Source organism: Rhipicephalus sanguineus, chromosome 4, assembly GCF_013339695.2.
Source record: "Rhipicephalus sanguineus isolate Rsan-2018 chromosome 4, BIME_Rsan_1.4, whole genome shotgun sequence".
In the NCBI taxonomy this organism is placed as follows: domain Eukaryota; kingdom Metazoa; phylum Arthropoda; class Arachnida; order Ixodida; family Ixodidae; genus Rhipicephalus; species Rhipicephalus sanguineus.
This window is the reverse complement of record NC_051179.1, coordinates 207162-277385: the sequence shown is the minus strand read 5'-3', so window position 1 is coordinate 277385 and position 70224 is coordinate 207162. Positions and strand designations below refer to the sequence as shown.

At 47.8% G+C, this 70224-nt stretch overlaps 1 protein-coding gene across 1 annotated transcript; it reads left to right on the top strand.

Moving 5' to 3' along the window:
• Positions 1–25478: 25478 nt before the first annotated feature.
• Positions 25479–26021, top strand: LOC119389188 (putative nuclease HARBI1). The gene has a single exon (XM_037656394.1). It carries the CDS (start codon positions 25479–25481, stop codon positions 26019–26021), a length of 543 nt encoding a protein of 180 aa, XP_037512322.1.
• Positions 26022–70224: the final 44203 nt, after the last annotated feature.

Below are 70224 nucleotides of genomic sequence, written 5' to 3'. Positions count from 1 at the left end.
ACTTTAGAACGAGGTTGTCGACCATGCAGCAAGAAAGCTGGAGACAGACCAGTCACCGCATGTGGCGTGACTCTATAAGAACTCAAAAACTGTGTAATGCTCTTCGAGGCATCTTTACCTTCAAGTCTGGCTACCTGCAAATGTTCCTTAAGAATCCTGTTAAGGCGTTCTATTTGACCGTTAGCCTGGGGGTAATAATTGGACGAAAATACATGACGGATGCCATTTTCCTTTAAATATTCCTGAAAATGTACAGAGACAAACTGTGGACCATTGTCGGTTACTAAGACCTCTGGCAGCCCTTCCCGGCTAAAAGACAAGTCCAACAGCTTAATGACATCCTCTGTTGAGATAGAATTCGTGCCAAGAACGTTAGGCCACTTTGAATAGTAGTCGACTAAGGGAACAAGATACCTGGGAAAAGACACATTTAACGGGCCGACAATGTCTATACCCAACTTTTGCCACGGCCCTTCAGGCCATTCAACGGGCTGCAACGGCGCTACACGAGGCTTGGCAGATTTGTCTGTCAGCTGAGAGATGTGACAATGCTTGACATGTTCTACAGAACGATCCATTTGGGGCCACAATATCTTTCACGCAGAAGTTGCTTAGTACGTACTATCCCTTGATGATTCTCATGTGCTAACTGAAGGAAAATAGGTACCAGAACGCTAGGAATGACTACACGGTCACTACGCAAAAGCAGTTCGTCAACACAAGGAAGTTCATTCCTAACATGAAAGTAAGCCATTAGTTCATTATTTATATGCTTTTTCAAAGGCCAGCCCTTGGCTACACACTCGCAGACTTTCTGCAAGGTCACATCTGCATTCGTTGCAAGTTGGACGGTTTCTTTGTCGACTACAGATGTCACCAGAGACACTATTTCTTCATCCTTAATAAATTCTGAACAGTTCTGCATTGGCAGCCTAGACAAGGCATCAGCTGCCACATTTTGTGAGCCCTTGCAATATTCTATATCAAAGTTATAATATAAAAAGCCGACAGATCCCACGCATTGTGGGAATCGATGTAATGCGAAGCAGCCAGCAAAGAGCTGCATACATCGTCTTGTATGTCATTGAGGAAAATGCGTGTCATGGTTTTCATGTTAACTCCTATTATTTATGTTCGTCACACAGTAACGTCGCGCAGTACCAACTTCGGGGTCGATCAAGCTAGAGAAACGGCCGCCAGCGCCCCATGAGCGTGGCACGCAAGTCATGCTGTACATGACATACGTGTCATGACTTTCATGTTAACTCGTGTTATTTATGTTCCTCACACGGTCACGTCGCAAGATACCAATTTTGGTGTATATCAAGCTAGCGCAACGGCCGCCAGCACCCCATGAGCGTGGCACGTAAGTCATGCTGTACATGACATGCGTGTCATGATTTTCATGTTAACTCGTGTTTTTATGTTCGTCACACAGTCACGTCGCGCAAAACCAATTCCCGGGTAGATCAAGCTAGCGAAACGGCCGCCAGCGCGCCATGATCGTGGCACGTAAGTCATGCTGTACATGAAATGCGTGTCATTATTTTCATGTTAACTCGTGTTATTTGTGTTCGTTACACAGTCACGTCACGCAATACCAATTTCGGGGTAGGTCAAGCTAGCGAAACCGCCGCCAGCGCCCCATGAGCGTGGCAAGTATGTCATGCTGTACATGACATGCGTGTCGTGATTGTCATGTTAACTCGTGTTTTTATGTTCGTCACACAGTCACGTCGCGCAATACCAATTTCGTGGTAGATCAAGCTAGCGAAACGGCCGCCAGCGCTCCATGAGCGTGGCACGGAAGTCATGCTGTACATGACATGCGTGTCATGATTTTCATGTTAACTCGTGTTTTTATGTTCGTCACACAGTCACGTCGCGCAATACCAATTTCGGGGTAGATCAAGCTAGCGAAACTGCCGCCAGCGCTCCATGAGCGTGGCACGTAAGTCATGCTGTCCATGACATGCGTGTCATGATTGTCATGTTAACTCGTGTTTTTATGTTCGTCACACAGTCACGTCGCGCAATACCAATTTCGTGGTAGATCAAGCTAGCGAAACGGCCGCCAGCGCTCCATGAGCGTGGCACGGAAGTCATGCTGTACATGACATGCGTGTCATGATTTTCATGTTAACTCGAGCTTTTATGTTCGTCACACAGTCACGTCGCGCAATACCAATTTCGGGGTAGATCAAGCTAGCGAAACTGCCGCCAGCGCTCCATGAGCGTGGCACGTAAGTCATGCTGTACATGACATGCGTGTAATGATTTTCATGTTAACTCGTGTTATTTATGTTCATTAAACAGTCACTTCACAAGATACCAATTTTGGTGTATATGAAACTAGCGAAACTGCCGCCAGCGCTCCATGAGCGTGGCACGTAAGTCATGCTGTACATGACATGCGTGTAATGATTTTCATGTTAACTCGTGTTATTTATGTTCATTAAACAGTCACGTCACAAGATACCAATTTTGGTGTATATGAAGCTAGCGAAACTGCCGCCAGCGCTCCATGAGCGTGGCACGTAAGTCATGCTGTACATGACATGCGTGTCATGATTTTCATGTTAACTCGAGTTTTTATGTTCGTCATACAGTCAGGTCGCGCAATACCAATTTCGGGTAGATCAAGCTAGCGAAACGGCCGCCAGCGCTCCATGAGCGTGGCACGGAAGTCATGCTGTACATGACATGCGTGTCATGATTTTCATGTTAACTCGTATTATTTATGTTCGTCACACAGTCACGTCGCGCAATATCAATTTTGGTGTATATCAAACTAGCGAAACGGCTGCCAGCGCACCATGAGCGTAGCATGTAAATCATGCTGTACATGACATGCGTGTCATGATTTTCATGTTATGACTTGTCATTTATGTTTGTCATACAGTCATGTTACGCCATACCAATTTTGGTGCACATTCGATGAACCAAGCGACCAGGAGAGCACGAAGTCGTAGGCGGCTAGATAGATAGATAGATAGATAGATAGATAGATAGATAGATAGATAGATAGATAGATAGATAGATAGATAGATAGATAGATAGATAGATAGATAGATAGATAGATAGATAGATAGATAGATAGATACGCTCAAAGTGGCAGAAGTTCGCTAAGAAATGCTTCGCATTTAAAAGTCTAGCTGACCACCGTGAAATCCTTAAAGGTCGACGTCCTGCATCACCTGCGGCTAACAAAGCAACTACAGCCTGATGGTCGGTTCTAAGGGTGAAGCGTCTACCCCAGAGGTAAATATGCCACGTTTTACACGCGAACAAACAGGCAAGCGCTTCGCGTTCCCCCACAGAGTACTTTCAGTATCTGACAAGGTGCGCGACGCGAAGGCTACTGTTTCAAGCTTAGGACCATACCACTGCTGTAACACAGCCCCAATGCCAACGTCAGATGCATCGGTTGTAACTACCACAGGTAGCTCAGGAATAAACACCTTAATGACAGGCGAACAAGTCAGGCGCGTTTTCAACTGGTTAAAACTGCGCTGAGCATCCTCAGACCAACAAAACTTTTGGCCCTGCCTGAGCATGAGACAAAGCGGTTCAACTAGGTCTGCATAGTGATCTATGAACTTGGCATAGTATCCTGCCAGACCTAAAATGACTGTAGTGACTTAATGTCTGTAGGAGCTGGAACATTTACTATAGCCTTTACTTTACTTTCTAAGGGTGATATGTCCTCAGCTGAAATCTGGTGTCCCAAGAAACTAAGTTCTTTCACGGAAAAAAGACATTTATCATTCAACTTCATGCCACTACTGGCTATACTAGTCAAGACTTCACTTAGGCTCGCGCAATGCTCAGACTGAGTCTTCCCCCACACAAGGACATCATCAAGATAGCAAATCACATTTTTGCAACCTTTTAAAATCTAGGACATCATCTTCTGAAAAGCTGCAGGCGCGGACGCCAAACCAAAACACACACGTTTGGCCATAATGATCCCAATGCGCAGTTATGTTAAGGCCATAAGATCTGGACAAAAGTCGCTTGAATCGAAAATCTCTGGTATTATGAAAAGAGTGGACGTATTAGAGGAAAAGTCGTTAAATGTGGATGAGGTCACCCTGAAAGTTTCTAGCATGGCAAAAACTATTGAAGAAGTAAATGGTCAGAACAGCCTTCTGGAAGCTAGTCTAAATGAGCTGGAAGACCGGTCGCGCCGTGACAACTTAATTTTCCACGGCCTCCCTGATAACAGTGAGACGTGGCAAGAAACTGAAGCACATAGAGGAAGAATAATCAAGAGCATTACCGACGCAATTCCGTCAGACGCCATAGAACGTGCGCACCGCCTTGGCTCATTCACACCTAATAAATGCCGTCCTGTTATCGCAAAGTTTAGCAGCTTTAAAACAAGAGAAAAAGTTCTGTCTCTGCGCAGTCAATTCAAGCAAATAAACATTAGTATAAGCGAGGACTTCTCGCTCGCTACCCGAACCTCACGAAGAAAACTGATAGCTTTCGGTAAGAGCCAGGAAACTTCCGAACACTTCAAGCTGCGTTATGACAAATTAATCCTTAACGAAAAATGGCACGTGTACAACACCAGTACTGAACAAATTCGAGAAATTCAGAAGCCTAGTGATAATCTAGAGCGTTCATTCCCTGTTCCGTCACGTCCTTCTAACTAGCGGCGCGAGAGGGGCAGTGGCTCATTTTCTTTTCCCTGAGTTTCAGTTTTTTATACCAACGTAAGAAGTGCCTCAAACAAACATGATGCTTTATCGGCCGCAATTGACACATGTTCTGCGAAAATCATTGCGCTTACTGAAACATGGTTACCTGCGCATGTCACGGACCCTGAAGTGTTCAACAGTGCCGTGCAATTTAGTGTTTATCGCTGTGATTGTACTTTACGTAGAGGAGGTGGCGTCCTTTTGACATTCCATCTTCTATTATCTCTACCAACGACGACATAGAGATAGTATGGGCTTCAATAACACCTGACCACAAAAAATTTGTCCTAGGCCTATGCTATCGCTCACCCTCTGCATCATCTACATTTTTTACTGAGCTGCATGATAGTATTAACCTTCTGCGCACGCGTTTTCCTTCATCACCAATTCTACTTATGGGCGATTTTAATCTTCCAAACATAACAGGGGACAATCATACTCCTTTGCACGCTCCTTTTTCAACAACAGCTGGTGACTTTTTCGATTTGTGCTCCGTTTTTTCCTTGTCGCAGCTCGTATCTAAACCGACACGTGAATCACCTAACACTGCAAACACCCTTGACCTGGTCTTAACATCCCACCCTGACATTATCTCTTGAGATCACGCATCTACCTGGCGTAAGCGATCATTGCATCCTAGCATTTTCTATTAACGTTTCCACACCAAGACCGAAGAAACTCAAGAAAATTACACATATTTACAAAAAAGCAAACTTCACTGCAATAAATGACGAACTAAGTGCATTTCTTGATACTTTCTTACTAAATTTTGAAAATCGATCGGTTCAGCACAACTGGGACATGTTTGCCGCTAAAGTTCAGGAATTGACTGAAAAATACATTGCAACTCCCACCATCAGCTCCCATTATAATGCTCCATGGTACAATGCTCATTTAAAGCGCCTATCTAACCGCAAAAGCGCCTATATCGCTCCGCAAAACTCATGCCTACAAATGCACGCTGGTCTGCGTATAAAGCTGCGTTCGATACCTACATAACGGCTCTCAAATATGCTAAATCTAACTTTCTATCCAATGTACTTCCTTCTATGCTAAAGAACAACGTCAAAAAGTTTTGGAGCATAATAAATCCCTCACGTGATGAACATATAACTCTCGAAGACTCATCAGGTACTCTTATACCAATTGATCAATGCGCTGCAGCTCTTAACCACTCATTTTCAAAAAACTTTTCTGCCTCTAGCAACGATCGCCTACCTCCCACTCACCAATACGATTATGTTGTTATGCCCCCAGTGACTGTTGACATGGACGGTGTTGGGAAACTAATTGATTCTTTGAACCATCACTCTTCGCCTGGTTACGATTCTGTTAACTCAAAATTTCTAAAAAATACCAAAGATGTTAGTTCTATTATCCTAACTAAACTCTTTCAGCAATCACTGGATACATCTGCTCTGCCCACACAATGAAAAATCGGGAAGGGTGTTCCACTTCATAAGCGAGGCAATAAAAATTTAGCTGCTAATTATCGTCCCATCTCACTCTTAAGTACTAGCTGCAAACTTCTCGAGCATATCATTTTCAAACATCTTGTTAACTTTCTCCACTCCAATGCATTTTTCACACCAGCCCAGCATGGATTTAGAAAAACTTTCTCATGTGAATCTCAGCTCGGTCTCTTCACTCATAAACTGCATCGCATTCTTGATCGTTCATCATTTGCCGATTGCATTTTTTTAGACTTTGCCAAAGCATTTGATAAGGTCTCTCATAAACATTTAATCTACAAATTAAGTCTGCTAAACCTGGGTACTAACATTCCTAGATGGATTGAATGCTTCCTATTATAACCGTACTCAATTTGTAACCGCTAACGGCCACAATTCAACACTTCGAAATGTAACTTCCGGTGCGCCCCAAGGTTCCGTCCTCGGACCTCTTTTGTTCTTTATTTATATTAACGACCTATCTGCCTCGCTATCATCTAACATTCATTTATTTGCTGACGACTGTGTCATATTTCGTGAAATAACCAGTATTGACGATCATAACCATCTTCAGTCTGCTTTAACTGCCGTAACTAACTGATGTGAATATTGGTTAATGGAACTAAACGACACTAAATGTAAAGTCATGCGTGTGTCCCGTTCAATTAACAGCATGCGCACTTGTTACCTTCATAACGTTCCCCTTGAATTTGTTGACTCTTATAAATATCTAGGTGTACATATAACTACTAACTTATCTTGGAACACCCATATCGACTACGTAATTCGGAATGCTAACCGAACCCTAGGCTATTTATGCCGTAACTTTTCAACTGCACCTTCATTTCTAAAAAAACTTCTTTATGCTACCCTTGTACGACCTAAATTAGAATATGCGTGCGCTATTTGGGATACTACTACTGACAAATTGATATCTTCATTAGAACTCGTGCAAAATAATTCACTGCTCGCTTCATCTTATGTAACTACAATCGAACTGCAAGTGTATCTGCTATGAAAAACAATCTTTCACTCACATCACTATCTTCTCGTCGTAAAGTCACGCGTCTGGTTTTTTTTCACAAACTATTCCATCATCCAACTCTCCGTAACGAAGTCATTTCACAGCCGCAATACATACCGCCTCGAGTCGACCATAGTCACAACGTTGGCCTTGAAACGTGTCACACAAAAAGCTTCTTTCAGTCATTTATTATCCGATCATCCATTGAATGTAACCACCTTCCCCATGTCATCATATCAATTCATGATAATCACTTGTTTAAAGCCGCTTTAACTAATATTGTATAAACTGATTCTCCTCAATTTTTTTCTAGTTTGCTTTTGCAACATGAGTGCTTGTTAGCCACCCAGGACATGATTTATTTTTTTCTACATACATGTTTTGCAACCTCAGTGCACTATTTATTATTGTTTATCACTTGTCTGTGAACACGTTAGCTGTCTTTGTTAATTTAGCTAAAACTGTATAACTACATGCCTTTTACTGTAATGTTCTATCTGCTTTTTGTTCATCTGTCGTTTGTTTTTTTATTTGTAACCACTCCCCTCTTTAATGCCTTTGGCCCTGAGGGTTTCAATAAATAAATAAATAAATAAATAAACCTAAACAAGCCATCATGTGTGATGCACGTCGTTAAGTCCCCACTGCTCTCTTCAAACAACAGCTGGTGATAAGCTGACGCTAAGTCTAGCTTAGAAAAACAAATGGCTCCATGAAACATCTGCAACAGATCTTCAACGTGCGGCAAAGGATACCCATCGATGATCATTGCCTTATTAGGTTCCCTGAGATCTGCACACAGCCGCATGCTTCTATTCTTCTTGCGGACGACGACTAGCGGCGAGACCCATTCCGAAGCATCCACACGTTCGATGACGTCCGAGTCTTTGAGTCGTCGCAGCTCGTTCGATACCTTATCACGAAGAGCTAGAGGCAGTCGTCGCAACTTGGATGCAACCGGAGTCACACCTGGCCGCCGTTGTATGCGATGAATGAAGTCCTAGACGAGACCCAACTGGTCGCTGAAGAGATGCTCGAAGCCCGGAGGCACGTTGGAGGGACACTGCACTGCACATGATACCATTCGACACGTCAACGACGCGCCGTCAATCTGTATGCCAAGTCGCTGAATGGCGTCAAGGCCCAAAAGCGATGTGCTTTTATCGGTCACGTAGAAGACAACGGAGCGAGACCGCTGCAACACTTTCACTGAAGCTTGGAAATAGCCAATGATCCTGATGCGCTGTTTGGAGAAGTTCCGCAAGTCGACGACAGCTTTGGACAGGCTGTGCTGTTTGCTGAAATGACGGTAGAAGTGTTCTGCAGTCATCAAGGACACAGATGCTCCGGTATCCACCAGTAGTTGCAGGGTAACACCATCGACCAACGTTTATAGAACCAGGTCAGTTGGAAAACTCCCCGCGACAGCCGACCCGTCACGCGGCGCCGGGGCAGCTTCCGATTTGGTGGCGCTGGCGGCGCAACAAGCTTCCGCTAGCAGAAGAAAACGCGTAGTCCGCGTGGCAAGACGCCGGAGCAGCCGTTCAGACAGGGCTTCGCCGACTGGATATTACCGAGATTTTTCGTTGCGCTGCCTCAGCAACGTTATTTAGCGGTGGTAAGGCAAGGACAGTATAGCTATGACTTTCTGGATTGCCCACGATAAACGATGCTTGAGAGCATAACGTACGAGTATGTCCATTACGCTATAAGAAATTAACTGTGGCGCATTCCCGTGGCATAATTCATCACTTTTAGTTTTTTGAAGTAAGGAGCTTTCACTTTGAATCGCGGCGGTCGTTACTTGCAATTGTAGAGTAGCAGAATCGCCATGCGTGTACTGCACGCCACAAATCCAGTCCTGCCACAGAAACAAAAATTGTATTTATTTTACGCATGCAATGCAGTGAAATAAGTTTTCAGATATTGCATGTACAGTGTGATGCACACAGACCGCACAATTTGCAGTCTCCGGCATTATACCTTATCAAAACAGCTCTAACTCTAATTATTTACAGCAGGATTTATGGAATCAGACAAACTTGTGCACTTAACACAGACATTTTTTTTATTTACACTCTGATACATTGCAGAAATATTTACAGTATGTGACTTTATGAATGGCAAGCTATTTACAAAAGCCGCGACTTTTTCCTAGCGGCTTTTACTTGTTCACTAACATGGTGAACATGGTCTTTATGCAAGAAACCTGGAGTAGAAATGCATCCGCATGACTAAGCAAAACTTTATTATTTGGGCTGTGAACTGCTCTGTGTAGAGGCCGCAACCTAACTTTACAAGTCTGCGTTTAGACACGAGGTCTACGACACACGAAAACATGCTCCCAAAAACCTTTCCAGTTTTCGTTTCTTTCTACACAACTGCCTCTACAAGTCAATAATGCATTCAGTGCTTGTGATGGGTGTTTGAGGGCTCCTGGAGCAAATGAGCGCTTCTCAGTCAGAATAGCCGCAGGCGGCACACAATCGGTATTTGTTACACTAGCCTGGCACTTGGTACAGCTGGAAAACTTCAAAGCTTTTTTGGCAACATAACCAGTAAGATACACTGTCTTGGGCGCGTGCACGATTGTAGCCATGTTCAAGAGCACTTGTGGGATAGGCTTCCAGAGTTATTGACTTGAGGAGGCTGTCGAGTTTCTCGTTTCTTTTCTGCTTCTCCGTCAAAGCCAGCATCTTCTTGCTGTTCAAGGTCTTTTCCAGAGATATGAGCACTGGATCGGATTCACCTGTGCAGTTGTTACCCCTGATTGCCATTTTGAGGGGTGTATGCAAACTGAGGAGCCGGAACACTTGGCTGAAACTGGTGATCGTAGGACGGTCCTCATCGCCTCTAAATGTTCGAACCACGCCAAAAAGAACGCTGAAAAAAAGTCGGTTCATATTATGTATTTATAGGGACTAATAACAAACTTACTTCCACAGCTGTGTGCCTATGAAAATTTAAGGAAAAACTAATTACCTCCAAGGGATCCTTATTCAACTTTGCGGTGAGCACGTACGGCACCCCTTTGCTGTGCATAATATCGATTATGTCAAGTACAGACATTAGAGTGACACGCCAGGACTCCACTGTCATCTGTGAAGCAAACATCTTTGTGGTGCTTTGCCGACACTACTGCTCCGTCTCATTGAGCATGTTGAGAAAGTCCTTGAGAACCTGTAGCAAAGATTACATGTGTTTGTACACTGAGTACTGTTTCAAGAACATAGTGCATTTTCCCTTTTTGGCATTCTGAAGACAACTAACATTTACTCGCATTCTGTTGTTCAAATTGAAAGAATCGGATCACTTGTTATCTAAGTTTTATAGGCTGAAAGAAGGCAGGTTAATGGTAGTAACGTTTTCTTTACCTGGATTTGGCGAGAGTCCTTCCTTATTCCTTGGGCAGGAATTCTTGCATTCAGGGCTTCAAAAACATTGTTGAGGAGCAAAGTAAAGCTCTCAGTGCCATGGGTGTTCTCAAATTCAGGTGTGTTTTGTTCCCTGTAGATACTAAATCCAATTGCGACACTCCTGCTGAATAGCTGAAATACAAAGTTCGGCATGTATATTAGTGAGCACGCACTTGGAAAGCAATAATATGCACACGTGTGACTTTTTGCAACTAAGATATGTACCTGTGTGGCCAGCGGCACCGACATTTTTTGCAGATTGCTTGGATTGATGTGGGAGGCAGTCAGCTTCGGAACGACTTTTAACTGGTTCTTCTCCTCCGTTTTGTACAGGAGCCTGTAATGATCAAAGCTGACCTTGTGCGGACATCGCACAAGAAGTGAAATGAGCGCTCGGCGTGAAGTGATGGATGTGGGATATTGTTTCTTGCTCCAGTGCACTTTCCCGAAATTCCTAGGTGCGTCCACATGGACTGATTATTTCCTTCACCATCAGACACAACAGCCATGATACACGCACCATTGCGTTCCAACTGGAGAACAGACTCCAGCACCAGTTTTGCGAGCACAACATTGGGTGCTGCACCTCTGGTTGCAAAGATGGCCACAGGTTGGACCCACGATTCGAAAAGGGGCGCAAACATGACAAGTGCATGATCTGCGAGCTTTCCATTTTCGTTAGGAGCTGTGCCAGCAGAGTCCACAAACCCATCGAGCTTGTATGTCGATGAGTTGAACACAACTAACTGCCTCAGTTTGATTTCATCAATCAGTAGCGTGACGCAGTTACTGTTCTCTCCTTTCCCTTGAAAGTATGCTTTGATGCCGCCCAGAGCAACTTCGTTGAATCCGTATTGGCATGGCATTCCTGCAAGGATTTGGTTCAGCCTGTTGCACGTTGGCAATGCGAGGAGTTTCATTGACCTTATAAGCTTGTAAGCCTTCGGGCTTGCAATTCTCAAGAGGAGGCAGTTCATAATCCAAGTACTGCTATAGCGCATTCCTTGTGGTGCTTTTGCCTTTGCCTGCTTTAGCGACGATTTGAATGCCATTTGTTGAATAGGTGGGAGTACGTTCAAAGCCTCCTGGAGACTTTTATCTGGTTCTGTAGTCAACTTTTTTTTCACGTCAGTCACATTCTTTAGCAGTTTAGACCGTCGAACAGCTGCGCGTGTGGCCCTTTTCTTTAGCATGTCTTCCCTCTGCTCCTGCTTCTTGAGTTTTTCTGAAGATACCTGTTTACACAGCTTAAGCCAAAACTTCGAGCAAGGGCCGCAGTTAGGGGTATCGGTGAGCACTTGACAGTCATTGCTCACGAGGCTGCCGGCAGACGAATTGGGACAACCTGAACACACCTTCAGCTTTCCTATGTTCTCCAGAAGTTCGGCCAATTGGGCGACCGTGTCGACATTGTCAGGAGACTTAGCTAAACGGCCACGGTCGCTAACAGTGACTGCCATGTCTTCTCCGACGACTACGCATTTCTCCACGAATAGCGCCCTTTTATCTTCCTTGAGCACGAAAAACGCCACAAAACGTCCTGTCTCGCCATTCTCAACAGCTTTCCCCCAGCATGCAGCGGGCAAACAAACGTTTTCTAAGTCTTGAAGCGAAATGACGCCGCTCGTTGACAGCACGTCGGAACTTACTTCACTGTCTTCGGGCACATTACTCGGATATAGTCTATGCTTTTTCGCCGATGATATTCCGGAAAGTGTCCCACTCCTATCGGGCAGCTTCCGCTTCTTTGTCGCGGGTTTTGAAAGGTAAGCGGGCAAGTTCGGGAATATCTTTGGGACGCATCCTTCGACGGGGCTCCACTTTCCTCTAGCGATTTCTACCTTCTTACCATTGATGATGTGCGTGAAAGTCTTCAAGATGTCTTCCTCGTGAAAATGCGTATCACACACACGTGATGTGTTGGACAGTTTCTTGCCCGCACGAGGAATGGCGTGATCCCACGCCGCTCGCTGATCAGTGTCACACGGGGCACAAAAGAAATGTGGTGTCTCGAATTTCCTGTAGCCACTTGTACATCCGGGAACACAGCATGTCGGCATGGTGAAGACACGTAGCACATACGAAGCACAATAGGGCGCGGAAAGCGCAAAACCGTGGACGCAGAAAGCAGCTTCCACGGATACTGACGCGCCACAACATTCACCGCCGGTGGAGGGGAGTGGAGTGAGTGAATCCTGATGCGACGGCAGCGCCACATTTGTCGCTGATGGCGGCGGCGCCGAGCAGCAACGCTCAGTTTTGCAACTGAGCTGCTTCTATACGCCTTGTGCACCGGCAATAGAGGCGCCACTGATAGCCACCTAGCGGGCGCCGCCGACAGTACGTGCGGGAAGCCGAGCAGACGACAGCGCTTTGCACAGCTTTGCTGTGAGGAGACGAATGAAGTTCGCGGCTGCTATTTCCCCTTCGTGCGGGTGCCAGACAACTAATTCTGCACTGGCAGCTGCAGGAAAGGCGCGGGCCTCTACGAAAGTGGACTTGTGCACTGTTTGTCGCGAACGAGCGCTTAACTAAGCGCACGTCGCCGATTTCGAACGACGGCATGAAAGCCTGGCGCCGATGGTTCGTGCGCGACAGAGCGCGCGCATCGAAAAAACAAGTACAAACAAAAAAATCGGCAGATCCCACGCACTGTGGGAATCGATGTAATGCGAAGCAGCCAGCAAAGAGCTGCATACATCGCCTGGTTTGTCTTTGAGCCAAATGAAATCATTCATGCCATGGCATCTAGTCCACCATATATCGCATGTTTGCCATTCGCGCATGCGTGCACAATCTAGTGTACACCATGATGAACCACAATTAAACGCATATTCTGGTATATACAATGCATGACCTGTCGCTTATGTTCATCACGCACTCGTGTCGTGCCATACCAATTTTGGTATTGACCTCGAGGAGTTACGGAGTCGCCCTGTATCGGACGCGCCTCGATTGCGTGCTAGGCAGGATACCGCCGGCGCGCTCCCCATAGGTTTTGCTGTCGGCGCTCTACAAAAACACCTCGCGGAAGCCCTCCAGGGCATTTCTGTAAGTAATTTCGAAATGTGCTGTGTTCTTTACTGTCAAAATAATTGTTTTCTACGAACTGAAAGTACAAGATAGTCTACAGTCGCTGTCTCTTTGCAGAAAACCGAGCACCCACTTCACGCTATCACCGCGTCGGAGACCCCTGAATCGGCTTCTTGCGTGAAAGGTAGTCACTCGCTGAGTGCAAACTATGTGAAATATCTCGTTACAGTACACTGCCTGTATAACCAAACGGAGCATAACAGAAAGAAGCCTCAAGCCAGCGATCGCACGGGTTCGCGACGAGCTGATGGTGCCATATGTATGAGCGTCTGCATGTATGTTCGTACTGATGGTTTCGCTTTTGCTACGAGCGCGTTTTGGCAGCGCGCTGTGAATTTTAGGCAGCAAAATATGAGAATGTGTGAGTAAACAAACAACTACTGTTGCGCGGACGCTATCAGAGCAGTTCAAAAACAATTTCCTTACAACTGCGGCTTCGGTGCGCGTGGCAACTTTGTGATCTGCCGTCCCGACAATTCAGTGTTTTTTTTTTTTTGTGGCCTAAATTCGGGTACGTTTCAATGTCATTTGACAAGTTGTCTCGCACTGCGTATTGATCGGTCTTCTCAGCGGGCAAATGCCGCTGCTTATGTTTCTTTATTCCGCGCATTCGTTTCGTTTGGTGCTCACACAAAACGTGAGCAAATGCGACGCCTTTTTTTAATGCTCCTTAATTATCGTTCGGTTTGCATTCCAGTGAACTTGCCGCTCTCTGTCATCAACAAATTTATAGACCAAAGCTTCACCACTTCGAGATTGCTGGTGGAAGAAGAACCAGTCTACGAGACCGAGCATGTAGCAGCATGCGACGCCTAGAAAAAGAAAGAAAATACAGTAACGTTTGCCGGACTTGTTCTGCAAACGTCGGCTGGGAACTAGGACCCACATGAACTTGAAATAGCAGTGAATAAAATAGAAGTTAATGCAGCAACCAGCAGCCGCAAAACAGGATAGTAATTATTTGGCGTGTACCCCAGCAATTTTGGCACCAGTGTCGTGTCTAACGTCAACAGGGTGGCATCTTTTCCACGTAAATAAATAAGGTTCCAAGAAAATACATGGGGTTGGCCGGTGGGCCGATCACGTAGGCAATGCAAAATTTATGTAGCTTATGAAGCAATGCATGCCTCAACAAATGGGAAGGTTGCCCGTCGGCGTCCCGCGTCGGTGGCGTCAACACTAGTGATGCAGAAAATAATCGTCACGTGATGGTGTCACCATATGACGTCATCATGACGTCACATATCGCTAGAATATGTAGCGTCATTATGACGTCACATGATGACGTATTCACACGTCATGGTCGCTTTGCATTGCCTCCGTGATCGGTCACGGAGGCCGTGCAAAACCGCGTTAGGTGCTGAACGCTCTTGGAGGGGGCGCGGGAGAATCAGTACATCGACTGACAAGAAGAAGATGGCTTTCGCCTTCCAGTCATCTTTAACGAATGCATAAGGGACCCTGTGCGTTTTTTTTTAATTTAACGTATCTAAACAATGACTTGCGCATCTGCAGCCGATTTTGTGGACGCTGAGCATGGCGCCGCCGATCAAAAGGTCGCATTGGAGGGTTCTGAGATGACATCGCACGTGGTAAAAGGTAGCGCTTTTACCATCCTTTGGCAGATAAGCATCATTTGCCGGCGGGAAGCGCGCGCGAGCCATCGTCTCAGTGCGCTCTGTCTGCTACTCACCGAACATCGCAGGCCCGACGCAGTAACAAAAGTCTTCGTCGCGGAAGTGCTTGTTGCACACAAGACTCGTAGCGGATGACTACTTGCCGGCTCTTAGCTTTACAACCCATGCTTCACGCTGTTTCTTGTCCCGCGGTTACCAGTGCAGGCTGACACTGGGCTCCTTTGCGTAAGCGCGGCACTGCGGCACCGAGCGGTAGAGCCTCATGTTCGTCGCCTTCGGAGGCAGCCACTCTATTACAATGGTTTCAATTGAGTAGAAAATGCGAGAAAACTTTCGTATTTGAACAGACCGCAGCGCATGTGGTACTTGAAGCTCGTTTTCAAAGCACGCGGCAGCGCTCAACAAGCAGCCGACGCGGCCGTTGAGACCACGTGATCCTGCCAAGCACGTCACGCCGACGGTGGCGCCGGCGTTTCCAGTGGTGGGCCTCGAGGCCAATATATCCAGTTAACAAAACGGCCGGAAGCACACCATGACAGTGGCATGTAAATCATACCGTACATGACATGCATAACATGATTCGCATGTTAAGACCTCTCATTTATGTTCGTAATACCGTCACATCGCGCAATATCAATTTTGGTGTATATCAAACGAGCGAAATGGCCGCGAGTGCACCCCGAGTATAGCATGTAAATCATGCCATACATGACATGCATGTCATGATTTTCATGTTAACACCTTTCATTTACGTTCGTCATACAGTCGCTTCGCGCAATACCAATTTTGGTGTATATCAAGCTACCGAAACGGCCGCGAATGCACCATGAGCGAGGCATGTAAATCATGACATACATGTCATAGATGTTGAGGTTTTCATGCCAGCACCTGTTATTCATGTTCTTCATACAGTCACATAGCACAACACCAATTTTGGTGGATATCAAGCAAGCGAAACGGCCACGAGTGCGCCATGAGCGTGACATGTAAATCATGACGTACATGTCATGCATGTCACGATTTTCATGTTACCACGTCACATTTACGTTCGCCATACAGTCGCTGCGCGCAATACCAATTTTGGTGTGCATCAAGCTAGCGAAGCGGCCGCGAATGCATCATGAGCGTGGCATGTAAATCACGACATTCATGACATGCATGTCATGATTTTCATCTTACCAACTGTTATTCATGTTCTTCATACAGTCACATCGCGCAATAACAATTTTGGTGTATATCAATCTACCGAAACGGCCGCTAGCGCACCATGAGCGTGGCGTGTAAATCCGGTTGTACATGACTTGCACGTCATGATTTTCATGTTACCACCTCTCACTTACGTTCGCCATACGGTCGTGTCGCGCAATACCAATTTTGGTGTATATCATGCAAGCGAAACGGCCGCAAATGCACTATGAGCGTGGCATGTAAATCATGACATACATGTCATGGATGTCATGGTTTTCATGTTACCACGTGTCAGTTATGTTCATCATGCAGAAATGTCTCGTCATACCAGTTTTCGTATATATTCCTTCATTTAAACGGCCACGAGCGCCCAGAGACCATGTCATGTAAATCATGCTGCACATGACATGCGCATCATGATTTGCATGTTGGGACCAGTCATTATGTTCGTCATGAAGTCTTGTCACGCCGTACCAATTTTGGTGTATATGAAATTAACGGAACGGCCGCAAGAGCCTAAGGTCGTGGAATGTAAATCATGCTGTTCATGACATGCGTGTCATGATTTTCATGATATGACCTGTTATTTATGTTCGTAATAAGGCCATGTTATGACACACGAATTTTGGTATACATCCGATTAACGAAACGGCCAGGAGAGCACAAAGTCGTAGGCGGCTAGATAGATAGATAGATGGATACGCTCAAAGTCGCAGAAGTTCGCTAAGAAATGCTTCGCATTTAAAGGCGCCGTCGGGAGCGCGCCCGCGCGCCTCTTACCCTCTCCGCAGAAGACGCCACCGACACAGCCAACGAACGCGAAAGATCGGGATATTCGAGAAAGCAAAGCCGAGCCAGCGGCGCTGTCTGATTCCGGAAACGAATCGATGAGAGGGTCTCGCCCTTTCCCTAGCTTTCGCTGTGATACGCACAGACGAATCATACGCACCTTCCCGAACCGGCAGGGTTCTGTTTGGTGTCGCAGAAGTCCGTGGTATGCCCGTGTCACTGAGGCGCACGTAACCCACGAGCCGCTTCGCCCTTCTCAGTATTTTGCCAGCGTCCGTGGTGTGCCCGTGTCATTGGGGCGCACGTAACCCACGAGCCGCTTCGCCCTCCTCAGTATTTTGCCAGCATCCGTGGTGTGCCCGTGTCACTGGGGCGCGACCCACGAGTCGCTTCGCGCTTCTCAGTCTGGCAACAGACTTCTGCGACACCAAACAGAACCCTGCCCCCGAACCCAGGCTGCCCAGGCGCGAGCCGATACAGGCAATGCAAGCGCAGCAAACGACGTAGGAAACCACGACGGCCGTCTGCTTGCTTTCCCGAGAGCAATGATTGAGTTCGCCGCCTATGGCGCTTCCGTCTGCGCGCACTAGGCGTATAAACGTTGCCGTCGACCACAGCGTGGACGACTAAGTCTTTCCTAGACGAGGCGCTAACAGTGAGCACGGAAGACGAAGGATGATTCGAAGATAACACTGACAAGCTTGAAGCTACGTTCAAATGTGTGGAGGCCTTCTCCTCCGGTACGACGTCGACAGCTCCCCTCGAAGAGACGCGCTGTAGAGGAGCAGTCTTGCGGCACATCGACGCGAAATGTCCCCGAGCGTTGCACGTATTGCAACGCCGACTTCGGGCTAGACAACTTCGAAAATTTTACTGGTGCCGTCTGCTTCCACAGCGGTCGCACGATTGAGGTTGGAAGTCGCCTTGAAACTTCTCATTCGGAACTGGAGCACGGAGCCCCGTCGACGACTGCGGCTGAAAGTCGCCATCTTGGCTTGCCGGAACTTCAGTGACGTTGTGGCTTCCCGGAAGTGTTGACGTGACGTCACGGCCTCCCCGTCTGCTCTGGCCATATGTTTTCTTTGCGCCGCCATCTTGGGCGCCTTGCCCTACGGCTTCGACATTTTCAGGGTGACAGGGAGCAAACGCATGGTTTGCCAACGAGAACGCTTCCAGCGTCCGACCGATTTCTTCCGCCTTTTCTAAGGACAACTCTTCACCGAATGCCAGCAGCTTCTCCCGCACCCGCGCGTCGGACTAGCCGTGGATAACCTGGTCGCGTACGTCAGGCCGAACTTGCATCGTACGGCTTTCTCCTTCAGAACGGTCACGTAGTCCAGGAAACTCTCTCCAGGCAGTTGACGCCGACTTGTGAACTCGTGAAGTTCGACTAGCGGATTCGTGGACGCGGCGAAAAGCCGCTCAAGCTGCTTGACGAGACTGTCAAACTTCGAAACGGCGGGAGCAGAACAATCAGGATCTGACGCCGGCGCGGACGCCGCGTTGCTTGGAGTCGTTTGGGCTTCTTCCTGTTCTGTTGCCGCAAAATATTTCCTCTGTCCTTCCCGTCCCAGCAGGCTGACGAGTGCCGACGCTCGACGCGCGTCGTTCCAGTCGCTGCCGCCAGCCCCCTCGAGGTGGGCCTGAAACACTTTCTTCCAGTTGGTCCACGGAACCGGGGGCGGCCCCGGCAGCTCGAGGAAGACAGAGAGGTGCTCGAAGAGAGCAATGCCGACAGGAGAGGCACAAGGAGGTGCAGCACGGAGCAAGGGCGAAGGCCTAGGCGAAAGCTTCACAGAGTCCGCACATAAAGAGCGCTAGGCCTCGCGGCGCCAGACAGGAAAGAAGAAGGCGGGGATCACGGAAAACTCACGATGTTGGACCTCTAAGCCTTCCAACTGCGGCGGGGTTAACATCGAGCCAAAATCACGTCTTGCAAGATGAACCGCTTTAATGGAACTAGAAAAAAAAAAAGAAAAGAAGAGGGCGAGCCAGCGCTGCTACGTGAGCACGCGTCAGCTCGTGAGGAGCATCCATAATGATGATGTTTGGTCATCTGTAGACGAATGACGAAGAAAGGAAGTCACAACAGTATCCCGCGCCGACAGATGACGTTAGTTGGCTTCCAACGGGTAAAGTAGCTGTACGGGCCGCTTCACAACAGAGCCGTCGGGCAAGCATAAAGAGCAGGTCCTGACAATGCTGTCGCGTCCGCTGATCAGTTCCTCTATGCGGGCCAAACTCCACAGTTGCCTTGGAAGCTGTTTATCCCCGAGTAGAACTACGTTGCCTTTCTTCAAAGAGTCATTTCTTTTGGCTTGGTTGGATGTAAAGTTCCTGAGTTCATTAAGGTACTCTTTATACCAACGAGACCAAAATGCTTGCAAATCATCTTCTCGCTTGCTCCAAAGTTTCTTCAGTGCATCGTTGGTAGACTCGGTGTTGATTTTCAGTTCGTAATGTGGTAGCGTTGTCAGTCTCCTTCCAACGAGAAAATCTGCTGCAGATAGGGGGTACGGTTCATCTACGTCGTTGAACACGTAAGCTAAAGGTCGAGAATTCACCACGGCCTCCACTTCTGTTAGTAGAGTAACTAGCTCTGTCCGACTGACAAGCCGTCGCCCGAGCATCTTCTTCAAGCAGGTTTTTACAGAACGAACGAGTCTCTCGTAGAACCCGCCCCACCAAGGAGCGCTCGGGCAAATGAATTTCCATTGGATCTTCGAGGAGGAAAAGAAGGCGAGTACGTCGGGGTGTCTTATCGTTCGCCAAAGCTTCTGTAGGTCCTTGGACGCTTTGACGAATGTTCGTGCGTTGTCGCTGTAGATAGTGTGACAGAGGCCCCGCCGTGATACGAATCTCCGCAGGGCGCAAAGAAAATTCACTCTGGTCAAGTCTTCAACCAGTTCCATGTGAACAGCTCTTGTCACCGCGCACGTAAAAAGAGCGATGTAGGAGCGCTCGTGGGGATGCCCTTTGATGTATAGTGGCCCCGCAAAGTCAACTCCACTCACGAGGAACGGAGGGGCTTGAGTAGCACGATCCTGAGGCATACAAGGTGAAGATTGCTCAACAGGTTTACTCTGTAGGCGTTGGCAGATGACACACCGTCTTATCGTTTTCTTCAAAGACTGTCGTGCTTGAAGAATCAAAAATCGTTCTCGAACTTGAGTCAGAGTGTCTCGAACTCCCCCGTGGAAGACCTTTGCGTGAGCATGATTGATTATCAGCATACTGAGGTGTGAGTCTTTTGGTAGGAGGATGGGATGGCGAGAACTGTATGAGTCGTCAGCCCTGGGAGCTTTTCCTTGTATCCGAAGAAGCCCGTTTTCGTCTGTGAACAGTCTAAAATGCCTAAGTGGACTTTGTAAAGGGAGCGGTTTCTTGCTCGCGACACAGTCTGCTTCTTTACCACAGTGAGATCTCTGTTCCTCTCGAAGCAAATAGCACTCCGCTTGCTGAATTTCCTCAGCAGACAGCTCCCCAGACCTATCATTTTCCTTCTTCAACCTTTTGGCATAACGGAAGACCCATGCCGTTACTCTTAAAAGTTTTGTGATCAGCGATGGCAGCAATGGTCTCGTATTAACAGCATGGGTGCTGACCTTTAGTTCTGTCTCAGCTGCCTCGAGCTTTCCGTTTTCGATGTCAATCCTTCCCCCGTACACGGGCCAGCACGTATCAGACATTGCAAGCCGTCTAGGTCCAAACCACCACAACTGCGACTGACTCAGTTTGAGCGCAGACAAGCCTCGAGTGAGCAAATTGGCGGGGTTTTCTTTTCCAGGACAATATCGCCATCTGGTATACTCAGTCAAAGTTCTGATTTGTTGCGTCCGGTTCCGCACAAACTCCTTCCAGGTAACGGGATCCTTTTTAATCCAGCAAAGTGTAATCTGGGAATCGGACCAAAATGTTGCTTCACCAATTCCAAGGTCGCAATTCTTCACGATGTAGGCGTACATTCGGGCTGCAAGCAATGCTGCCATCACTTCCAGCCTCGCTAGAGTGACCGTCTTTAACGGCGCAACTCTGGTCTTTGCCATCAGTAGCATAGTCCGGACGGTGCCACTGTAGTCGGCCGTACGAAGGTAGGCTGCAGCCCCGTATGCCGACTCGCTTGCATCAGAAAAGATGTGGAGTGCTGCCTTTTGGTAAGGGCCTTCTCCGCCGGCCGCTAGGAACCGTGGAATACTGAGGTCACTAAGCATGGCTACCTCCCTGCTCCATTTCAGCCAGAGAGCAGACAACTTGGGTGGCAATGTCTCATCCCAGTCGAGGGTTTCCTTCCATAGATCTTGTAAGAAGATTTTCGCCCGTACTAAGAAAAGTGAAAGAAACCCCAAAGGGTCGTAGATCCTTGCAACAGCCTGAAGCACAAAGCGTTTTGTAATCCGATGCTCCTGTATGAACTGGAGGATATCCTGGGGCTTGAACGAAAAGGTATCCGTCTTCTTGTTCCAATGAAGTCCCAGTACTTTCAGAGGTCCAGAAGGTGAGCAAAGAGATTTTTCCTGTGAAGTGATTCCTTGTTCGAAGGCGGCAGATACTAGAGGATCGTTGCTGGCCCACTTGCGAATGTTCATGGAAGCTTGCGTGAAGATCTCAATTATTTCTTTGTGCATCTGGATAGCTTCTTGCGCTGTGTCGGCTCCGATCAGAAGATCGTCCATATATATGGAGCTTTGCAATCGTCGAGATGTCACAGGATAGAGGGTTTCTACGGACCTGAAGTGGCGTTTCAAAGTAGCAGTCAGTAAGAAAGGACTTGAAGTAGCTCCGAAGGGCACTCTAGTCATTCTCCAAACTTCTATTACCGGCATTGGGCTGTTCACTTGTGGGGAAGTTTTGAACCACAAAAAGCGGAGCGCATCTCTGTCTGGTTCTTTCAGGCCAATCTGTAGGAACGCCTTCTCAACATCGGCATGCATCGCTACCTTGTAGCGTCGGAAACGAAGCAGTAAGGTCACTACGTCAGGATTTAGATTTGGGCCAGCTTCCAGGTTATCATTCAAGGACTTTGAACCAGATTCGTGAGAGGATGCGTCGAATACGATGCGTACCTTCGTAGTAGATCGGTCCTCTCGTATTACAGCTCGATGTGGCATATAATACAGGGGTCCAGGTGGATGCTCTTCTGTTTCCGGTACTCTTTCAGCAGATCCTTCATCGAGGTACAGTCTAATAGTCTCATCGTATCTTTTCAAGAGCTCGCTGTCCTTGTTAAGTTTCTCGCTGTCCTTGTTAAGTTTCTTCATCAAACTATGCAGACGTTTGGTTGCAACTGCATAGTTCTCTGCCAGGTCGACCCTTTCCTTCCACGGTAGCGCGACTTCGTAGCGATTGTCTTTCTTCTTGATGTTGTTCTCGAAGTTTTCCAGCACTGAATCGGCGACCTTCGTTTCTTCGTGTTCGGCCTTGATCCCGATACTTTCAAGATCCCAAAACCGAGTCAGAAGTTTCGAGATGTCTTGCTCTGTCACCGTGGCTCGAAGGACTACGACACTGGCACTCTGTATTACGTTGGTTGTAGCAGACAACGGCCCTTGAACAGTCCATCCCAGTCTTGTCTCGAAAGCTTTCAGCTTTCCGTGCACAGGCTTCACGGTACCAGTTACTAGATCCCAATAATAGTCTGAACCAACGAGGACCGCAATCTGTTTGTCTTCAACTCCTTGCAGAGAGAGAGCTTGCGTATCCAATTGCATCTTGTTCATTTCTCTCAAAACGTTTTCTTCTGGTACCGGAATGCATTCACTGCATATTGTGTCCACCACCAGCGCATCGATTGAAATCGGAATTTCCTCTTTCGCAGGGAGAATCGATACTCGCACCCTCTGCATGGTTTTCCGCGCGTTTTCACCACCGAACACGCCTACGATCAACGTCTCCTCTTCTATTACTTCGCAGCCAAGTCTTTGGGAAGCTTTCGCCGTAATGAAGCTCCGCTGACTTCCGCCATCGAAAAGGACTCGGTAGCGACCAGATGTTTTGGTTCCTGATATGATGGCCGTCAGAGTCTGCAGCATTACGACTGAGCTTGGCTGCTTGGAGATTAGATTTACCGATGCAGATAGCACCTTCTCCTTGTCGCTTCTGATCTCTTCCGATGCGCAAACGGATGTTGCGTGCCTTGTCGCACACTTTCCACATTTCAGCCCATTTCTGCAATCTTTCGCCAAATGGCCCTGCTTTAGACAACGGAAGCATCTTCCGGCTTTGGTAAGCATCTCCTTTTTGAGCGAGAGGCTGATCTCCTTTTTATCACAAACTTCAGCAGAATGCTTTTCGGAACGGCAAAACAGGCACTTCTGCGGACTACTAGCTGAGCTTTGTAGAGCAGCTGTCGTGGAAACGTCTCGTGGATGGCTGGGCTTTAATCCTCCTTTCTCTGGTGTGCGACGACTTCTGTGTATCTCTTGTTCGGCCACAGCTTCCCGACAAGTCAATTGAAGGTCGAAGAATTCCAAAAGCATTTGAAGCTCGTTATCTTCTGTATTCGAAGAAGCTGCAGCTGATGATGATGCCTTGCGCGCCTCGCGAAACCGAAGTACCATGTCAGTCGGGAGAACTCTTAACAGGATTTCTCGCAGCATGGTGCAATAAGTTGTCGAGTTCGTGCCAAGCGCCTTGAGGCTTCGAATATAAACCTGTACTTTGTCGTACAGTTTCCTCAGCTGATGGACGTCTGCTGATGATGACACCGGTTTGAGGTCCAGCAAACCTTGTAGATGATCTTGAACGATGATCTGTTCATCTCCAAAACGCTTCTTTAAAATTTCAATGGCGTCTGCATAGCACTCTTCGGTAGCTTGCAATCCCGATATAGCTGAGGCGGCTGCTCCGGTCACCAGACTGCTCAAGTAGTTGAACTTGTCAGCTGTGCTCAGCTCGCTGTTGTCGTGTACTGCTGATGTAAACTAGGTCCAAAATCGCGGCCACTGTCTGCGGTTCCCGTCAAATTTCAGGAGTTCTAGCTGCGGAAGCTTGCTCTTGCCGGAAGGCAACGGGTGAACGTTAGTAGGGCGTGTGGTTGGAGGCGACAGACATTCATTCAGTTTGACGCGTAGGTTCGCTGTCAGGGTAACAACCTTGTCACGGTATTTTCCAGCGTCTAACGTCTCGCTGTCTAACAGGTCGTCTGGCGTATCTTCAAAAATCGCCTCATCAACTTTCTCTATCTGTCCGTAAAAGGAGCTGATTCGATCGAGGAGTACACTTACAGTAGCTTTCGTGACCTCTCGATTCTCTCGCAAGTTGCCTTCCGCCTCGGCCAACAGGACATCGAGTTGAGACCGCAGGCTGTTGCGTCGGCTAAGCTGTCGTTCCATTCTGTCGCACGCAGTCGGGGAATCTCGCCGAGGTCGCAGGCGCCGCGTCTTCTTTGCTGTCGCGGCTCCGTGCGTCGATGATGTCAGCGGTGTCTAAAGGTCCCGGGTTTTCGGCACCATGTGTTGGACCTCTAAGCCTTCCAACTGCGGCGGGGTTAACATCGAGCCAAAAACACGTCTTGCAAGATGAACCGCTTTAATGGAACTAGAAAAAAAAAGAAAAGAAGAGGGCGAGCCAGCGCTGCTACGTGAGCACGCGTCAGCTCGTGAGGAGCATCCATAATGATGATGTTTGGTCATCTGTAGACGAATGACGAAGAAAAGGAAGTCACAACACACGGGTTCTTCCTGCCGCGGCCGGAACCGACGCGAAAAACATCCTCATCGCCATATCGTTGTGTCGGCGGGCTGCGTCCGACGGCGAAGGCCCGACGACTGGACACGAGACGCAACGTGCGCCGGCACGGCCCGCGACACGAGCAGGAGAAGAGAGTAAGTCCGCAGCCCGCGGAAGCCCGACAAAGACTTAGCCGGCCAGCGGCCGTTTATTCGAAATATGACACAACGGACACTCGTGCACACGCGATTGGCTGCCTGCCATCACCTGCGCCGTTACAGACATTTGCCGAAATTACACACACTAAGGCGCACTCTCAGTGCGCGCGCCATACACAGATGGCGCAACTACACCACAGCTAGCATGTCTCCGTTAATAATATCACATAGTAGTGTATGTAAAGTTTGCTTGAAAAAGTGAAAGCTTGTTACTGAATTTGACTTGTTCGAAGTTGTGGCAGTTGTGTCAGTTGTGGTTCTCGGCGCAAGAGAACGCTGGCAGAAAAAATGGCGCTGCCATTCATCGTGCAGTCGTTGCAACTGCAGGCAGAAAGAGAATTCCGCGAGCACCGCGATGCTTTCTCGATGCCCAAGGAGATGTTTCGCCTGCGGTACCGCTTGACGAAGGACATGGCGCGATGGCTATGCGAAGAGCTTCACCACGATCTGGAGAGGCTGCGTACTCGCACGCGAACCGCCGCGACCGTCGAGCAGCAAGTGCTTTGCGCCCTTCGTTTCTTCGCTACCGGCAGCTACCAGGGCACGATTGCAAGCGACAAGGACTTGGCGACGAGCAAGTCAGGTGTCAGTCGCTCGATTCACGCTGTCGTCGAAGCGATTGTCGAGCGCCTCGGCGATGAGTGGATCGCCTTCCCTGCCAGCGCCCAGCAACTGGTGGCGGCGAAAGAAGGCTTTGTCAACATGGACGCAAGGTCCGCAGGCTGCATCGGGGCGGTCGACGGCACGTTCATTTGTATTCGGGCGCCGTACGACAGGGACGACAACAACAAAGCTTCGTGCTTTTGCCGCAAGGGCTATTACGCCACTTGAAATACGTGGCGTAAGGTTGCAACTGAGAAGAAACAGACTTCTCAGTTGCAACCTTGCGCCACGTATTTCAAGTAACGATGCACCAACTAGCCCAACATAACGTACTGTTAGGCTATTACGCCCTCAACGCCATGGTGGTGAGGACAAATTCAATCTTATTCATTCTTGTGCATGCTGTTAATCGATTGCTGAAAGGAGGAATGTGAGACTAATTTTGGCCATTTCTCCATTTTTAAAGGCATCTTGCGTGGCTCGAACTGCAGCGATTGAAAAGAACGCAGCAGTCGCGGTAAACAAAGTTTCCCCCACTATTTAGTTCCGTCAAGGGTGATGACAGGATTAAAGGCAGGTGCATCGATCTTAATATCTGATCGTTGTAACTCTCTTGTATTGAAGAAAAAATGCAGGAATGAAAATCACATGTTGTGACTGCACCACAATTTTATAGACAATATGCAGAGATGCGGCGACAGCCATAATAAAACGTAAGGCGATCAAAGCTGCGCTTGGCAATCACCATGAGAGAAATACGGGTGTTGAATCACAGAGTTACAGTTGTACTGCATGTAGCTGGTTGTATTGCTGCTGCTGGCTTCCTTCCAACCTACACAAAACTCTGCAGGTGTGTGACGCAACCCTTCGCATCACTGCCCTGGAGCCCACATACCCAGGCTCGGTGCACGACGCTTTTTTGTGGAGGGCATCCACCTTGAGCCGGGAGTTCAGCGCTGGCAGCCGTGGCCACGGTGCCGAATTCTTGCTTGGTATGCGAGATGAGTACTGCTCGTGGGGTGTGTTATTGTAGCGAATACATCAGTAATGATTATTTGATTAATTTTGTTGCTGCCTCTTGTATTGTAGCTGAGAAAGGTGTTACAGAGGGGCACTGGTTAAAGAAAACGAAAAAAGTTTATTGTGACAAAACATAATCGCGAAAAGCCGAGTGAAACCTAGAGTGATGTTGTCGGATATGGTTTCTCGGAAGCTTGTGCTGTCCTAATGCTCATTAACAGTGCTGGGAACGTACGCTGATTCTTGAGGAGTTCAGGGAGAGAGAGAGAGAGATACGAAGAGGAAAGGCAGGGAGGTTAACCGAGCTTTGGCTCGGTTGGCTACCCTACACTTGGGGTGGGGGAAGGGGCAATAATGGAAAGGAAAGGGTAGAGAAGAAAGAAGAAGAGTAAGAAAGAGATGGATGAACAGCGTGAAACTACACAACACGAAGTCGCGCTGTTCACAGGCGCTCGTGAAGTCGGGTTCAAGAAGCACAAGAGGGATTTTGTGGCTTTGCGCATATGCGAGACCGTAGGCCAAGGTCCCAAGATCTTTTCGGTCAGTGGTCTTGAGTCCAGGTGACGAGGCTTGACCTCCATACAACGTCGTTGAGTCTGATATGATGGGCAGTGGCATAGAATGTGTTCAAGCGTCTCCTCGCAGGCGCAAATGTTGCATGCCGCACTGCTGACCAATACGCATTCGTAAATGCCACGTCCAACCACTTGCGGCACAGTAAAGTTGCATCGCGTCTTGAGAGCCCGGATGGCAAAGGAAGTTGCAAATTTGGGCCAATCTAATACAGGCGCGCGTTGGAAAAAGCCTGCGTATTCCATTGTAGAAGAGTGATACGGCGTGCAAGTGATTGTAGTCGCCACGCGGCGTCCGTTCTCAAGAGTGGTATGGGTGTCCGCAGGTCTTGGTCATGAGCCGATCGTGCAGCTTCATCCGCGCGGTCATTGCCGACAATTCCGCAGTGACTCGGCAACCATTGAAATATAATATCATGTCCTTCCTCGAGTGCTTGGTGGTAGTCGTGCCTTATCTCGTAGAAGGATTGTTCGTGAAATCCGTGCCGTAAAGCAAACCGTAGTGTTTGTAAGGCTGACCTGGAGTCGCAAAAGATGGCCCATCGATTAGGTGGCTGCTGAAGGATGTATTTGACCGCACCTTGAAGCGCTGCGAGTTCTGCGGCTGTCCACGTCGTGATGTGCGAAAACTTGAACTTTAACAGTACGTTATCAGATGGAACAACCACCGCTCCGATAGAGCTGTTGGAATTAGTGGAGCCATTGGTGTAAACATGCTTGCGGTCAAAGTAGGTTTCTTCCAACAGACGCAGACAACTGCTTCAGGGCTAGCGGTGACATGCGTGTCTTCTTAACGATTCCAGGAACCGATAAGCACACGTCAGGTTGATGGAGACTCCACAACGCAGATGCCGGGCGCATCGCAGGTTTAAAGCCAGGCGGTAATATGTCGTAGTGTGTTAGGGGCGAAGCTTCTTATAGCATCACCTGGTCGGTCGTCGCTCCATGTGGCGTGCCCCCGCCGTCGCGTCTCCCGTATCATTCAATAGATGGCGCTGTCCAATAGAGATGTGTGCAATGTGTGCAAAAAAAAAAGGAAAAAGAAAAGAAAAAAGGAAAAGAAAAGAAGAAAAGAAAAAAAGCAGCGGCACCCTGCACGCTAGATGGCGTGCAGTAATCACAGCGGCGTATCGCTTTGATTACTGCTGGGCGAAACCACTGAACATTTCACGGTGTAACCATGATTGCTTCAGGAGCTTCGCCCAAGGTCTTCATCATTCACCCGTGGATATGCTGTAAATTTTTGTCACAATACCGCAGAACGAAGCATAGGGCCTCCGCGCTGGCGAACACGCTAAGTGATGTGACGGTAGCCGTGACAAATGCCGAGTGTAGGCTCTCAGCGTCTCAACAATGACATGAGTTGTGACCGGCTGTTCTTGTGTGATAGCGATAGTTGCAACTGTCGATGAACATCTTGGAAGGCCAAGACATGTCCGAAGTGCTTGGGCTTGCATGCTCTGCAGTGCACGGATGTTACTCTTGCACGTGTTGGACAGGGCGGGAAGGCTGTACCGTAGAAATCCGAGAAAGAGGGCTGTATAAAGCTGCAGCATTGAATGCACGGATGGTCCCCATGTTTTTTTCCGTCCACGAACTTAAATACATTCTCAATGCATATGAGTTTTCTCTTCAGATATGCGACATGGGGACTCCAGGTTAGGTCGCGATCCACGATGGCACCTACGAATCTATGGCTGCTCTTATAAGCAATTGATTGGCATTCGATGCACACTGGGTAGAAGGACATCGGTTTGCGTGAAATGCCACTGCTGCACATTTTTCTGTAGCGATAGTCAAACCTTGCTGGCGAAGGTATGCAGATGTCAATGTTGCCTCCTTCTGTATTCTTGCGCGTACTTCAGGCCGTGTTACGCCGGACGCCCAGATGCAGATATCATCAGCGTAGAGAGATATATAAGCCGTCTGTGGCAGAGTTTCGGTGAGCCCCACCAGAACTAGGTTGAAAGGAGTCGGGCTCAACACGCCACCTTGTGGCACCCCACGACTTGTGAAATGCTTATTCGTAGGCCCATCTTCTGTTAGGACGAACATGGATCTCTTTGTGAGGTAGCTTCTTACCCATCGAAAGACGTGACCTCCAAGTTCTGCTGTCATAGGCACATTTCACGTCTAAGAACAGTGCTACCGACAGCCGCTTCTTAGCTTTCTGCTGCTGAACGGAGGTCACCAAGTCAATGACGCTATCGATTGAAGATCGACCCCGTCGAAAGCCAGCCATAGCATAGATGTCATAATGTTCTAGGTACCATTCCATGCGTGTCAGCAGCATCCTCTCCATGACCTTGCCGACGCAGCTTGCTACGCGATGGGCCGGTATGATGCCAAATCCAGCGGAGACTTTCCGGGCTTCAACACAGGCACCAGGCGGCTGCACTTTCAATCGTCGGCGACTTCGCCATCATGCCAAGATTGATTCAATATGTCCAGGAGACAGCGTTGTGTCTTCGGACACAGGTGACGTAAGGCAGCATAGGTCGCTCCATCTGGACCTGGGGACGACGAGCGCCTGCACGTGTTTAGTGCTGCATGAAGTTCTTCCATAGAGAATGGAACCTCCATTTGCTGATCTCGTGCAACCGGAACTTTATGTGGTAACAGATCGGTCGGTATAGCGATGTCGCCAGCGATCTTGGCACAAAATTCACCAGAGACCTCAAGCTGTGAGTGAAGTTGATGTAGTGCCAGCGCAGCGAATGGATGACGCTGTTGCGGATGTGAGTGAATGCCTTGAAGAGTCCTCCATACGGGGGACAAAGGCTTGCGGGGATCTAGCGAGTCACAGAAGCTCTTCTATCGTTGTTCCTGAAGTTTGTGCATACGACGCTGGATTTTCTTCTGAATGCGTCTGGATTCTCTGAGGTCATAGATGGATTTCGTGCGTCTATATCGTCTTTCGGCACGCCGGCGGATAGCTCGAGGTTGCTCCAACTCTTGGTCTAGTGCTGTGTCGAGCGCATCGGGCGAGTAAGTGACACGACAGCCGAGTCTCCGGGCAGAAAAGTGACGTTAGGTTTATTGGCAGCCCTTGTTACAGAAAGCAGTACATGCCGCGCTGCCATCTGGCGGTACGGCTGTACACTGCATGAATGACACAGTTATCTAGTGGTACTGCCGTACACTACATGCCCCCCACGGTAAACTTTAACAAAACACATGCACCTGCACTCATATTAATAATAATATCTGGGGTTTAACGTCCCAAAACCAAGATATGATTATGGGAGACGCTGTAGTGGAGGGCTCTGGAAATTTCGACCACCTAGGGATCTTTAACGTGCACCTAAGTCTAAGTACACGGGCCTCAAGCATTTTCGCCTCCATCGAAAATGCAGCCGCCACGACCGTCGAGCGCCATAACCACTAGACGACGGTGGCGGGACACCAGCACTCATGGTCCGAAACAAAACAATGTTCACAGGTCGAGGCTTTTCGGACTGCGGATCCTCCTGCCATACCGCGACCGTGAGACGCGTGGCGTGGAAGCAGAACCCTGAGGTTCCTCTGCAGTGGAGGTGCTTTCCCGAGGCGACGCGGTTTGTTGGTCTTGTGCTGCTTTGTCAGCTCCAGGTGTTGTAGTCGTCTCGGGCTGATCCGCCACAGAGCTTCCAGGTGGGTTGGTAGTGGGTGTTCCCGTCGTTGGCACCAGATGCATCCGGTTACGCTGAAGTACACATGTCGGAATCTCCACCACAAAGGAGCGCGGGCGTTGAGCTGGCCCTAAGACTGTTGCTGGGGAGTTGACATCTTGCACCCCGACCCGCTCTCCGGCCTTTAAACTTTAAGGGTAAACTTTAACAAAACACATGCACCTGCACCAGCCATCTGTCGGTACTGCTGTACCCTACATGAATGACACAGCCATCTAATGGTACTGCTGTACACTACATGCTGTACGTCTCGATGTTTTCAAACACATCTTCGTACAAGTCTCCATCGCATTAAGAATCACTTCTTCAATTGATTCCGGCGGTTCGTGCATACACTTGTCCTCCACTGACATCTGATACGCTTCCCAGTCAATACGTCTTGAGTGTCCAGGAGAAGGAGAACCGTCCAGGCCTCTTACTGTCACGTACGTAGGAATATGGTCACTGCCGTGAGTTTCAATATCTGTGAACCATTGAACTTTCGTGACAATACTATGCGACACTAATGTCAAGTCCAGGCAGCTACTGTAAGCTACTCCTCGGAGATAAGTCGGGCTGCCGTCGTTCAGCACCTGAAGTCCGTGCTGTGATGCAAGGTCAACAAGGCTCGTGCCTCTTCGATTTGTCCTGACGCTTCCCCACAGTGGATGATGGGCGTTAAAGTCGCCCATCAATATCCAAGGTGCTGGAGTCGTTGCAAATATATCATTTAGGATCTGTTGATCAAGGCGGCGCGACGGAGGTATATATGCGCCTATAAGTGTAAACGACAACTTCTTTTTGACATGTAGACACACGTAGCTATTTTCTTCGTTAGGTTCTACTCTTTGCCGAACATACGTGAGCTCTTTACAGATATACACAGCAACTTGACTTCGCTGAATGCATGACGAAGAAACAAATGATTCATAGCCCGACAGTCGAGCTATTTTTGAAAAATGTGGTTCACAAATGACGATGATGGGAAACTTGTTCTCAAAAACGAACTGTCTAAATTCAGACATTCTTGAGTGCAGACCTCTGGCGTTCCATTGATTTATGGAAGCGCGCTTGACTTGTTCTCGGAAAGGCGGATGTGTTGTATGGAGTGCCATCTTGTTACTGCAAGCCAGCAAGTACTGGTTCGAGGATGTCCAAGACTTGCAGTGCGCATTTAGCAGCAGGTATCTGCAGACTAGCCAGGAGAGTGCGGATAACACTCATCAGCGACCTCAGGACAGAAGAAACCTCGACCTCTTGGGCGGATAGACTGTCTGCTGGTGACGTAGCCGTTGTCGACTGGGGATGCTTTGGTTCCGTAGGCAGGTGTGCCCGCGGTAAAGCAGGGCAATCAGTGTCGGATTGTCTTTCTGCAGTGGCTTTCTGCACCTCTGGACGAATCACACCTGGCGGCGGGGCCGGGGCCGGTCGCTGTGGTCGTGGCGGCGGCGGTGGTGGCGTAGGTGAAGGCACATTTGGCAGATGACTGCTTTTTCTTTTCTTCGAGCACCGCCGTCGACGGGAACGCCGTCTTTGTACAACCGTTACTGCTTCCTTTCGTGAGGATCCGTCCTTCACCATTTGCCTCAGAATACTCCTCTCCTTCTTGAGTACTGGGCAGTGCTTCGATGAGGCATCATGGTTTCCGCTGCAGTTGCTCCATTTTAGGGAGAGTTGCTTTGCAGGCCTCTGCTTTGTGGGATTCGGCGCAACGTGGGCATTCGGGCTAGTTGTTACACACGCCTCTAACATGGCCCAGTTTCAGACATTTGTGGCACTGCAGAGGCCTTGGAATGTAGGGTCGGACAACGTGACGAAAATGACCAAACTTCACATGCGATGAGATACAATCGCCTCTGAAGTTCACCTTCATGCAACGGGAGTTGCCAAGCCGGCATACTTGCAATATGTCTGTGGCCTCAGTAGCTGGCTTCATCAGCACAGGAAGATCTCCATTCGGTATAGAAACGTCGTCGTCATAAATGACGCCCCTCATCGTGTCGCTATCCTGCGGGATGAAAGCACTGAGTCTGATGTCTCCAAGCTCCGTAACATTTCGCAAGGTATGTAGCGCAGCCGGGTGCTCAACGTCTATGGCCAAGATATTCTTCCGTGGGTTGAGTCTAATATCATGTATCTCATTAGGCACGATAGCTTCGAGTCGGGCCGATATCACTTGCCTGTTTATGTTCCTCAGGTTGACCGATGAGTCAACAAGAACAAAGGGTATGTATGGTATGGCGTTTACGACTCCAGGCAGCCTCACGGTAGAGATGCTAGCTGGCGAAGACGCACCGACCATCCGCCTTCTAGCTTTGCCCTTCACTGCAGGGATGATATTGTCGTCGCTCTCTTCACTACTCGCCGTGTACAGTTCAGTGCTGTCACTGGTGGTGTCGTCATCTCGGCTGTTGCGCTTCCTTGAGGTTGACGTCGAAGGCGACGCCAAGTCCGGACTGCGTAATGTGGGGTCTGGATCCATCGCTGCACGCAGGAGAGCGATGATCCCCGGAAATTGTGAAAATTCACAAATATAATGTCAAACGAAATGAGCAGCGTTCGGCAAGATAAGCACTGAAGTTCAGGGAATGACAAAATGGTTACGGTTTGCACCAAGGCATCGAAAGCTTGATCTCTTCAAAGCGAGTTGAAGTAACTGTTCATGTAACTAAAAATGTTCTAAAGTTTTTGCTCATACATATAGGAAACAACAGATTTCAACATGCCTGACCAAGTGCTGACCAAGGTGGTGCATGGCAATCTGAAATTTCAATCACCGAAATTATACTAAGAAGAACTAGCCATGCTAGCTATTTGGCTAGCATCGTCGTCATCAGCGCATTTTGTGTCTACTACGTGACGGTGGCTTTCCAAAATAATGTCATATCTGCACAAGCTGTTTTCCACTTTATGCCTGCATATTTCTTGATCTCTTTCCCACTGTAATGCTCTATTATCCTCGGCTACATTTCTAATATTTCGGTACCCATTTCGCCGCTCTCACAGATGAGCGGTTATCTGCCCAATGCATTAAAAACTCACCCAAGTCCACCTTTTCTTCCGACTCACTCAAGATCAGCAACCTCTCTTTGTTGTCTTATTCATTCTGCTGTCTTCCTTTGTCATAATGTTGTCTGTCACTTTCCATTCCATCACGGGCTGTGTGGTTCCTAACTTCTCGGGTTTCTTTGTTGTTCTCCGTATGTCAGTACTAGCAGGGCACTCTGGTTGTAGATTATCTTTATTGGCACCAAAGTTCCCCTAAATGAGGTGCACATTTGACAACACAAGTCACACTGCTCCTGTAATGCTGAGGTCCAAGGCAGCACACAATACTTTAACTCACTGTAGGTGTATAATAGCAACATGTCTCTGTGTGGCCTTGGGAAAGACTGTTACTGCAACAGGAAGGCACAAGAAAATGCTATGGGGATGTTGTAGATCCTTTATTGTGAAATGGTTAAAAAATAAATATAAATAATATGCCACACTTTGAGGCTAGGTTAATGAAAGAGAATACATGAGATGGAGCTTACATTAATGGAAAACAGATTATTTACAGAAATGACAACTGGCATGAAAAAAGAAATACAAATAAGCACACACAACAAGGCGCCACGTAGCAATAAAATTGTACAGCTCGATTTGAGCTGTTACTGAAGAAAACTGCTTTCATCCCACATTAATATTTTGAAAGAGGAAACAGCGCGGTGAGCACGAAGACGAAGCAAGGAACGAGCAACACACCACACGAAGCGCTGACTATCAACTGAAATGCATTCTGGTGGAAAAACGTACATAAATACATAAGTTGGAACATCTCCTCACAAACAAAATAGACAGAAACCAAGAGAAAATACATAGAAAGAAGTTTGGTACAACTGAAATTCATTCGTTGAAAAAAATGTACATAAATACATCAGTAGGAACACCTCGTCACAAACAAAATAGACAGAAACAAAAAAATACATAGAAACAAAATTAGTAATGGGATGGTCATCATCACATGATGCTCAGTGTGCATGGCGTAAGCGGTACAATCATGCCAAGTTAGCCGAGAGGTATGAAATGTCTTTGTCAGGTAATAAAATCGATGGTGTGCTAACACAGTTTTCTTTTAACAGTGAAATATTATGCGCCTCGATGGCTTCCCGGGTCAATTGATTATGCTAAACCAACTAGCCGACAAGATAACCCACATTAATAGTTCTAGCGCAACAAGACCAAACAACATCAATCGTTCAGTGTACTGCCCGTTTGTGTCCCCCGCATCAGCTCCATGTAACCAAAGGCAAGCGCAACATCCTCACCGCCAAAGACACTCCTTCTGCCACTCGCCCCACCCTGTCTGTATAAGAAGTTAAAAGTTGCACTTCAGCATCTTCGTTGTCATTCGTCCTGACTAAGGAATCTAGTCAATGCCAAACCGTCTGTCAATAAACGCTTCTTTTCTTTTCGCTGGAGCCTTTTGAAAGCTGCAATTAGCTAACCTAACCAGGCAAGCAATTCTGTCAATATGTACAGCTGCAAAAGAAAAGGCAAGCAGTTCATTTCACTCACACGGTGCCCCCGAATGAATTATTACATGCAAGTAAGAATGTAATGTTAAATATTCATATTCCTATTTATATTGTCCTAATTGGAACGCTTTCCTGCGCAGGTGACAGTACATACCCGATGTAGCCTTGGCTCCTCAACCCCATCCCCGGAGCACATCAAGCGGGATCCCCTGCGGCCCAGTTCAATCGCGCCCAATCCTCACTGCGGTGTGTCGTGGAACGGTGCTTTGGAGTTCCTCAAGGCCCGCTTTCGGTGCCTGCAGAGGTACAGGGCACTGTACTATGGCCCACTCTTCACATCGAAGATCATTGCAGCTTGCGTGGTGCTTCACAATCTTAGTGTTCAGCAGCAGCTGCCAGAGCCAGACGACATCCATGGCACTGAGCAACGTGAAGATCCAGACCTCTACGACGATGGTGACGTCAATGTGGCAGCAGTTGGCATGTACTAGGCGGGTGCGCAAAGGCAGGATCACCTTCTGCGGTGTTTTACAGCTTCCCAGGACAGCACATGATGGGTGTTGCATGCCTGTGAGATGTGCACAGAAATGAGACACAGATTTTTTTTTTCCTTCTCGTGGCAAAGTAGCCACTTGCATTGTGTTCGATTATAAGGCTATCACATATACTTATGTTCTTACAGGATTTGTATTCTGATGAAACATTCGTTTTAGTTCATTGGTAATAATATTAGCTTAGGTTTTAAAACTCAAAAACCATGATATGATGAGGGATGCTGTAGTGGAGGGCTGCGGAAAAGTTTCGACCGCCGGGGGTTCTTTAACGTGCACCCAAATCTGAATACACGGGACTCAAACATATTCGCCACTATAAAAAATGCAGCCGCCGCAGCGGGGATGCAATCCCACCTGCCTGTTCATTCATTGACAGCATGCTTATTGTATCAGGCAGTTATGAAAAGCGTGCACGGTTACCGCAGTGACTCATACGTACTAGGGCGAGTTTGAGACGACTGTAACTCTCTGGAAACAGTCCTTTTTTATGCAGCAGTGTATGCAATCTTAAAACACGTTTTAAAGGAGCACTGACATCAAATTTACGAATGACATAATTTTTGCATCCACGAGTAGTTATCTACCCTCTAGTAGCGATTCACGACTGAAAATGCAACTGAGGGACGAATAACTGTGTGTTTTATTGATTTATATTACCGGTGTCTAGCACGATTCAAAACGGCCGGCAAGCCCTCCATTTCTTAGCGCTGGCAGCGCTCCCTCCCGATCAAAAACAGACCGCGCCCCAGTTTACCACTTGTCCACAGAAAGGAATGACGTGAGGATCAGCTGCTCAGCTAACATTTCGTCTGCTTGGCGCGCACTTTCAGTCATGCCTTGTCACCAGCATCGCCGTCGTCGCCGTCGAAAGTATCGACTAGGGTTGAAGACGGCATTCTGGAACTTACGCTGGTGTGTCTCAGTTAGCTATATCAGAGAATATTAGCGTGCACAGCATTCCGGTGTACGCAAAGGGTTCTATGGAATATCGGCATAGCGAATGCACACCAGTGGAGAAATAGAATACGATAGGTTTCTACAATAACATTTCTGTGCTTGCCAGGTTCTTCTTTGCGTCGCCAGATGGCCCAACTATGCGGCCTCTCACGGTTACGGCTGCAGTAACCCGGTATTACGCTAGCACAAGGAAGTCCACGGACGAACTAATATTCGCTAATAACGCTACATACGTGTTACTTGTTAGCGATGATAATTATCTATAGGCTGCTCCACTTTGATAGCTTGTGGTCGTGTTGGCGTGTACCGTACGTGTAATGAAACACCACGCACTTGGCGCTTTTTCCGCGCCTCGACGAGCAGGTCCGTACTACACAGCGGTTTCCCGACATGCTGGCACGTAGTCGCTCCGATTGATCGCACTCGCGCTGAGGATCACACGACAAATCAATCGATACGACACGATGAATCGCAGGCACGGATCGGGACAGCAAGGAGAGCTACTGGCTGGGAGTGGGAGCCGGTGACAGCCTCGCCTGGCGTCGGCGGCACAATAAATACACTCAGATCGGCGACGTCATTGTAACTAGCGTATCGTCACTCAAGATGGTATGGTCGGAATTCATCACACCTGTTACGTAGCACTAGTGTCGATGTTGCAGCGTGACCAATCTTCCGTTGAGCTTCCGTACGCTGTTTGCCTTCGAAATAAAATTACTTCCACGCGACGGACGCCATTCAAATTTGGCCAAGGAGACCTATGCATACCAAGCAATCGAATGAAGGGCACATCTTGACTTTAAAATTTGATGTCAGTGCTGCTTTAAGCACTATTCACACTGGGAACAGAGTAGACGACATTTCATAGCATGTAATGACTGTACGTGCTGTTTGCAGGAGTAGCTGTAACCAACTTTTTCCCCTTTTGCTGTGTGTCTTTTTAAGAGCAGCGCCATCCACGTTCATCTGTGCATTATTTAAATTAACATAGAAAATGAAAACTGCTCAAACCTCACTTGCCTTACGAGTCACCTTGCGTCTGCCGCGGCTGCTGCCCACCCCCAAATGCGTCCCGGAGGACCGTTGCAATCTCCACTATGGCGTCTGCCTGCCGGCGCTGTGCAGCTTCAATCTGAAAAGATGAACAGAGTTTTTTTAAGTGTCTTGATGTAGAGTTACTTATGAATGCACCCCACGATTCGCTTGCATAACCAACCAGCAGGCATCACAGTGCCCATGGTCTGATCAAATCGCATGAATGTGAAAGACAAAAGCCTTGCTCTTCTTATCTGCACCCAGTTGCAAAAGGTGTTTGCTTAGTTAACAAATAATGAGTAAGCTTTAGTGCGCCCCATAATTTACCGCTTTAAACTTAACGAGCTTCTTTGATTGCATGGCCACCGTAGCCCTGTCTTGAGGTTTGCAATTGACATCATTGCGATTTACGCTGGTTCAACTCGAGGAGCACGCATATCTAGATCAACAAAATTTTCAGTGACATTCGGGCGGTTGCTGCGATGCTGTTACACTAAGGTTAGTTTTGAAACTGTGCTTTTCGACCGGCTAGGACCTGAAAATGCAAATCTTTAAGCATCTTCCATAGACTGCTTGAACTTCCTAATAAAACGCGGAAATATCTAGTTCATTCATCACCGCAAAAATGCTCCCGGACTGCCTCCCATTGATGGGCGTTTTGCAGGAGCATCTGCTCTTGAAGCGCCAGCGGACGCCTCTGGTCTTCCGCCAGTTCCGCAGCAGTCGCATGCATTTGGCGAACTGGCGTTTGGCGGCCCGGGTGCAGTGGTGGTGGGCTTCTTCTTTGCCTTGGTCGCATGGCTGTATGCAAGAAATGATGCCTTCAGAATGAGAAATCCGATGCCGGACACATTCCGCCCAACATATCGGAGTACTTACTGTTTGTTGTTATAGTTTGCCTTAATTATGTTGTCTCTTGCTGGTATTAAAGCAGGCAAGACCTGCTTTAATGATGGGCGACCTGGGCACTCTCATCAAGGACGTACCGCTCGGCACCTTCATAATTTCTTTTAGCTTTCACATTCAGTTGAATCAACGCCTGACAATAGGCTGTAGGTTAATTACTGTTCATTTTCAACGCAGCTTTTTTGTTGGCAGAACCTTGATTTTGAGACATTTTGGCGTGCTGAGTAACAACGTAATTTTTTCCTCAACTGTTATGAATTCATGACCAATCGGAAGAGGCACGAAACAGTGACATCACCCAGAGTGCCTGTTGTATGGCTAGCATGCGTCTTTGCTGTGAGTGATAATTGCCATTGAAGACTGATGTAGTGCATTGCTTAAGTTAAGCAGTCTGTTACGCACTTGACCATGTTGTCTCATATATTATGCAAATGTTATCATTAGAACTACCACTGAAATTTATGTGAGAAAGTAATGGTCACCACCCGATAACAATGACGTGTTTCTTACCCGATGTTTGCCTCAATGCTTGTAATGTTTTTTTCTTAATAATGTAAATGTGCTGTATTCTGTGTTAGGCTTCTTTGACATAGCCTTGTAACATTCTGTGGTAGGCTTTATTGTTTCACATCTGGGAATGTTCACTTAATGTTTATTGACTTGTACGTACAATGCAAACAAGTTTATAGAACATGTGTTAACTAAGGGTTGTGATGGTTACACACTTCAAAGAGCACCGTACATTAGCATAAACAGCAAATGAAAATTTTGGCTTACACTACAACTTTTGTGGAGTTGAACACTCAAACACAAGTTTGGATTTTTGTGAGTCACATCTCTCCTGGCTAAATATCGCTAAAAAACAGAAGCCCTTCTATAAACAGTAATACGTAGCAGGATGCGAAATTTCTCTGAACACCAACCAAACTCAAGGATAGCATGATTGATACAACTTGTCATGCAAAGATCACAAATCACGCAGTAAGGGGGAAAGTAAACTGTACTGAATGCTTGCTGCTGCTTTTCGCTGCAACGGTCACCATATGTTGATAAATGTTGGCATGTCCCGGTTTCCTGTATTTAATGTGCATGTACCTTTCTTGAATCTTCTGTCAAAACATCCAACACTGCTTATTCCAATGGGCACAGATGAAGCGCATGTAGTGTTTTCATTCATTTATCATTGCCCCTGCGTCGGCATACTGAGGAAACGCAAAATGCAGAGGAATTGAGTACTGCTTGAAACATGCATAATTTACAGTGGCACAGGCACACAGAGAAAAAAAACGCAACAGCACATACTGTGGCTGTTTTCGCTTGTCTAATTTCAGTGCAGTGTTTTCGTGCTGTTATATGCGCTAAGGTTTTCCGTGTGCTTGTGACAGTGTTGCTTATTGTCGAGCATAACAAACGTGGTTGTGGTGTCCCAAGATAATTGTGGTCCACCAGATGGTTTGGGGGATCCTCCACGCTACCTTCGGGCTCTTCCTCTTCCTGTAGCCCGGCACTCTGGGGTAGCGGGGCGCTCTTACAGAAGACAGTGCAAATGAGATCAAAGTTATGAGTGTGCTGGATGCTTGGGTAAAATGTCCATGTAATGCAACTTTTGGCACATCATTAGTGAGTGGCGTGCACGAAGGGCATTGCCAAACGTCTAGCCTTTGCAGTGCTTAAGGAATGGTACCAGTCTCACATGTCTCGCACGCAAGGCCTGTTCATGTAGTAATCACATTAACACTCAAGTGCATAACCTTGGCCCTGTTCGTAATGCATTTGAGCTTTTATATTGCACAAAGGAAATAGTTCAGAAAAGGGTGAGACGGGCACAGCGCTGCGTCCATGTTACCTCTTTCTGTCCCGGTTGGGTTTGTGGGCTATAACATTTTCGAGGCAACATCAACATGTGATATCTCAGAATGTACTAAGGGCCGATTCATCATCTGTAATGCTCGTCAGAGTGCTTTTCAGAAATTGTCGTTTCTTTTGAGCAACTGCATTATGCTATGGTACACCTCTGTGATAATAAAAAAGTTGTCAAGCTGTCTCATAATATTGATTAATGCCTCATCATCGACTGCTTCTAGCAACAACAAAGGATGCCACTAATACTGTGCCAGCCAGTTTTTAAACACAGTCATCAAGAAAAAATACATTTATTTGCATGCTGTTCCTGCATTTCTTGTCCGTATACTTTAGGCAATGTAGAAGTTCTTTCCATCATCACCATTTTCGGGGCTGCATACCTTCTGTGGATCTAGATTAGCCTTGACCATATTTTTAATATTTAATTGATAATATTATCTGGGGTTTAACGTCCCAGAACCATGATATGATCATGTGAGACACCGTAGTGGATGGCTCTGGATATTTTGACCACCTGGGGTTCTTTAACGCGCACCCAAATTGAAGTACACGGGCCTCAAACATTTTCGCCTTCATCGAAAACGCAGCCGCCGCGGCCGGGATTAATATTTAATTGATCGTGTACTGGATGACGTCCTAAAACGTAACTCTTGTTCCATGTGCTTCTACATATTTACATGAAGTGCAACTTTCATTTACTTCTTCATGTGTGACAGTAGTATGTACGCATCCCCAGCAAAACAGAGCACCATCTTAAGATCGCGGCCGTTCAATAACACGTTTTTGAGCATTTGAGGTGTTGTGAATAGCAGACCTCATTGCTGGCCTACTCGTTGCGTTACTTAACCCTTTGTAGGATGACCTATATTTTTGACACGATGATATAAAAACCGGCTGTGGTATAGTCATAGATACTACAAAGAAAGTTTGAACAAAATTTCATCAAAATCAAACCAATAGTTTACTGTGCAAAAACTGGCAGACATATGTCCCACTGCCTCGTATGAGTGTTTTCAAAAAGTGGGAAAACGCTGTCCCGTCTCATTAAGGCACGATCTCGCGATTCCATCAACGGGTATTTGGACTGAAACGGCCTAAGCAAGTGGCACAGAGTATTACTTCTCAATCTGTGAAGAGAAAGTTGTACGGACCTCACTTCAGCAGAACCCCGAGGGTCGCAGGATTGAATCCCGGCCGCGGCGGCTGCATTTTCGATGGAGGCTAAAATGCTTGAGGCCCGTGTACTTAGATTTAGGTGCACGTTAAAGAACCCCAGGTGGTCGAAATTTCCGGAGCCCTCCACTACGGCTTCTCTCATAATCATATCGTGGTTTTGGGACGTTAAACCCCAGATATTATTATTATTACACTTCAGTAGAACAACACCACTTGCAGTTGCGCCTCTTATGAGCCTTTCTACATTTGGCTGTCCTTTCTTTTGCTGTCGAAATTGTTGAGTACAGATGTTGTCGCTGAACATGCGACTACTTTTGAAGAGGCATACGATATCAAGACAAATATTTCCACGCATCACTATCTGCAATTGAGCTGAGGGACGAGCGAGACAACTTCGCAAGGAATTGTTCCGGTGCATTTATCGGTCGAGTTATCGCGCAAATTTACAAAAACACGTGACGACTAGAAGCTGAAGTCACCTCTCTGAAAAACCAGAACAAGAGGAAATTATGCGATATTTTCATTGGTAAGGTCTATCAATTTGAAGAGGAGGAAAAATCAAAAGCTATCATAAAAAATTGACGAAAATTCAATGCCATTGTAACATTACAAACGCCCTTCGAAAGCATGGTAAAAGAATTTGCCTTGAGATTACGAAAGCCTAGGTAAGATATGAGTGACTTAGCGTTGCGCTAATTGCAACGGGTGATGTGGGAGAAAGTTTGTCCTGCAGATGGAAAAGAGGGACGTCCCACTGTCGTACAAAGGGTTAAGATTACCTATTCACTATTGCCAGCAGCGGCAACGGTCTGGAACGCCGGGGGCCTTGAAAATGAAGGGCCGCCGCAACCCACCACCGAGTCCACGCCCACAATTGAAATTATGCGGGTGTCGTCATCGGATAAGTGTCCCCTCCAGTCATTGGCCCTCCGCCTGCTCACCTGCAATAAGCATGTGCATAGCTAAAGCGTCAACACAAATCGCGTTAAGCGGATGCTTACCTGTACTGCGCTGCCGCCTCCGCGCCTCGGGCTCGTGCTGCCGCCACTTTCGACTGCCACAGCCTTTGCCAGTCCTGCGGAGGCCTGCTGCTTGGACCCATGCGGTTCAGTTGCTCCGACAACGCCTCCCAGAGCTCGCGCCGAACCTGGGGCCGCATGTCAGAGGCTGCTCTCCCCATCTGGGGGAGCTCCGTAATAAAATAGAGCATCGCGGCCCACTGCTCGGCGCTCTGCCGCGGGGCATAGCGTTGTCGGCGCTGGCTTGTACGATTCGCCTGTTCGTCGTCCATTTTCAATTTGGTGCGCATTGCAGACAACATCGTCTGCTTCACGACTTGAAAAACTACACGTCTTTCCATATTCATTTTATTATCTTATTCTTTTACTTATATTTACAGAAACAAATCGTTACTTCATGGCACGTTTATTAATTGCAAAATTACTGGCTACAACAACTACTATGGCTTCGCCGCTCATCTTCAAAGAATGGCGCTGAATTGCAGACAAAAGCGTCTGTATCGCAACTTTGAAGCTTAACGCTTCGGATTCGTTCAATTTTTTCTTGTTGTTGTATTTACAATAAATGAACAAAATGTTACTTAACTGCACGTTTCTTTGTACTTTATGTCCTGTTTGCGTCACGTTGCGCAAGCAATTGATGTGTTTGCATCACCATTGTGTACATGTCACGCCTACGTCAAATTCGACAGAAAATGGCGGAAGTCCAGAATAGCACCCTTAGTTAATTTTAGGAAACTCTATGGAAGTGCCCAAACTTGGCCGCCATCTTGTTGTAAATTGATTTGCTCGTTCGATGTGTCGCCTCCCATACGTCCGAATAGATGTCATTCCGTAAATTACTTTGCTAACATGTTTGGATTAATAATATCACAAAGTAGTGTATGTAAAGTTTGCTTGTAAAAGTGAAAGCTTGTTACTGAATCTGACTTGTTCGAAGTTGTGGTTCTCGCCGCAAGAGAACGCTGGAAGAAAGAAATGGCGCTGCCGTTCATCGTGCAGTGGTTGCAGCTGCAGGCAGAAAGGGAATTCCGCGAGCACCGCGATGCTTTCTCGATGCCCGAGGAATTATTTCGCCTGCGGTACCGCCTGACGAAGGACATTGTGCGATGAATGTGCGGAGAGCTTCGCCGGGACCTGGAAAGGCGACGTACGGGCACGATGAACCGCCTTGACCGTTGACCAGCAAGTGCTTTGCGCCCTTCGCTTCTTCGCCACCGGCAGTTACCAGGGCGCAATCGCAAGCGACGAGGAAGTGGCGACGAGCCAGTCCAGTGTGAGTGGCACGATTCAAGCTGTCGTTGAAGCGATCGTCGAGCGGCTCGGCGATGAGCGGATCGCCTTCCCTGCCAGCGCGCAGGAACTGGCCGCGGCGAAAGAAGGCTTCGTCCACATGGACGCATGGACTGCATCGGGGAGGTCGACGGCACATTTGTCTGCGTTCGGGCACCGTACGAAAAGGCCGACGGTAACAAGGCTGCTTACTTTGGTCGCAAGGGCTTTTATGCCCTGAACGTCATGGTGGTGAGGAAAAATTCTATTATTTTCATTCTTGTGCATGCTGTTTGTAGAATGCAGAAAGGTGGGACGTGAAAGCCAATTTTTGGTCATTGCCCCATTTTTAAAGGCATCTTCTGCGGCTCGAACTGCAGCGATCGAAAAGAACGCAGTAGTCGCGGTAAACGACGTTTCCGCCCCTATTTAGTTCCGTCAAGGTTGACGACACAATAAAAGAAAGGTCCATCGAGCTTAACATTTGATCGTGGTAGCTCTGTTGTATTGAAGAAAAGTAATGCAGGAATGAAAATAACATACTGTGATTGCACCACAATTTCATATACATTGATATGCAGAGATGCAGTAACTGCTATATGTGAAATAAAACGTAAAGCTATCAAAGCTGCGCTTCGAAATCACCATGAGAGGAATAAGGGTGTTGCACCACAAAGCTGCGGTTGCACTGCATGTAGTTGTTGTATGGCTGTTGTGTGTTGTATGGCTGTTCTGTAAAAGAAGGCACAGGACAGGCGCTGCCTGTCCTGTGCCTTCTTTTACTTCGTCGTCGTCTAGTGAGCGCTGTTTCAACAAAGATGAACGCATACCAACTCGCTCAAGCTTCCATTCTTATGCATTTTCAGCGCAGCTTAAGAAACTGGGCTCCTTAAAATTACGTATGTATGCATTTTCTATTAAAGGAACACGCCACCTAATACTTACCTAGTGATGTTGCACCTCAGATATGCATGATATTTACTTTTTGATCGACAACGTTCACAAGTATGAACAGCCGTACCAGTTCAAGACGGCTGGCCCTTGGGCAAGTGGTTCAACTTTGGCCGAGTGGCTGAATCGAGGGACTTGCCGACAAACAGAAAGACAGACAGACAGACAGAAAGACAGACCAAAATTTCTGCGTTTAAGTTCCCCAAGAAAGACTATCGTCTTTAAAAACATTTGAGCAGACGGTCCGGCTTAACCACTGCTACAGCCGACGAACTCTGGGCAGCTGTTAAAGAGGAGTGGGAGAGAATTCGACTCCTTCCTGATTATGTTGACTCCCTCTACGATTCTCTACCCAGGAGGATCGCGTCTGTGGCTGAACGGCAAGGACGACCCATTATTTATTGAGTGCGTGCATTTCAGTGATGCACTCATACCTTTTTTACTTTCGCTTCATCGAATTGAATGAACGTGTTATTTTAATTTTATTTACTTCTCTCTTTCTCTTCACAGATTCAATAAATCATATGAGCCACACACCCAGATGAATCATGTCTGCAGCGCTATTCACTTTCATTCGTCGAAGTAACAGCCCGATACATTTTCAAGATAGCAAATGGATGACCATCTGGAATTTTCCTGCGTCAGAAGAAAGCTTTATCGAAGGACGAACTTCGTTTTCCCCATTCAGCCCTTTGAAACAACAGTATGCTTTCATGAAGTTAGACATGGACTATTTGGAAATAAAAGCGCTATCCTGCTGATAGAAGAGACTTTTAGCATCAGGGCCTCCAGTTCTATGAAATTATTGAATCATAGACAGCCCAGAACTATACAAAAGTTTTGTGTAATGTTAAGCATCTTGCTGCATCATTACACACATCTTTGTTTCGCAAAATGCGTATTTTAGAGCATCTCAAGAGGACACAATTTACTGAAACAATGAATAGCCCATTTGAAATTGTTGCAGAGCTTAGTAGTATTATCCCAAAGTTATATTCTGAAATTAGTGTTGTAATTCAGAGGTCCGTACGGTAAAATATCATTCGCTTTGGCTGTGTCCATAGATGCTCTAATTCTAAAAAAAGAAAAAAAAACTGCATGCTTTATTGTTGACATCTGCTTCCTAACTTATGGATTTTACATTTTAATTCACAAAACCGTATGAACATTGGAATGGTAAACACCTGATAAACAGTTTCAGGCTTTTAATCTGCGTCCCCGAAAGTTATGCTTACCTTACTGATTCTGGCGTTTCATATTTTGGTCTATATGTTGCGTTAAGCGTCGTCAAGTTGCTTTTGGTATGCTAGAAAGCAAGAAAAAGAAATGACTTGAACGCTACCAATCGTTCGACTTCAATCAGATAGGAATGCATGAGGGGAAGCGTGTTTCATTTATCAGCTGCGGCGGCGGCTACACACACCGAAGCAGGCAAAGAATAAGCGCCGTTTCCGTCCACCTTCGCTCGTTAAAAATCGACAGGCCAATAACAGAAATGGTTCCGAGCACCGATGCCGCATGCGGGCTTTTGGCGCTTGTATCCAACATATTTCGAACCCAGCGACTGCCGGTACGCGGCGCTTGTGCAGTCCGCAGCCGGCCGCTCGACTGCTCTAGAAAAGTCTGATTCCGTCTGTACACAGCACTGTACTATGGCCCCCTCTTCACGTAGAAGATCGTCGCAGCTTGCGTGGTGCTTCACACCCTTTGTGTTCGGCAACAACTGCCCGAGCCAGATGACATCCCTGGCACAGAGGAACGAGAAGATCCAGACGTTTACGGCGATGAAGACGATGTGGCAGCAGTTGGCATGTACCAGGAGGGTACGCAAAGGCGGGATCGCCTTCTGCAGTGGTTCACAGCTGGCCGGGACAGCACGGCTTTGCATTCCTGTGAGATGGGCACAGAAATGCAAGCTGTTAAAAGCTATGCTGATGCTTTGTGGTCTGAACATTACTTGAACACAATTTCCTTCATTCTGTTACGCCTACATTCATGCACCCCTTCTTCATGTCACTATAACATAGACATTTTTGAGGCAGCAGTTGCAGTCCTCTTCTGTACTAACCTTGGCAGATTGGACATTCAGTTTTCTTTTGTGACGTTCTTTATTTTCGCTTAGTTCACTTAGTTAACTGATGATGAGGAACCACTAGTGCACCCCATCATTTACCACTTTAAACTTGACGAGCTTTTTTTTATTCCACAGCCACCGTAGCCCTTTCTCAAGGCTTTTCGTTTACCACCATTGCGGTTTTCGCTGCTTAAACTGGACATGCACGCATGTCTGAATGAACAAACTTTTCAGCGAAATTGGGATGGTTGCTGCAACGGTGTTTCACACTAAGATTGGCTTTGAAGCTAGCACAGCTTTTTGGCAGGTTAGGGCATGAAAATGCACATCTGCCAGCATGTACCATAGAGTGCTTGAATTTCGTAATAGAACATGAACTTTTGCGCAATCAACGAGAAAATAGCTAGTTAATTCATTGCCGTAGAGAGATGCTGCCGCACGGCTTCCCTCTGCTGGGCATTATGCAGCAGCAGCTGCTCTTGCAGCGCCAGCAGGCGCCTCAGATCTGCCGCCAGTTCGGCCGCAGCGGTATCAATCTGCCGCAGTGGCGTTTGGCGACCCAGATGCAGTGGCGGTGGGTGCCTTGGTTGTATGGCTGCGTACAATACATGATTCCTTCTGATTAAGAAATTCAGTATCTGACACATTTAGCTCAACATATCAGAGTATACCTATTGCTTGATGTTATAATTTGTCTTACTTATATTGTCTCTTGCTAGTGTTAGGCAAGGCCTGCTTTAATGGTGGGCGACCTGGGCACTGTCAACAAGGACGTACCACTCGGCACCCTCATAATTTCTTTTAGCTTTCTCATTAGCTGGAACAATGCCTGAAACTATGCTGTTGGTTAATTGCTGTCCCTTTTTGATGCAGCTTTCAGTTGACAGAACCTTGATTTTGTGGCACGTTGACATGCTGATTGAGTACCAGCGTAATTTTTTCCTCAGCTGTTATGTATATATGAAAAAGCGGAAGAGGCGCGAAACAATGACATCACCCAGAGTGCTTCTTGCTGTACGGCCAGCATGGGTCTTGGCTGTGAGTGTTAATGCAATCAACACTACCCCTGTAGACTGCTGTGGTACATTGCTTAAATTAAGCAGTCTTTTATGCACTTCAGCGTCTTGTCTCATTTTAGGTGCGTTGTGTGAATGTTCTTATTAGTGCTATCACTAAACTTTCTGTAGTAAAATAATGTCACCGCCTCATACCAATAACGTGTTTCTTGCCTCAATGATTCTAATGTTTTTCTTAATGCAAATGTACTCTATTATTTAAGTTTTTTTACATGGTATTGTCACATTCTATTGTTGCCTTTATTGTTTCATATTTGAGGATATTTGTTCACTTAATGTTTACTGACTTGTACGTACAAATGCAAACAAGATTGTAGAAGAACATGCGTTTACGCACTTCAAGGAACACAGTGCATTAGCATAAATGCTAGATGAAAAATTTGGTTTATACTGCATCGTTTGTTGAGTTGAAAGATCACACACGAATTTGGATTTGTGTAATTGTAATTCACATTTCTCCTGCCTAATTATTGTTAACAAACAGAAGCCCTGCTGTGAACATAGGGTATAGCAGGGAGCGAAATTTCTTCGAGAACGACATCAACTGAAGGACAGAATAAATCATATTGTCACGTGGTCGTGACGACGAAGACAGCAGTCAGCACGTTCGAGATGAAACTGTTTATTTGGCCGAACTTGTGGCCGGGAAACTGTAAGTCAATCTACAGCAACACACTGATAGCGGCGGACAGAGCGTCGACCGTCGATCAACTGACAAGCAGTCAAGCGCGTCGGCTTTTATACAGGCGCTATCGAACTTTCCAGCGATATCGCTGTTGGCGGCGTTATCTCTCGACAAAGCTGGAACATTCTCGTGCGGCGCGCAATCTTACGGATTGTTCCAAAACAATCGTGAAGCTTCCTACACATCACGGCGATGCCTGCGCAGCGCGTTGCCCACAGTCTTTGTGGGTGAAGCTTCAACTCATGAAATATAAGACTCGCGGCAATGCCCCCCTCTGAAAAAGCATCGTCCCGATGCTTAAAAACAGAACATGAATACATGCAATACTAAAGAAAACTAATAAAGAAAGCAAACATTAGAGTCCTCAGGTGCGTTAACGAGCATAGTACGGTTTAAGGCGCACCACATGCACGACCTCGGGTCGAGCTCGGCGCCTCTGAGAGTTCGTGATGCCGTCGGGGACAACCTCGTAGTCGAGTGCGCCGAGACGTCGAAGTACCCTGTACGGTCCGAAGTATCGTCGAAGAAGCTTCTCGCTCAGTCCGCGTCGTCGTATTGGCGTCCAGACCCAGACACGGTCGCCGGGCTGGTACTCGACGAAGCGTCGTCGAAGATTGTAGCGACGGCTGTCGGTGTGCTGCTGGGTCTTGATGCGCAAGCGGGCCAGCTGTCGAGCTTCTTCGGCACGTTGTAAGTAAGCGGCGGCGTCGACATTTTCTTCGTCGGTGACGTTGGGTAGCATGGCGTCGAGCGTAGTTGCCGGGCTCCTTCCGTAGACCAACTTGTACGGCGTCATCTGCGTCGTTTCTTGGACGGCCGTGTTGTAAGCGAAGGTCACGTACGGAAGGACGGCGTCCCACGTCTTGTGCTCAACGTCGACGTACATGGCGAGCATGTCGGCGATGGTCTTATTTAGACGCTCGGTGAGGCCATTGGTCTGCGGGTGGTAGGCGGTGGTGCGGCGGTGGCTCGTCTCGCTGTACTTGAAGATCGCCTGAGTTAGGTCCGCAGTAAAGGCGGTACCTCTGTCTGTGATAAGGACCTCTGGGGCGCCATGACGCAAGACGATGTTCTCCACGAAGAACTTGGCTACCTCGGCGGCACTGCCTTTGGGCAAGGCCTTCGTCTCCGCGTAGCGGGTGAGGTAGTCAGTCGCTACGACGATCCACTTGTTGCCGGAAGTCGACGTCGGGAACGGCCCCAGTAGGTCCATCCCGATTTGCTGGAACGGCCGGTGAGGTGGTTCGATTGGCTGCAGAAGTCCCGCTGGCCTAGTCGGCGGTGTCTTCCGTCGCTGGCAATCTCGGCAAGTCTTGACGTAGTGGGCGACGTCGGCAGCAAGGCGTGGCCAGTAGTACTTTTCCTGTATTCTGGCGAGGGTGCGGGAAACACCGAGGTGTCCAGCCGTCGGGTCGTCGTGTAGGGCCTGGAGGACTTCTGGTCGCAATGATGAGGGCACGACAAGAAGGTAGTCCGTTCGAAGTGGCGAGAAGTTCTTTTTCAGGAGAACGCCGTTCCGTAAGAAAAACGACGACAGTCCTCGCTTGAATACCTTCGGAACAACGGCGGTCTTGCACTCGAGGTACTCCATAAGGCCCCCCAGTTCCGCGTCGGCTCGTTGCCTTTCGGCGAAGTCGTCGGCACTTATAGTTCCGAGGAAGCAGTCATCGTCGTCGTCTTGCGGCGGCGCGTCGACGGGGGCACGAGAGAGGCAGTCGGCGTCAGAGTGTTTTCGTCCGGACTTGTACACGACGGTAATGTCGAATTCTTGAAGCCTCAAACTCCATCGTGCGAGACGACCTGAAGGGTCCTTCAAGTTAGCTAGCCAGCATAAGGCGTGATGGTCACTGACAACTTTGAAGGGCCTGCCATAGAGGTAGGGGCGAAACTTTGACGTAGCCCAGATGATGGCAAGGCATTCCCTTTCTGTTGTGGAATAGTTGGCTTCTGCCTTGGATAGTGACCGGCTAGCATAACTGATAACCCTTTCAAGCCCGTCAGTCTTTTGCACAAGGACGGCACCGAGTCCTACGCTGCTAGCGTCGGTGTGTATTTCAGTGTCGGCGCAATCGTCGAAATGCGCAAGTATGGGTGGCGTCTGCAGGCGTCGTTTAAGTTCCTCAAATGCTTGCACTTGCTCCGTTTCCCACCTGAATTCCACGTTAGTCTTCGTGAGAAGCGTCAGTGGTTCGGCGATGCGTGAAAAGTTTTTGACGAAGCGTCTGTAATAGGCGCATAAGCCGAGAAATCGGCGCACGGCCTTCTTGTCGGTGGGAGGCGCGAAGTCGGCGATGGCCGCTGTTTTCCGCGGGTCTGGGCGCACTCCAGACTTGCTGATCACATGGCCCAGAAACAAGAGCTCGTTGTACGCGAATCGGCACTTTTCTGGCTTCAGGGTCAGTCCAGAGGCCTTGATTGCTTGAAGTACTGCCTCGAGCCGCCGGAGATGCTCGTCGAAGGTCGAGGAAACACGACGACGTCGTCCAAATACACAAGGCACGTCTGCCACTTCAATCCGGCCAGTACAGTGTCCATGACGCGCTGGAACGTCGCAGGTGCCGAGCAAAGACCGAAAGGCATGACCTTGAACTCAAAGAGGCCGTCGGGTGTTATAAAAGCGGTCTTTTCTCGGTCTCTCTCGTCTACTTCGATCTGCCAATAGCCGGTCTTGAGGTCCATCGATGAAAAGTACGTCGCGTTGTGAAGTCGATCCAGGGTGTCGTCTATCCGTGGGAGGGGGTACACGTCCTTCTTCGTGATTTTGTTCAGGCGCCGATAATCAACGCAGAAGCGCAGTGTCCCGTCCTTCTTCCTCACTAACACCACGGGTGACGCCCACGGACTCTTGGACGGCTGGATGATGTTGTCGCGTAGCATCTCGTCGACTTGTTTCTTTATCGCGTCGCGCTCTCGAGTCGAAACTCTGTAGGGGCTCTGACGGAGTGGTCGAGAATTTTCTTCTGTTATAATGCGGTGCTTAACAAGGGGCGTTTGTCGGACCCGCGATGACGACGAGAAACAGTCCTTGTATTGCAGGAGCAGGGTTTTGAGCTGGTCTTGCTTGACCTTCGGAAGGCTCGGGTTGACGTCAAAATCCGGTTCGGGACCTCTATTCGTCGAAGCAGGTTCGGCAGCATCGAAGAGGGCGAAAGCATCGCTGGCGGCTACACATTCGTCGATGTAGGCAACCGTCGTACCAATGTTGAGGTGCCTATATTCGTGGCTGAAGTTTGTCAGCACTACCTTTGCTTTACCGTCACGCAGTTCGGCTATACCTCTTGCGACGCAAATTTGACGGTTCAGGAGTAGTTGCTGATCGCCCTCGATGACGCCTTCAAGGTTCGCAGGTTTTTCGGTGCCGACGGAAATAATGACGCTGGAGCGGGGCGGAACGGTCACCTGCTCTTCTATCACATTCAATGCATGGTTCCCTGGCGTCGCGTGGGGCGGGAGCGCTTTGTCTGAGGTTAGCGTTATCGACTCAGATCTCAGGTCGATGACGGCGCCGTGGTCACTTAGGAAGTCCATTCCAAGTATCACATCCCTAGAGCAATTTTGTAGGATTACAAAGCTCGCAGGATAAGTCCGGTTATTGATGGTGACTCTCGCCGTGCAGACACCAATCGGCGTTATCAGGTGGCCTCCAGCTGTCCGGATTTCGGGTCCACTCCAAGCGGTCTTTACTTTCTTCAGCTTGGTGGCGAACGGTCCACTGAAGACAGAATAGTCGGCTCCGGTGTCGACGAGAGCTGTGACGCTGTGGCCGTCGATAAGAACGTCGAGGTCGCTAGTTCGTCGTCTCGCGTTGCAGTTAGGTCGTGGCGTGGGGTCACGGCTACGTCGGTTTGTTCCGCTGCTTCCCCGTTGCGTCGTCAGGTCTACTTCGGTCCGCGAGGTTTCATCGGCAGGACTTCGTCTGCTTCGCGTCGTGTTCTGCAGGTCTCCTCGCGTTGTCGTCGTCGGCGGCCGCGGAGGATCTTCGGCATTTCGTCGTGCAGCAACCGCACCTCCATCGGTTGCTGCCCTTAGTTTTCCGGATACGGGCTAGGCGACCGGCCCCGGTTTGGGCCAGTGTACTGCCGGCGGTGCGGTGACATGTAGCGGCCGGGCGACGGCGAGCGGGAAGGTCGTCGTTCTTGCCACTGTGTTCCGGTGAGGTAGTCGTCGATGTCGCGAGGCCGTTCGCCTGGCTGCGGGCGCGGCGCGTTGACGGCGAATCCGCGTAGCCCCATCTGACGGTACTGGCAGCGGCGGTAGGTATGGCCGGCCTCCCCGCAGTGGTAGCAGAGCGGGCGGTTGTCAGGGGCGCGCCAAACGTCGGTCTTCCTTGGGGCGTAGCGCGGGGCATAGCGCTGGGCGACAGGAGGACGGTAGGGCGTTGGTGGTGGTGGCGGCGGCGGCGTCTGGCGGCCGAACTGCTGCGGCGGCGCGGCGTCTTGACGTGGACGAGGAGCGGGGGCGTTGCGTCGGGCTGCTGCAGCATAGTTCATTGCTTGCAGCTGCGGCTGCGCTGCATCGGGGGTGCCCAGCGACTGCTGGATTTCCTCGCGGACCATGTCGGCGATCGAATCCACTTGAGGCTGCGCTGAAGGCAACAGCTTGCGCAGCTCCTCCCGCACTATCGCTCTGATGGTTTCCCGTAGGTCGTCGGTGCCTAGCGAGTGCGCTTCGGTGTAGCCTGTCGACAGGGTTGAGCGGTTGTATTGCTTCGTCCTAATCTCGAGGGATTTTTCAATTGTTGTAGCCTCCTTTAGGAATTCGATGACAGTTTTCGGTGGGTTCCGCACCAATCCTGCAAAGAGGTCTTGTTTCACTCCCCGCATAAGGAAGCGGACCTTTTTTTCCTCAGGCATGGCAGCATCAGCCAGGCGGAAAAGTCGCGTCATCTCTTCCGTGTAGATGGTGACCGTCTCATTCGGTAGCTGTGCTCTTGTCTCCAGCAAAGCAGCGGCCTTTTCCTTGCGGACGATGCTCGCGAAGGTATTAAGGAACGTCGTCCGAAAGAGGTCCCAGGATTGAAGGCTCGATTCATGGTTTTCGAACCACGTCTTCGCGGCGTCTTCTAAGTAGAAGTAGACGTGGCGCAGCTTCTCTTCAGTGTCCCAGTGGTTGAAGGCGGCGACTCGCTCGTACGTCTCCAGCCAGCTCTCCGGGTCTTCAAACGACGATCCACGGAAAGTCGGTGGCTCCCTTGGCTGTTGCATCACTACCGTTGTAGGTGGCAGGGGGTCTGTCATCGTCTCGGCGGTCGATGTGACGGTCTTCGGCTGCCTGGTGTTTTCGGGAAGGAGCCCGTACTCTGGTTGTAGTCCCTTCTGCCGGCGGCTGGTTCGAGGATCCGGGTTGTCCTTAGCGTCGTCTTCTTCTCGGCTTGGGCTTGGGTCAGCGCCCCGCGGTGGCGTCCGGATCATGAAGCAGCACCTCCACCAGATGTCACGTGGTCGTGACGACGAAGACAGCAGTCAGCACGTTCGAGATGAAACTGTTTATTTGGCCGAACTTGTGGCCGGGAAACTGTAAGTCAATCTACAGCAACACACTGATAGCGGCGGACAGAGCGTCGACCGTCGATCAACTGACAAGCAGTCAAGCGCGTCGGCTTTTATACAGGCGCTATCGAACTTTCCAGCGATATCGCTGTTGGCGGCGTTATCTCTCGACAAAGCTGGAACATTCTCGTGCGGCGCGCAATCTTACGGATTGTTCCAAAACAATCGTGAAGCTTCCTACACATCACGGCGATGCCTGCGCAGCGCGTTGCCCACAGTCTTTGTGGGTGAAGCTTCAACTCATGAAATATAAGACTCGCGGCAATATGATTTGCTGTCCTTTAAAGCTCACCAATTATGCAGTAAGGGGAAAAATAAACTGCATTAAGTGCTTGCTGCTGCTGGTCGCTGCACGGCCACCATATGATGACAAATGTTCACATGTCCCACTCTTCTGTATTTAATGTGTGTGTGCTCTTCTCCAATCATCTGTCAAATTATCATCCAACAGTGATTATTCCAATGGGGACAGATGCAGCACATGCATTGTTTCCATTCACTTATCATCACCACTGAATTGCAATAATTAAAAAAAACATAAAATGTAGAGAAATTGAGCACCGCTTGGAATATGCATCATTTTTAAACAGTGGTACAGTCACACGGAGAAGTGGGAACACAAGAACAAATGCTGTGAATGTTTTCTCTCGTCTGCATTTTAGCGCTGTTTACAGATGTTACATACATCGGCCATTAGTCATTTTCTCTCTTTTTGTGCTGCCATCTGCGCTAAGGTTTTCTATGTGCTTACGACAGTGTTTATTGTCGTACACCACAAACCTGGTTGCGCTGCCCCAATGTAATCATAGTCGACCAGATGGGCTGGGGGGCCCTCCAGGGTTTCCGGTGACTCTTCGGCACTGGCACTTCGAAGTGGTGGCCCGCTCTGACAGAAGGCAATTCAAATGACAACAAATTTATGTGTGTTGCATGACTCGGTAAAATGTCCCTGTAATGCAAGTTTTGGCATATCATTAGTGAATGGCGTGCACGAAGGGCATTGCCAAGCTTCTAGCCTGCGCAGTGGTTAAGAAATGGTACAAGTCTCACATGTCTCGTACGAAAGGCCTGTTCATGTAATCACATTTACGAGCAAGAGCATAAGCCCGGGCGCGTTCGTATTGTATGTAAACTTTTATATCGCACAAAAGGAAATAGTTCAGAAAGGGCGACACGGACACAGCACCGCCTCCATGTCACCTCTTTCTGTCCAGGTTGCTTCTGCGGGCTATAGAATTTTACGAGCAACAGCAACGTGTGATATTTCAGAATGTGCTGCGAGACTAATGAAAATCTGCAACGATAGTCCAGGCGTTTTTCAGAAATCGCCTTGTTTTTCCCATAGCTCTTGAACAACCAATTTAAGTTTTGGTTCACCCTTATGATAATAAAAAGTTGTCAAGCTGTCGCATAATTTTCATTGATGTCTCATCATTGACCGCTTCCAACAACAACAAAGGATGCCGCTAATACTGTGCCAGCCAGTTTTTAAACACGATCATCAAGAAAAAATATATCTCTTTGCACGCTGTTTCCGACTTCTTATCTGTATGCTGTAAGCAATGTAGAAGTGCCTTCCATCATCACCATCTTCGGGGCTGCATCACTTCTGTGGATCGAGATTAGGCTTGACTATATCTTTAATGTTTAATTGATCGGGCACTACATGACGTCCTAAAACGTAACTCTTATAGCATGTGCTTCTGCATATTTACATGACGCGTCACTTTCATTTACTTCCTCATGTGTGACAGTACTACGCATCCTCAGCAAAACATAAAGCACCATCTTAAGACCACGGCAGTTCAAGAACATATTTTTGACCATTGGGCATTATAAATAGAACTGGTTGTTGGGCTACTTGGTGCGTTATTTCAGATTACCTCTCCATTGTGACCAGCAGCATCCAGTCCCCTGAACGCCGGGGGCGTAGGAAAGGAAGGGCTGCCGCAGCCCAACAGCGAGTCGACGCCCACAATTGCAATACTGCGGGCGTCGTCCTCGGAAACATGCTCCCTCCAATTGTGAGGCCCTCCACCTGTTCGCCTGCAATAAGCATGTGCATAGCTAAAGCGTCAAGACCACCCGTGTGAAACCGATGCTTACCTGTATTGCGCTGCCGCCTCCGCGCCTCGGGCTCGCGCTGCCGCCACCTTAGCTTACCACAGCCGCCGCAAGTCCTGCGGAGACCTGCTGCTGGGGCCCATGTGGTTCAGCTGGTCTGTCAGCGCCTCCCACAGCTCGGCCCGAACCTCGGGCCGCATGTTTGAAGCAGCCCCCCCCCCCATCTGGGGGTGCTCTGTTATCAAATCCAGCATAGCGGACCACTGGTCGGCGCTCTGCCGCGGGGCATAGCGCTGTCGGCGCTGGCTCGCCTGGTTGTCGTCCGTCTTCAAGTATGGCGCTCGTTGCAGACGGTATCTGCTTATCGTCTGATTCACGGCCTTAGAAACCACGCGTTGTTCCACTTTCATTTTATTTTTTTATTCATTGATTTATATTTACAGAAACAAACTGTTACTTAATTGCACGTTTCTTAATTACACGCTTAGTGGCTAGAACAGTTGCTATGGCTTCGTCGCTCATCTTCAAAAATGGCGCTGAATGCAGACAATACCGCCTGTTTCACGACTTTACAACTAAACGCTTCACTTTCGCTTTATTTTTTTTATTGTTGCATTTACAATTAGAGAAACAAAACGCTACAAAGTTGCATGTTTCTTTGCATTTCATGTTCCCTTCACGTCACGTTGCGCAACCAGTTCATGCGATTGCTTCACCATTGTGTACACGTCACGCCTACGTCAAATTTGACAGAAAATGGCGGAAGTCCAGTATAGCACCCCGGGCTGCAGATTCTTTTTGCGAATGATGCGCTATGACAGAAGTGCGGCTCGTTCCAGGAAAACAGCTTAAACTAGCCAACATGCTGTCACTGGCTCTAACCTCATGTCTTGTCGGTGAGGTCGGCAATGATGACGTGGAAGTGCACGCGGTGAGCGTCGTTTCATCCTTCGTCAGCAATGAAACATAAGAACAGCTGGCCACAGAAACGAGTCGAGACGCATACCTGAACGGTGTGCTGAACGATTTACAACACAGGCTACCCACTGAGGCCGTTCTCTTACTACCCGCTAAGGCCGTTCTCTTCGGAGCTGACGCAGGTAAGAGGTGTGCTGTTGAAAGGCTGCAAAGTGATCATTCCCAGTAGTTTGAGGAGGGACACCTTGGAAAAATTTACGAAGGGCACATCTGCATTAACAAATGCAAAGAAAGGGCAAGACGGCTTGTCATCTGGCCTGGCATTAACGCCGACATTGCAGCATTCGCGCAGAAATGTGCTATTTGCAGGAAGTACGCATACATGCAGCCACAAGAACCTTTGCTGATGCGACCTGTGCGTAAATAGCCGTGGCATGAAGTTGGCATCAATATCCTTGAGTACGGCTGACTGTCGTACCTCAGCGTATAGGACGCCCTGTCGAATTTTCCGGACGTGGAAGAGCCACGAGACACATCGGCGAGCTCGGTTATGCAAGCAACCAGCTCCATATTTTCTAGGTATGGCATACAAGTGGAGGGCCAGACAGATCATGGCCCTCAATTATCATGTCATTACTTCAGGTCCTTTGCAAAGGCATACGACTTTAGACACGTCGCATCTGGTCCAGGATTTCCGCAATCGAATGGTTTGGCCGAGAAAGGCGTACAGGTTATCAAGAGAACACTAAAGAAAACGCATGAAGCAAAGCAAGATGTCTGGCTTGGTCTCTTTCCATACAGGACAACGCCACTAGAGTGCGGACAGGCCCCTGCGGAGATATTACAAAGAAGATTGCGCAACACCTTGCCGGACGTGGGGACTGGACCGGACCACGCCATAGTGAAGCGCTCCCAGACCAACCGTCTCGCAGGACTGCTGCCGCCGCTCGAAACAGGGGCCACGGTTCGTCTGCGTTTAAAAGGGGCCTGGACAATCAAAGCTAAAGTCCTCAGGCCGTCCGGACGCGCCAGGTCCTACGACGTCATGACAGAGCAGGGGCAGCACCTGTGGCAGAATCGTAGACACTGCTAACCAGCGAGACCTTCACTCCGGACCTTCCCGAAAGCAGCGAGGCTGAAGCGCAGTCTACAACGGCACTAGAGGGCCAACGAGCTTGCCGGGGTCCACTGATGCGGCGCCGAGCACGGGCATAGACGCATCGCCAATTCTAAGATCGCAGCGACAACACAAGCCGCCTGAACGCCTAGCTTATAACGAAAACTCTGTTCAAGTGCCGTGAATGAAACATTAACACATTTCGAATGTACTACTCTTCCATTCCCATTGTTTTATGCAGCAAGGAGGATGTATCGCGTCTTGTGCAGCGTGCGCCTTGTGTCAACCCCACCCCTCCAGATACTGTTGTGCGGCGAGGGTACGCACCCTTTCTCGTTCTGCCCGGCATATAAAGACCGCCCAGTAAAGATGTTCTTCTTGTTCACATAAGACTCCCGTGTCATGTCTCGCTCGATCACCAAGCTGACACAATCCCATTCCGCGCATTTCCAACAGAAGCGTAATGTCAACACTTTAACGTATTGCGAGGTGGCGGCTTTAGCCGAAGCTTCGCTCATAGCATTCATCCATATCGAAAAATAGCTCTCCGATACTCGCCTGCCTGTCGCACCCCGTTCCCCGCTCGCCCCGTTAGAACTAACGGCCATGCTAGAGGGAAGACACGTACGACGCTCGTCGCCTTTCTCTTCGCGTTTCACGGCGCATCATTGTTTACTGAGTGCTTGTTGATGCCATCTTTGCGCGGGATTCACCACATGCGGCATCCAGGTATATCTTGACAACTTCAGCTACCGCAAGGGTTAAACCACGGTCATGGGCGTTTGTCGTCGGTAGGCGTGAACATGGGTGCTTCCGCATCAAGCGGTGCTATATCTGCCAAACAACAATAGATATTGTACAAGCTCTCATATACCAGTGCCTAGGCATTTTCCGTTGCCACACCTAAAATTAAATAGACCACAGGCGGTCAGTCTTGCGGTTACTGCAGACGGGTACCTACCCGACACCGTACAACGTAAATAAAATTTATCCGGAGCTGGAATTAAGGTCAGTGTGCGATGCATGTAATGGCGTCATGGCAATCAGACACGTGATGGCGGGATGCCCCGCCTCTCTCGCCGATCCCGACCGGGAATGGGAGAAGTGGATGCGGCTCATCAAGAGCGACGAACTCGAAGATCAATTAAGGGCTGTCCAGAAGGCCCACGACGCCGCCACCCGTCTCGGACTGGTGGTGCCGACGTGGACGCGGCCCGCCTCGGCCTAAAAAACCGAGCTTCAGGATTGTTTATAATAAAGTTATTCAATCAATCAATATACCAGTGCCCTATAAACAATCAACTAACTACTTCTGTGACGACACGCTTCACTTTCGTGTTATACCGATTCCTATGACGGAGGAATCTGCCATTTTTTCCCTTCCCGTTACAGTATCCCTCCAGTACATGAAGAGTGAGGCCGGACACACATGCGACGTGGAGTTTGCGTCAGTAGGCCCGGCATTCTAATTCATGATAATGATGCACCGGTGGTTTGTCATCATGGCTGTAAGGAGCGCAATGCAACATATTCACATAAATGATCCAGACTCTCAAGAGTTCAGAGATGTCAATGGTGTAAGGCTGCAATGGCTTGAGCAGGAGTTTATTCCTTACCTGTGGAAGCTTAAGAAGGAAAGCACTTCTCAAAACTACTTCAGCATTGAGACGCATGAGGCACTCTTGCTCACCGCCTCACCAAATGTGGATTGCATTCGTTTTTTACTGAAGGAGAAAGGTTTGAAATATGTGCTTACTAGAAAGTTCTGCAGTGATCGAATAGAAGTCTTCTTCGGGTTTCAGCGCACATCATGGTCCAGCAATGTACACCACTCATCACTATTTTCTAGTGCCACTGCCACTCTGCTCACGTGAGTTTCAGCACTTCTCCCCCAAGAAATAATTCCCCACGCCAACTGAGCAAACACTGTTGCAGCTGTGCCTATCGCCAAGTCAGCGCCTTTCGGACCCGGAGGTCGCCAGCATTGCGATGTTCGGTGGATACATCGTTCGAGTGGTGATAGAAAACTTCAACTGCGAACACTGCACTCAGCTTGTTGAAAAGGAGTATGCTAACTCGGCCAACAGACCGCCTCATCAAATATCAAGATCGTGGAGACCTGAGATTCCCAACCGATGAACTTGTCACGGTGTTGATGGCGTTGAAGGCCTTTGTAGACGTCGTGTTGCTACTCAGAAAGGCAATAAACAAGCCACTTAAAATGAGCATGGAACGCGCCGTAAAGGTTTTGATGGAGGCGCCTGTGTTGGTGTGCGAGAAGGATGACCCTACGCACAGAAAAATGTTTTAGAGCTTTTATGCGCTAAGTTTATTAGGCCCGTCCTTACAAACTATGCCCTTGACATTAAGAGACAAGAAATGTGTTGCCTAATTTACGGGGAAAAGCCGGTCTCGCGCAAATTGCTCAAACTGTGAATATACATGCGTTGATGTTGTGGCTTTGAACAGTGCTGTGAAATATTTCATGCATAGATAAGGCCGAACTAGCCCAGGCGTTCGAGGAGATGGATGACACAGATCTTTCTTTTTTTTTGCTTGTGTACGAGGCGCTTCATTCACCTCATGTTGGAGAATTTCCGGGACTACAAAGCTATTGTTTCTTATACATCTCTGTAAATACAAGCAACTCCATGCTATAATTTTTAAAATTTATACGTTCAATAAAATAGTTCTCATTGTTTAACACCGTAAGAAGCTGCAAGTACAACCAACGCTTTTTCTATGCTACTGATGTAATTAATGACGCGCGTGCTTGTGTTTGTTCTCTTTTCCTGATGGTGCTCCTTCACCCGCAAATCTTACGATGTTATCGTGCAGCACAAGGCGTGCAGTCATGTATCGTAAGCTTCTGGAGTGTTATCAACAGTTATAATCAGAATGCGTGAGCGACACTAATAGTGCTGTACACAACCCCAAGCGAAAGCAGGAATCTACGATGACGCATGTTTAACTCTTTCTGTCCCGAATTTTTCGTAGCGTAGAAAAAAAAGGTTTGGATGTTATTTTCTAGGTAATAGCCTGTTCAAAGCATGAACAAAAGTAATGACGGTATGTACAGCGGTTTTCATGGCAGAACCATGTCCAGTATACTGGACACTAGGATTTGTTAGTTGCACATATGGGTACACATATTCTAATGTGTTTCTTCGAAGAATGCTACTATTGGTCCTCTTAAAAGGTTGCTTGACTGAGAAAACACAATACTGGTTTGTTTTGACCCTAGAGAACGAAAAAAAAGCTTCGCATCGATCACTGAACGTGCAACGTCGTCTTTGATAATCACGTTTATTTTCGTGGAGACAGTTAACATTTGCGCAGTTTTCTAACCAGCAAAAACGCATTATTTGTTGTGAAAATCTCGGAAGCAGTCCTTGCCTGCCTTTAGACACAAAAAAACCTTGCATTTAGAGCACTGAACCTGCGACTTCGACTTGCATTCTGAAAGCCGGCTCCTGGGCGAGTTCGCCATCACTTGCGGATCTGGCCAATGACCTTCCTGGTCGAAACGGATGTCAGGGCCGGGGATTTGCACGGCAGCTCTATGATGGTAGGCGGCAGGATCACTTGCATCTGTAGATGGCCTTCCACGGCGTTTTCTTTGCTGCGAACCTTTGATCAAAGCTTCCGCTACCTGCATCCGAAAATCAAGTAGGCAAAGCACTTGACTCTTTTCGCAGCCTGCCTTTTGGCAATCCTGCTTGTAATTGAGCCAGCTGTTGACTAAGGCAATATCAGTGAAGTGAAAAATGAGCTTTACAGACCATTTCTTTGTCTTAATTTTGATGCAACTAACGAGGAAGTCCTTCAGGTCTACGCCTCCCTTGTGTTTGTTGTACAAAGGGACGCTTGCTGGCCTTTCCACTTCAACTTATTTTTTTGCTTTTTGTCGTAGCGTTTCGTGATGTCAACTGGTTCTGTTCCACAGCAGGAAGACAGCAGCGTAACTGATCTTGTGTCCATCCACTTCATGACCACCATTTTCCATCAGCGCTCACTCTCTCTTTCCTCGAACCACGGCCTTCAGGAAGAAGCTCTTTGTCGGACTTTAGGCTTGTTTTGATTGTTTTTCATGACGGTACCATGACCGAACATTCCTTTTTCCAGAAGACGCTCGATTAACGGCACTGACGTCAAAAATCTGTCGAAGCACATGATGGAGTTCTGCCCGCAAGGCATTGTGTCCGCAAGGCGCATCATAATTCCCCCACCAATTCCTAGATCTTCGTGCCCTGCAGGAATAGGTGTTGTAGCACCCTGATAAATTTCGAAGTCTAACGCCCACCAATTGCGTCGGCAAGAACAAAGTTCTTGAGCCCTGTCGGGTTCGGCTTTCCGCGAACATACTGACGTAAGTTCGTTCTTCCCGTAAATGAAATCATTTGTTCGTCAACGCAAGCTGCATCTGACCTCGGAATTTTTAGGCAGGCTTTCCTCACGCGATCTAGAAGGGCTTGAAGTTCGCCGCGGTGGTATAGCGGTTACGGTGCTCCGCTGCTTACCCGAAGGTCGGGGGTTCGATGCCGGCCGCGGCGGTCGCATTTCGATGGAGGCGAAATGGTAGAGGCCCGTGTACTTAGATTTAGGTGCACGTTGTGACACCCAGCTTCGATTTGTCGATCTTAGTGGTTTTTCCGGGTCTTTTTTCCTTTTCGAATCTTGATTAGCATGTCCTCTCCTAGCGCTACCAGGAGGCACCTCGGGAAACCTGCTCGCACCAGCCGTTACACTTGACCTTAGAAAGCTATTTCAATCTTGTGTGTGTATGACCTTTGCAGTGAATTGCGGAAGGCGGATTTGGCGACTCCCCTCTTCACAATCCTTCAGTGGGCTGATGAGAATGGCGAGAGGCTTTTCTCAGAGCGAGGTGCAAGCTCCAGCATGCATGTTCATTACTGGACAAGAGGAGCAGGTCGAGAAAACGAAATGTGCCATCCTCCGGCAGCTCCTTGGTAAGCGTGAGGCCATTCATTGTTTTCTCAAGGATTCCGTAGACGATCTGTACACCCTATCAAAGTATTTTTTGCCGTCGTCAATGAAGACTAGGGAGTTGTCCAAGTACCTGAACACGTTCTTGGCGTGGCCATTTGGAAGTTCTTTTTCGATGTCACGGTCGCGGCGTGCGAGCAACAAGTCACTTAGTAGAGGGACAAGACAGGAACCGAACCGATGCACACTCCTTTCTTTTGGAGGAACATCTTCCCCGCAAGCTGCACTGCCGAGGAGCGCAATTACATCAGTAGCAGGTCGAGGAACCGCCCACACTTGTTTCGCACTCATTTTGGAAGCGCCCAACCCCGTATGTTTCGATGCCTTCATTTACGACTTCAAGTAAATGCGAGCGTGCCAAATCCTTCACGTCGATGGAAAAGACGAGAATTCCGGCTGTGCCTGGAGAGTTCCCAGGCACAGCCGTATCCAGAAGTATCAAGAAACAGCAGCTGGACTTCGGGCAAACGAGACAAAACATTTGCCGACAAAATAAAATTGATAAGTTCACCAAGCAGCGGGTTATTACGGACAACTAGCGTGGGTTGGGCGAGTTGGCACTGCATATTAATACTTGTTACACGTACTGTCGGCGCCGATTGAAACGCCAGCAGTGATTCGCATGGTACAGTTCGCACCCTTATAATTAGAGGTGGATACGTTCATGCGGTTTGCCGCTCATGAGCCACATTCATGCTTTCGATCGCGCAGTGCTGCCTAATCGGGTGTGCGCGCCTATCAATGGCGATGACAGGACGGCCGCACTATACAGTTCCTAATGCTTGGGCAATGCGCTCCGCTGTTCATGTTTCATTTGACACCTACAGTTAGAGCTTGGTGAACAGTAGAAAAGTCGGCGAAAGGGTGTAGGAAGAGGAAAAAGAGAGCTCTTTCACACCATTCTTTTGGCCCTTTTGGGTCATTATTGCTAATATTTACCGCGTTGTAACAAGAATGAACATTTCAGGGCAAACACCTTAGATTCTTCATCAAACGCGATAATTGACCGTCAGTGTCCCGCGTCGGCGGCGTCAACACGAGCGATGCAAAAAATCATGATCCCGCGACGACATCACCACATGACAGCTTGACGTCACAGATCGCCAAAGTTTGCAAAGTCATCATGACGCCATCACATGACATAATCGAGCTGCACTCCCTCCGTGATGGGCCCGCTGATTACGGAGACAGTGAAAAACCAGGTGAGGTGTAGAAAGCTTGCAGTGCCTCTGATCCCGGGGGCGGTGCAAAACCACGTTAGATCCAGAAATCTTTCGTAGGGGGGCGGTGAGGAACAACATATAGACTGAAGAAAAACAAGAAGATGGCTTTCGCCTTCGAGTAGTCTTACGAAAATGCATAAGGGTCCCTGTGAATCTCTTTTGTGCACCGATCGCACCACACCCTATGAGGAGTCGACCACTGTGATTTACAGTAGGGTGATTCCACGAGAGATCGAACATGCCTGTCCGGTCGCATTTTTCGTTTTGCCTGGGTTTTTTATATGTTGTGTGGGCACATTCAAAGTGCACGGAACTGAAAATTTTCCAAGAAACGCTCCCAGCGCGCCAAAAAAATATTTGAAGGTGGCGGCGCATGCCTCCTGTTTTGCTCACTGCATTGTTTTCGGATTTCACGGCCGAATTTAACGCGAACTATCAATGATGTGTCGAAAATTTCTTTTGCTGGTTTTAATACGCATTACTGTGAATTACATCCATGCTTTTTTTATGCCGTCCTCAAAAAGAAGAAAATGTGAAAAAATGGCAAACACGGCCGAAATCAAAAAAGGGTCCTAAGTTTGAGGCGCCTTGGCGCCTTTACTATTTCAAACAGAAACTTGAAAACAGTGTCAAATATAGAAAAGAGCCTTTGCAACATTTATACGGAAGATCATTTTCCTACGGTCAGCGCAAAAAAAGAAAAAAATTGTTAAAGAAGCGAGTTTTTTCAAAAAAGTACATTTTCAAAAAATAAAATAAAAAAAACTCCGGTCTCAATTTTGACGGCAATTTTTTATCGAAGAGCGCTTATGTCAATGAACACACGGTTTTAATATCATATGTCCTCATTTGCTTTGTTTACGAGATATAACTGGCCAAAGTGACCCTTGCTGTGAGTGCTCACTTCAGTGCGACTGATGGTTGTTAATAGCTTGCATTGTGCGTAAATCGCAGTTTTATTTATTCTGCTGCAGCAAAACCTTGCTCTGGTGGCTTTTCGTCAAGAAAAATGTGTTCTCAGATTTTATTTGGTTCTACCGTGTGCGAAAGTGGGCTGCTGCCGCCCTCTAAATGGCTCACGTGTAAACAGTTTGCAGCCTACAACCTCGCCTACAATCATCAGAGGAAAGATGGGCGCGCCTGTTCAAGATATCAACCGCTTCTTCTTCCTGAAGGAATGCCTGGTCTACCTCATCGCGGTTAGATGTAGACAGGTTTTCCTTGAGGAGCCTAAAGCAATGCAAGCAGACCTCACAGGTGTCGCGAAGATCCTCAGCCTATGACAGTAGCTTCTGGAGGTAGGCAACAACAAAAAGAGCAAAGAAAAAAATTTGCGCAACGAAAACGTTTTCCTCAGCAATCTTCTTTTTGTGAACGCGTAAATAATCGGCACAGAACAATCGGACGTAGCCATGGGCCGCGCGCATCGTGTGTAGTGAACAGCTAGCCCTAGAGCAAGCCGAAACGTTTATACTGAACGGCGCCGCACAAATTACCTCACATCTGCGCAGCTGTCATGAATGCCTTTCCAGAACTGCTTACGGTTTAACATTTTATGACTAAGGCTGTCTAAGCGCTTTGGGCTGTAATATTTAATTTGTAGGCCGCACTCATTGTCAAAACTAAGGGTAATGTCCGTCTGGTGCCACCAATGACCTTTGCTGTCCTCGACGTGGGAAAGCACTTAAGTAAAGTAGCAACAAAACATCATCAATTGGGAAGCTTCGGCCACTCATGGCTTAATCATGCCGCACCGCACGTTTTCTGGCTGCTGAAACGCTGAGGTAAAGGTCGAGATGATACAGGAAGACGTTATCTGCGACGCCGAAAACATGTGATTGCGGGAAGTGAAATAAACGGCTCGGAAATCATTGAGCTAACTTTTTTACAAATGTTGTTTAGGCACAATGTGCGTCGAATGGGGAAGATGGTTAGAGCGTACAATGCATGTAATGGAAGGGAAGCAAGCAGGCAGTGAGAAAACAACTGCATAACAGCGAGCCTGCTGATTGTGGCATTTAGTTACAGATTAAGTTGGCCTTCGCTGCATACAGATGCTTTATTCTGTGTGCAAGGAGAGTTTTGACAAAGTGACCTAAACCATGTGTTCGTGGTGTCTCGCGTGCTTCTGATTAACGAATACTGGCGGGTAAGTTGAGGTTGTAAGCTGCAAACTGCGTACGCGTTCGGCCTTTAGAGAGCGGCAGAAGCCCATCCCCACACACGCTAGACATAATTAAAGTTTGAGAATGCATTTTTCTTGACGACAAGACACCATAGCAAGGTTTTACTTCAGGAAAATAATTAAAACTAGATTTAAGTGCAATGCAAGCTGATAACAACTATCGATCGCACTGAAGTGAGCACACACAGCAAGGGTAATTATGGCCCGTTAAATCTCGTGAACAAAGCAAATGAGGACATACATATTAACATGGTGTTTTCACTGACATAAGCGCTCTTCGACAAAAAAATGTCAAAATTGAGGCCTGAGTTGTTTTATTTTTCGAAAATGTACTTTTTTGAAAAAAACTCGCTTCTTTAACTATTTTCTTCTTATTTCGCGCTGCCTGTAGAAAAACGATCTTCCGCATAAATGTTGCAAAGGCTCCTTGAAATACCTGGAAAAAAGCATGGATGTAATTCACAGTAATGCGTATTAAAACCAACAAGAAAATTTTCGACACATCGTTTATAGTTCGCGTTAAATTCGGCCGTGAAATCCCAAAACATTGCAGTGAACAAAAACAGGAGGTCTGCGCCGCCACCTTCAAATACTTTTCTGGCACGCTGGGAGCATTTCTTGGAAATAAAATTTTGGGTTCCGTGCACTTTGAATGTGCCCACATAACATATAAAAAACCCAGGCAAAACAAAAATATCGACCGGACAGGCATGTTCGATCTCTCGTGGAATCACCCTTTAGAGGGCGGCAGCAGCCCACTTTCGCACACGGTAGAACCAAATAAAATCTAAGGACACATTTTTCTTGACGAAAAGCCACCAGAGCAAGGTTTTGCTGCAGCAGAATAATTAAAACTGCGATTTACGCACAATGCAAGCTATTAACAACCATCAGTCGCCCTGAAGTGAGCACTCACAGCAAGGGTCACTTTGGCCAGTTATATCTCGTAAACAAAGCAAATGAGGACATATGATATTAAAACCGTATGTTCATTGACATAAGCGCTCTTCGATAAAAAATTGCCGTCAAAATTGAGACCGGAGTTTTTTTTATTTTATTTTTTGAAAATGTACTTTTTTGAAAAAACTCGCTTCTTTAACTATTTTTTTCTTTTTTTGCGTTGCCCGTAGGAAAATTATCTTCTGTATAAATGTTGCAAAGGCTCTTTTCTATAGTTGACACTGTTTTCAAGTTTCTGTTTGAAATAGTAAAGGCGCCAAGGCGCCTCAAACTTAGGACCCTTTTTTGATTTCGGCCGTGTTTGCCATTTTTTCACATTTTCTTCTTAATGAGGACGGCATAAAAAAAGCATGGATGTAATTCACAGTAGTGCGTATTAAAACCATCAAAATAAATTTTCGACACACAATTTATAGTTCGCGCTAAATTCGCCCGTGAAATCCGAAAACAATGCAGTGAGCAAAAACAGGAGGCATGCGCCGCCACCTTCAAATATTTTTTGGGTGCGCTGGGAGCGTTTCTTGGAAATAAAATTTTCAGTTCCGTGCACTTTGATTGTGCCCACATAACATATAGAAAACCCAGGCAAAACAAAAATTGTGACCGGACAGGCATGTTCGATCTCTCGTGGAATCACCCAGTATTTTATTCCGAATACATCCTATTACGACTGTCTCATTTCGAAAGCTTTGTATTTGTCGACGTTAGTATGATTACACTAATTTTATTCAGAGCAGTTTCAAAAGACCGTGCACGAATCAGAACACGTCGATTTCACAACGTAGGGACGAACACATACTGCACAAAATAATGCCGCACAACATCCCAATACTTCATGTCAAGTCGTGCATCTCCTTTTTCCTTGTGCTCATAATCTTATAGTTTGTTTAAATTTTACGTACTTACGACGCGCTTTCAAACAGCTGCTGAAAATTTGGATCTAATCAGAGGTTGTTTCGTATAACGATGACTTAATTTATATAAAATAGCAATCCGAGACTGATCAACTGTTGCTGTTGTTAGCTGTTTAATCTCGACATTCGATCTTCTTCGTCTTCTCTTGTCGCTACCGCTCCTCTTCGTCTTCTCTTCGGGACAATACATCCTCCGGGTCTCTTATCGCCATCCCTCCGCAGATGGTATGGCACTAGGTTACTCACAGTTGTCACATCTGTCCCCAATGGGCTCTGAAAGTTCGATGGATATCCACTGGTATGCCAGTTTTGGACATACGGATGTCCGATGGAGATCCTCAGAAATCCGCCGGCTAAACTATGGACGTCCATAGGACCCTTAGGCGCAAGAAAATTGGCAATCCGTCGAACGTCCGACGGGTGCCGGCACTAGCCTGCGTCGGACGTCCGTGGAACTATAACTGTTGAAATTAAGGGACGTTCATTGGACATGCATTGTTTGAAGTGCCTGAAAGACTTAATAATATAACGTTCGTCCTCGCCGCACGCCAGCCTCAAACTATTGCGTGTGACAAGAGCGAACGTTCTATATAGCACGCAAACAAGATCGCGCCCATAATGAAACCCCTAAATGGTACCTGCTAGGTTTAATGCGTCTGTGGCATTAACTTGTCTGGCTTTTCTTACAACGTAGTATGCTGCAATTAAGATATCAAGCAAAAAGGAACTGACAGATAGTACGGAGTACAGCAATGTGCATTTATTTTAACCACTGCATATGACTTTCAAAAACGAACAGGTTTTCTTCACATGAAATTTCACACACAATGACGATCACAGCAATCTTAAAAATAACTTAATTACCGCGATGAACTGATGTCACAGCTTTTACTTTGAATATGGGGAGCTACATCAAGCTAAATGTAAACATTTCGACAGAAATCTGCCTGGCTGGGTAGAAGATTTAGAAAGTTGAAACGGCTCCAGCCACAGTTTGAAGAGAGCCCGACGTTTCGGGACCGGTTCGGTCCCTTCCTCAGGGGGTGACTGCGTTGGTCATGGAAGCATCACTGAGTCTTGTTCTCTTACCATGGCTCCGGCTTTCCCTTTCTCTGACGTTTCGAAGGCCGTGAACGCATACTGGGGACATTGTTCCTAGCGAGC

Bases quoted from the DNA above. Each gene is read 5' to 3' on its own strand.
- LOC119389188 (XM_037656394.1), top strand. From the start codon at position 25,479: ATGGCGCTGCCATTCATCGTGCAGTCGTTGCAACTGCAGGCAGAAAGA.